General features: G+C 42.9%; 3 protein-coding genes, 1 long non-coding RNA gene and 1 pseudogene across 5 annotated transcripts; 3 read left to right on the plus strand and 2 right to left on the minus strand.

The window, feature by feature from the left end:
• The first annotated feature begins 19,215 nt into the window (after positions 1-19,215).
• On the plus strand, positions 19,216-19,800 carry LOC136483757 (uncharacterized). The gene has a single exon (XM_066480916.1). The coding sequence runs from the start codon at positions 19,216-19,218 to the stop codon at positions 19,798-19,800; it is 585 nt and encodes a 194-aa protein (XP_066337013.1).
• A 210-nt stretch (positions 19,801-20,010) lies between these two features.
• Positions 20,011-21,150, plus strand: LOC136480025 (uncharacterized; annotated as a pseudogene).
• Positions 21,151-27,013: 5,863 nt separating this feature from the next.
• LOC136483754 (DNA replication licensing factor MCM2-like) lies at positions 27,014-33,398 on the minus strand. Of its 2 annotated transcripts, none has more exons than XM_066480915.1 (18): positions 33,305-33,398; positions 32,972-33,204; positions 31,886-32,073; positions 31,063-31,259; positions 30,729-30,918; positions 30,403-30,622; positions 30,114-30,321; positions 29,840-29,974; positions 29,556-29,747; positions 29,300-29,472; positions 29,046-29,234; positions 28,843-28,959; positions 28,675-28,759; positions 28,439-28,591; positions 28,235-28,360; positions 27,942-28,124; positions 27,497-27,658; positions 27,014-27,409 (listed from the first exon to the last, which is right to left on the minus strand). In XM_066480915.1, exons 1-18 carry the CDS (start codon positions 33,305-33,307, stop codon positions 27,293-27,295), a joined length of 2,871 nt encoding a protein of 956 aa, XP_066337012.1. In that variant the 5' UTR covers positions 33,308-33,398; the 3' UTR covers positions 27,014-27,292. The 2 variants fall into 2 exon arrangements, with proteins under 2 accessions (XP_066337012.1, XP_066337011.1); XM_066480914.1 differs by having other exon boundaries at positions 30,729-30,921.
• Positions 33,399-38,015: 4,617 nt separating this feature from the next.
• Positions 38,016-39,846, minus strand: LOC136483758 (uncharacterized). The gene is made up of 3 exons (XR_010765623.1): positions 39,507-39,846; positions 39,147-39,428; positions 38,016-38,334 (listed from the first exon to the last, which is right to left on the minus strand). It is a non-coding gene; the product is annotated as an uncharacterized lncRNA (long non-coding RNA).
• Positions 39,847-61,395: 21,549 nt separating this feature from the next.
• Positions 61,396-67,415, plus strand: LOC136482053 (probable bifunctional methylthioribulose-1-phosphate dehydratase/enolase-phosphatase E1). Its single transcript, XM_066479302.1, has 12 exons — positions 61,396-61,762; positions 62,581-62,717; positions 62,806-62,901; positions 63,657-63,776; positions 64,272-64,361; positions 65,038-65,199; positions 65,410-65,562; positions 65,663-65,812; positions 65,908-66,009; positions 66,405-66,514; positions 66,711-66,829; positions 67,150-67,415. The coding sequence occupies exons 1-12, from the start codon at positions 61,540-61,542 to the stop codon at positions 67,239-67,241; spliced, it is 1,554 nt and encodes a 517-aa protein (XP_066335399.1). The 5' UTR covers positions 61,396-61,539; the 3' UTR covers positions 67,242-67,415.
• Positions 67,416-72,089: the final 4,674 nt, after the last annotated feature.

The raw sequence follows: 72,089 nt of genomic DNA on the forward strand, positions 1-72,089 counted from the left end.
CTAACTTGTTAGACGAACCTTTGAAAGGCTTCATAGTGAACCCTGCCGACCTTCCTTGGTAGTGGGTCAAGAGGCTAATCACCTCGGGCGAAAGGGTAAATCACGACTCACAGTGAACGTGTACAACCTCTGCAGAGTGTAAAACTGTTATAACAGCCGTGCTCATGGACACGAGCGACCTTGGACCCTTATGGAATAGAGATGATCACTAATGGATAATGATGATGCTAATAATTGATTGTTTATGCTATACATTATTCATGTTTACTTGATCATGAGTTTATGGGCTTATGGATAAACTTGTTGCCAGCCAATTGCTAAAAAGATGATCTATTAAAGCTAATCGCAGTAAACCAGTGTCAGCCTTTTTGAGCCTCTTGAACCCCATGATATAATTGTTAAGTACGACATGTACTTACACTTGCTTTACTTTTCTATACTTGGATAAAAATCCCGGATGGGTACCAGATTGCTGGTTTGGAGGAGTTAGGCTTGTGGTCAACCAGTCAATCGTCCCTGTGGATTTCGGAGTCTTCGCCAGAAGATCGGAGTCAACTTTTCACTGTCTTATACTCTGAGGTTATTTTCCTTTTAATAATACATTATGTAATAAGTATTGTCTTTTGATATTACTCTGATTTGTGGCTATATGTGAGATTTGACTTCCTGGGCTCACATATAGTGTGTATCTGGTTTTGCCTTTAAAACCGGGTGCTACAAAGTGGTATCAGAGCAATGCTGACTGTAGGATGCAAGCCTAGTTAGAACTGGACGTATTAGCATGCCTTCACCTCTGCTTACTTCTTGCTTTCCCTCTAACCTTGTTATTTGCAAAAAGTTATGCTCACTTTCGTCTTTGTTCTATTATGAAAACCTTGTCTCTATCCTAAATCCTCTCTTTTCATCTAAATAGATGGGTCATAATAAAGAAACCACTAGCATCAGAAATTAGGAGGATCAAGCTACATTATCCGTGACTGCATTCGACAAGGAGAAGCCTGTAGCTATGCAACAACAAGTGCTAGAAGGAATAACTCAACATAGGAGTTTCAACAGTGCTTGTTACAAGGTCAAACCAACATACCAAAGGGACCAGTGAAGAGACAAGTGGTGGAAGCTTGGAAAAAGATGAAGTGTCCTGCATTCTAGTTTACGCAGTGGAAGCGTGGTGGTACTCAAGGATGTAAGAGAGAACTCAAAGTATTATATAATGAGGGTGTTCTTGGCAAGTCTCTTAGAGGTTAGGATCCAAGTCAGTGCTATAAACATTTTGGTTTTCCCTGTTTTTAGGACAAGTCTAATAAGAGGGAATTAAGGTGAACCCAAGTTGTGAAGCTAATATAGATAAGAAGAGAAAAGAGGTCTCGACAGAGCAAGTATTGAGAAGCAATCAACATTTGGATTCGTCACATCTAGCTCTAATCCCTAGTCAGATGAATCTAAACTGTAAAGAGTTAGAAGCTTCTCAAGCTAAAACTACTTCACATGAGGTATGCATAGATGGGTGGACTATCACCTATAAGGAGTTTCAACCTCGAAAGACCAAGCAAGTTAGAAAACAGATCAGTCAAACCAAGGTGAATCTTCAGAGTCAGAAAGCTGACAAAACACCAAATAACAATTCCATAGAGTATGACATCACAAAAGACCTAGCTAAGAGAAGGTGTCATCATTGCCAGCAGGAAGAACATTATGTTAAACCTTGCCCACAGAAGAATCAACAAGTACACCATGAAAGTAGCCAGAGTCAGATCACTACCGGACTACCACCAGAAAGTGTCAGTGATAACCAACCTGAAAGAAGCACTTGGTGAAATTGACGAACGAAGAAGTTATGCTAGACTACCCAAGATCCTTAGTTAAGAAATAGGAGTTTATGCCCCTTATGTAATAAAAACGATAGTATCGCAAGTTGAGTCAATGATTGAGTTGTGCATATTTAGGTGCTTTGTTGAATTGTCATTATGTTTATGCTTGTTTTGTATTTTTGTAATGATTGCAATGATCTTGTTGGGTGTTCCCACAATTTCATTTAGTTTATAGGCCTAAGGTATAAGGATTAATGAAATAAATAGTTGGGTTATCGTTTTCTTCTGTTTTACCTATCCTGTCTTTGGAGTAGCCTGTCTCTATCGGTTCATATCTCTGATTTTGGACAACAGTAGACTTCAATCACAAGACGATGCAAGCTATACTTTGGTGTCCCCTACTTTAACTCATCTTAAGGGGGGTAGCCAAGTTGAAGGGTTTGCAAGATGAAGTTTTCTTGCATTCTAATGTTCATGTGGAAGAATTGGATATCCTGATGGTTGGGGTTTTCTCTAGTCTTTCATACTATCAATCCTAACTTGTTATCTTTTGAAACTACAATAAGGAATGCTATGAATGACTAAATCCTAATGCACATATATTGGAAACAGATGGCCTCTACCAGGAGAAATGCTTCACAAGATGTTGGAAGGAATGTTCCCACTTCTAACCCATCGCCGTCAAGATCTCCAACTAAAGAGCAAGCTTTGATGACGCAGACTCAGCTGCTAGAAGAGAAAAAGAGAAAACGTGATCTTCAATGCTAGCTAAGGAACACTCATCCTCGGCTTGCTACGCAACCAGAATATCAGTCACTTCCTATGAATCTACTTGTGAGAACAGATCAGAATCAGTATCAGCAACCTGATGATAAAGTGCAACAGGTCAGCTCTCAAGAGCCAGAACAGAATGTCCATGGGAAGCAGGTGCATGGAAATAAGTTAAAACAGAATTACATCCTTGGAAGATTGAATAATGTGAATATGACTACCATTCATGGAGCTAAGGAGGTCGTTTATGGATGGATTGCAGTAGGTTCAGCCAATGCTATGGTGATGTTTGACCCTAGTGCATCACATTCGTTTATCTCCAGTGCATACGTAAAAGAACGTAAGATAACTATGCTACCAATGAGGAAACCAGTGATAGTTAAGTCCCCAGGAGGAGAAATGAAGGCAAACCGCATATGCCCAAGAGTTAGTCTTGACATAAAGGGGGTAAAATTTGAAGCAAACCTTATTGTGTTAGAGTTAGTGGACGTTGATGTTATTCTTGGAATGGGATGGATGTCTGCATGTAAAGGAGTCATCAAGTATGCCCAGCATTCGGTGCTTCTAACCACACCGTCAGGAGAAAGAATTGAGTATGAGGGTTTTCAACCTACACCTGAGGAATATGACAATGAAAATGATCTAATAGAAGGTGTGAATACTGAGGATAGTAAAGTTGACTGTGAGTTTCCAGATGATGGTGTAGAGGAACAAACACCCTTAGAGGAGCTCCATCCGACAGATGGTGATTATCCAGTTAGAATCTTAGAAAGAGCCCAGGGAACTCTTAAGGGAGAAGTGCTTAATGTGTGTAAAGTTCAATGGAATAACCAATCAGAGGAAGATGCAACCTGGGAAAATGAGAATCAATTGAAGATGGATTTTCCTCATCTCTTTGAGGTGTAACACAACTACGTTAGAAGTCAAGATGGGGGTGTCATATGAAGTTAGTTATGCCCTTGAGTTTAAGATTTCTGTATTCAAGACAGCTGTATCCCTTGACTTAAAGGGGTAGTCCGTGCAGCCAAATCTTTTTGTTCTTAAGCTTTGCAGATGAGACAGATGTAACTTGTTAAGCTGGTTTACAATGCAAGTTGAAATGTTGGAATGTTTCATTTGAGTTTTATTCCTAGTTCTGTCTCCCTTCCTTGTCCCTACTTTTCTCGAATCTCGGGACGAGATTCATCTTAAGGGGGGTAGAATTGTAACACCCTAAAAATTGCCTCTTTTGAAATAGAGCTAAAATGATTTACTTATGAATTTTTGTGCACATGAAATATAGGAAAATAAAAATTTTCATTAAATTAAAATACACTATAAGGTAGCAATATGTGTGAGCATACATGCTGTTGCATCTTATTTATTGTGTTGGATGGTGTGGATCTAAAACTCCAAAGTAATTTGGAATGCTTTTGAAAAGAGTTTGAAAATGGCTTTGAAATAAAAGAAAAGAAAGAAAATTAGAAAATAAAAGTATTTTTAAAAGTTGTAAAGTTTATCTTGGAAAACCTAATGGAATTGACCATTTTTATCAAATGGGAAAGTATTTTTGAAACCATACTTGAATTGGATTTGAATTTATCTTAGAATTGGAAGATTAGAAAAAGAAAAGGATTTGGAAAATGTGAGAACTTAAAAAGTTATTTTTGGAGAACTTACTCAAAAATTGGTTCATTTATGTTGGAATTAGAAATTATATTTTAAATCATATTTATGCTTGATTTGGTTCACATTTGAAATGGTTTTGAATGAAGAAAAGAAAAAGAATTCGGAAATAGAAAAGGATTTTGAAAAAAAAATGAAAACCTCCCCTCTCTCTTTGGCCCGAAGGCCCAGTTTCCTTGGCCCACTTGTTCTTTCTTCTCCCGGCGTCAGCCCAGCGCAGGAACCAGCCCAGCCGCTTTTCCCCCTCTCTTTCCCGCGCCCGGCCTGCTACCTCGCCTCCGCGGCCCACTGCTCCGCGCCCTCCCTTTTCGCTTCCTCCCACGCGCGCGACGCACACGACCGCAGCCCAGCAAGGCGGCCCGCTCAGCGTGCCTGCTGCTCCGCGCAGCCGCTCGGCCTGCTCCGCGCGCCTACGCCCGCGCCCGCACGCGCTGCTCTTCCCCTCTCTCTCACTGCTCCACTGGCCCCGCCAGTCAGTCGCTCGCACCCGCACTCGCGCGCGCAAGTCACCGGCCGCTCTGCTCGGCCTGCTCACTGCCCGCTGGCCCACTCGTCAGCCGGACCCCCTTCTTCCCCTTCCTTTCTTTCCCCCTGCTTCTTTCCTTTCTAGACGCCCGCCGATGGCGCTACAACGACGGCAAGCCACCGTGCCACATGGAAAGCAGCCGGATGGAAGGCCATCGCCGTGCCCCGCTCCCTTCCTTCCACGCCGCAGCACCCCCGGCCTATAAAGCCGAGCCGAACCCCCATTCCTTCTCCCCTTTTTCCTCTGCTCGCGTCCAGTAACTCCCCGCCGCCGACAATCTCCCTCACCCACGCCTCAATCCTCGACGCCGACACGCCCGTGAGATCCGCCACGACCCGACGCAGCCGTAGGTGCCTCCCCTTCTCGATTTCGGATTCATTTTGCTCGGATTTCCCCTCACCGCGCCCCCTCTTTCTCTCTCTAGCCGCCGACGACGACGAACCGTGCCTCGGAGACCTCCCCGGACGCTGCGACCACCACCGTCGACCCCGCGGTGAGCTTCTCCGCCTCCTGGTGCTCTCCGTTCCTCAAAAACCGCGCTAGAACGCTGTACCCGCAAGCGCAGCTCGCCGCCGGCAATGGCCGCCGCGCCGGAGATGCCCTGTAGCCACCGTGGGATTCCTCGATAACCAGCGCCGTCGGATCTGTCCTGGAGGGCTGAGATTGCGTACCCCTTCGGGGTTTATAAACGGTCTACCAGTTGGGTCATGGACCCGGTCCGCAGCGACGCGTCAGCGCGTCCACCGCATACGTGGTGCACCGCACCAGTCCCTGGCTGCCGCGTGGCGCACAGTCAGCAGTCCGGGTCAAACCCCCAGTCAAAGCCGCGCCTGTTTTACAAAATAGCCCCTCGGTTTTGAGTGAATCAACCCGCAGTCCTGATTAGTTCAAAATAATTATTTTTCGGTCCTGATTTTATTCGTTTAGGACCCTGCCATTTCCAGAATTAGTGTGCCCAGTCCAAAGTACATTTAAATTCAGATTTTAATTGTTTTAATTCAAATTTGAGTTCAAGTTAATTACAGAAATGCCACTAGATCTTATTTCATGCGTAACTTTTGCGTTTTAAGTCCGATTTGATCCGTTCAAATTGCGTTAGGATTGTATTTACGTTTTCTACATGTTTATACTACTGTTAGGCATGTTTTCAACACTTGAAATTTATGAGTAGATTTAATCTATTAATTAACCAAAGCAAAACTTGCTTAAATCATAACTTATTTATTTTAACTCCGAAATAGTCCATTCAAGTTGCGTTTGTTTCATAACGACGAGATCTACGCGTTAGTAATAGTGTTTACTATATTACTATTTCATAAAAATCATAGTTTAAATCATATCTTGATTAAAGACTATGCAACTGGGTTTTATACATAAAATATAAGTTGTATTACTTTTGTTTTATAATTTAAATCTAAAATTGACTTAAATCAATCTATATTATTTATAAATATCTTTTATAAATGAATTCATAAAGTTAACATAAATGAAGCCTATAGTTTAATTTTTCCACGTATTAGGCAAATCTCTCGGTAGTTGTAACTTTTCAACCGTAGCTTCGATTAGCATGCCTCTCACGATTATGTGTTCGTAGTGATGCGTAGAATCGTATATCAATCTCTTTTACTTATTTTTCTATGATTGGTGTACTGTTCTAATATAGATACAACTGTATGCTATGCATGTATGTATGGATGTTTGTGTGGTGTTCTACGATTGTCCAGTCGGTGAGATATACGTGGTGATCCAGAAGAAGAAGAAAGACATCAAAGATTAAAGCTTACCGAAGGATTGGTGTGTAAGGCAAGTATAGCATGGGACCATCCTTGTTACCTATTCATATTTAATCACTAAATTCATATTGCATGTGTCTCCCTTGTTACCATTAAGGATATCCTAGATATTTGATATCTTGCACCTTGATACCTTTGGGATATTGCATGGGATAGTTTTGCTAGTGCTTAATCAAAACCATGATCTTGTAACTTGACTAATGATATATGCAATAAACATTAAAACATAACTTTTTAGTAACATGGAAACAGGGGGCTGGAGTGTTTAGCTACTTTCTAAATGCTCTAGATTCCTCTCCCTAAGGACTCATCTGTAAGTGATCATCCGGGACTTACAGTACAGCTGTGAGGGCCATATGGCTCTGGCTTTAGCTCAGTATGAGGACCTTTTCTAGCTTGTTAGTGGTTACCTTTACGGCGCAAGAGGGGCTCCAACGGGTATGATCTCGGTCTGCTAAGTAGATGCACTTGCTAGTCACTACTTGGAGAGGGGTTCATGCTTATTGATGGGTAAACCTTAGCGGCCCTAACTTGTTAGACGAACCTTTGAAAGGCTTCATAGTGAACCCTGCCGACCTTCCTTGGTAGTGGGTCAAGAGGCTGATCACCTCGGGCAAAAGGGTAAATCACGACTCACAGTGAACGTGTACAACCTCTGCAGAGTGTAAAACTGTTATAACAGTCGTGCTCATGGACACGAGCGACCTTGGACCCTTATGGAATAGAGATGATCACTAATGGATAATGATGATGCTAATAATTGATTGTTTATGCTATACATTATTCATGTTTACTTGATCATGAGTTTATGGGCTTATGGATAAACTTGTTGCCAGCCAATTGCTAAAAAGATGATCTATTAAAGCTAATCGCAGTAAACCAGTGTCAGCCTTTTTGAGCCTCTTGAACCCCATGATATAATTGTTAAGTACGACATGTACTTACACTTGCTTTACTTTTCTATACTTGGATAAAAATCCCGGATGGGTACCAGATTGCTGGTTTAGAGGAGTTAGGCTTGTGGTCAACCAGTCAATCGTCCCTGTGGATTTCGGAGTCTTCGCCAGAAGATCGGAGTCAACTTTTCGCTGTCTTATACTCTGAGGTTATTTTCCTTTTAATAATACATTATGTAATAAGTATTGTCTTTTGATATTACTCTGATTTGTGGCTATATGTGAGATTTGACTTCCTGGGCTCACATATAGTGTGTATCTGGTTTTGCCTTTAAAACCGAGTGCTACAGCCAGCGTCCGGTCACACTTTAAACACTAGAGTTCGGGGAGAACTGACCGGTGCATCCGGTCAACATGACCGGAGTGTCTCACCAAGTCAGCACATTTTATACCCGTGAACACACGGTATATAGTAGGGAAATACGCTGAGATATATGTTTCCCAGATCGTGAGACTACATGGAGTACCCAGGACTATAATCTTAGATCGAGGACCACAGTTCATAGCTCATTTCTAGGAGCACTTACACCAGGCCTTGGGAACCAAGCTAATCAGAAGTTCTGCATATCATCCACAAACTTCAGGACAGACAGAGCGAGTAAACCAAATCCTAGAAGATTTGCTTAGAGCTTGTGTTATATCTTCAAAGGGTTCATGGGAGAAATGGTTACCTTTAGCTGAGTTCTCCTATAACAACAGTTATCAAGCGAGTATCAAGATGGCTCCATTTGAAGCCTTGTACGGTAGAAAATGTAGAACTCTATTAAATTGGATTGAGCCCGGTGAAAGGAGATACTTTGGTATTGACTTTGTCAATGAAGTTGAAGAGCAAGTACGTGTCATCCAATAGCATATGAAGGCAGCTCAATTGAGACAAAAGAGTTATGCTGATAGCAGGAGGAGACCACTGACTTTTGAAGTGGGTGACTATGTGTACTTGAAAGTATCACCCATGAAAGGGGTGAAGAGGTTTGGGATGAAAAAGAAGCTTTCACCTAGATATGTGGGGTCATACAAGATTCTGGAACGAAAGGGAAATGTTGCTTATAAGTTACAACTTCCACCAGAGATGAGTGCAATATTCGATGTTTTCCATGTTTCTCGGTTGAAGAAATGTCTTCGAGTACCTAAAGAAGCTATTGCACCCACCAACGTGCAGCTTCAATCGGATTTAACCTATGAGGAAAAACCAATTTGAGTATTAGAGGAGATGGAAAGAGTAACACGGAGTAAGATTATTAAGTTCTATAAGGTGGCGTGGAACAATCACAGTGAACAAGATGCTACGTGGGAAAGAGAAGATTATTTACGAGAAGTTTATCCCGCCTTTTTCCAAGAATGGTAGGCCTTGCAAATCTCGGGACAAGATTTTTATAAGAGGGAGGGGCTGTAACACCCTAGGTGTTAGCCTTGCATAACTTGACTTGCATAGCACGAGCATGATCATCAAGCATTCATAAACAAGCATTTACAATTGAAACATTGGATTGAAACATCTGCAACATTTGTTTGTTATTGCATGTTTCCTTGTACATATGCAAATGATCATGAGTGTACACATGTACTTGGTGGATGGGAGTCACAAAAACATGTAGCAACACATAGGTTAGCAAATAGGACATTGTTCATGAAGGTCACCTTTCATGACCAAACACTTAAGTAAGATTACAAGTGTTAACCTAAATAGCACTATGAGTGACTAATACATGAAATGATTATATGACCTTGCAATTAGCCTAAACATGTTTAGAGTATCATTATGAACAACTTTGATATTCATGGTTAGGGGTAAATAGGTCATTAAGCCATAGTTTGAAGTGTATCATCATTTAAATGTGACATGTTTGACCAAGTTTGAACTAGGTGTTAGAGACCTTGCATGGAGGTGGTCACTAAAGCAAAGTTGTAGTATTTGGCAAGGGGAACAACTTTTATTTTTGGGTCATTGACTGATTTAGCTCCTAACATGCTTGAATTTGGATCACAAGAATCAGCAAAACCAACATTTCAACACTTAGCAATTTTACTAAGTCCTTGTTAACTGAACAGCCTGACAGGCTGACCTTCAGGATGATCTAACTCGATTTTGGTTGCGAATTAGAACATGATTCCTTAACAAGAGTTGGAGCTGGTACTTCAGGCTACAAAAATCATGTAGATCATTTACGCTTTGGAGCCATGGATTAGCGGTTACATCGACTTGAAAACACGCTGTCAGGCCACCGTCGCGCGACTGAATGAGCTGCAATGCCATTTCAGTGGCCGACCGGCGTCAGTCTTTGTGCACCGCGTGGTGGCTGGCAACGGCCACGTGTCGCTGGCGCCTCGCCGTATGTGGCCAAGGCGGGCCAGAGAGCGCCTTAACATCGCCCACACCCGCCCGCACTCAGCCACACTCTCCAGTTGCCTCGCCTCGGTCTCCTTCTTCACCCGCCGTAGCAGCCGCAGCACCAAGAGCCTCCGCCATCGCCATCACCGGCGACAGCTCGCCCTCGCCGCTTCTCCATCGCCATAGCAGCTCCACCACCACCCCAGCAACCCACTGCATTTCTCCCGTGCCGCTAATAGCAACCGGTAAGCCCCAGCGTCGGGCACAGCTCGCAGGAGCTCCGCCGCCACCCTCCGTCACCGTGGTCCGACCTAACCCGACCACCGCAGGCCACAATAGAGCGCGCATTAGGTTCAACGTAGTTCATAGATGCTCGTTCGAGCTCTAGGTTGAGCCGCCGTGGCCTCCACCGGCGTAACGTCGTCGTTCCGCCTCGCCGTGCCGCCATGGCCGCCGCCGTCGTCACTAGCACCGACGATAGGGCCGGCCAAGTAGTGCAATCGATGCGCTAGGTCGAGTAGGTCATACCATGATGATGTCACCGCTGGCAACCTCGCCGTCGGCGAGCTCTGGCCGTGCAACCGTCGCGCTGCGCCGCTGCCCTGTCTCGGTGTCGCTGACGCGTGGGGTCCTCTGTCCGTGGGTCCCACCGGTCAGTGGCAGTTAGAGAGTAGGATAGTTCATTTGATTCAGGGTTTCATGATGTTTTGCAATATTTAGATCTCTAGTTTGGTAGCTTCAAAAATTGTGAAATAAACTTGGTAGTGTCCCTTAAGAAGTGTAGTATTTAAGAAAAATATATTCTTAACACTTACAGTAGAAATTTTGGAAGATTTAAATGGAAGTTTGAAATGTGTTTTTGAATGCATGCAAACTTGTTTATTTTATACCTAGAGTTCCTATGTCCAAAAATTATGAAATTTTTGTGGTAAGCTGTTCTTGACATGTATAATCTCTGATAAAAATTTGATGATCAGTGCATGTATAGATTTGTAGTTATAGATTTTTCTTTTATAATTAGGAGATCCTTGTATGAATTTTTATAAATTATTTATGAACCCAATATTCATGAAATTTTTTGGAGGATATCCTAGTACCATATGGATGCTAAGAAAAATAGGAAATCTGTTGCTTGACACTTTTCACTAGGGTTTTCTATTTTTGCTATTGTAAGCCTTTTTGTCTTGTCATTTTTGTATAGAATGTTTTACTATATAAAATGGCATGAAACTTTTACAGTAGTCCTTTGGTAGCATTAGTAAGGCACTGTAAATTTTTAAGAATTTATGATGCACATTTGGTATATGTTTATTATTTAACCTATGTATCTAAGTAAAATAATAAAGGCACTTAAATAAATAGTTTTGGCTTCATCATTAGGTTTTCTTGAGTGTATTTGGTATACTTAAACTGTTGGTAGACTTTGTGTTGTAAAAATTTGAATGATTACATGAAGTAGAAGTATTGTTACTTTGTAATGCGAATTGGAAGGATTCCGGACAGATTCTGGAGTTTGATAAGTTGCATGATAGAAATAATGTTTACTGTAAAAATGGTTAATAACAAAGTTGTAGATAACTTCATCATATGTCTTGTGTTAAAATTTCAGGACCATAGGTCAAACGGTTTAGGAGTTACAGCTGTTTAAAGTTAGCTTTTCCGAATTTCTTGCTCTCTGGAATTTTTGGACAGCACTGATATGATTGTCTGTTTTGGCTTAGATAAGTTGTGAATTAGCTTTCGTGAATTAAATAAGAGTTGTAGATAATTTTATAAGCTTTCCAAAAAGTCTAGGATCACTGCATTTGGATAATCAGAACTCCAGTTATGAGTAAAACAAGTAGCTGCTGTTTGTGAAATAGTAGATGCGTTGTTGAAATAATTAATTACATAATCAAGAAGAGATATGCACCTACTCAGTAGAACATGATGCACTTGTTAACATATATGCATTCGCAATATCTTATGCCATATTCATGCATCTAGGATCGGAGGAAGAAATAACTTTGCTGGAATTCGACGAGGTAGAGGAAGGGGACCAGCAGGAGAATCCTCAAGTCGCAGCTCCCGAAGGCGTGGAGCAGAATCCTGAAGAGCTTCCGGAGTGTCCTGACCACCGCCCCACTTCCTTTCTGCGAGGCAAGCCCTGAAGCATTTTAAGTCTCCTAGTATTTTACAAATGATTACTTAAAGTACTTATGATTGATGCATTAGGTTATAAGAGTTGTATGGAACCACTTGATGCATATAAATTCCTTGTCCAGATATTACACCTTTAACCGGTATAGGTCCAGGATCGAATATATGCTTAGCCATGCTTAGACCAGTAGAAGTCGGATGATTTCCTGTCACCTGCGAGATATAGGTGGATATCAGAGCACGGTTGGCTATATTTGCTATCGTGGAACAGAACCATGGGGTATAAGAAAATCGAGGCCGAGCGGAGTCTATGCGTAGGATGACTCCTGTGATTCCGTCTGTGCCGATTAAGGACCGTACCGTTGTTGGCGCTTCTGACAAGATTGAACGCATGCCTATCACTTAGCTGGCCGGATAACTCGTTCCGACCGCGAAGCCGAGTAGCTCAACTCAGGCCGGGACCCGTTCTGTTGTGCGCTCCTTGCGGGGGGCGATCAGACTGAGCCCAAGGGCAGGCTAGGCCTAAACGTCCTGGCATCTGGTGTCCCAGATTGTGCGGCGCAGTATGGACCCACAAAATGTGTACCGGAGTTGTACTAAAGGTGACCTAAGGCTGCCTTCGCGGGGTATGCCTGGGTTTGTGTTAGGAATAAATTCCCAGCTGGTTAAAATCGATTCGAATCGCCGTCTCTCCCGGATAGTGAGAAACTTGGCTAGTCCCAACATCGTAGTAGCTATGTTATGGAACATGATGGTTCGAATGAATATGGAATTACAATACCTGCTATGGTTACTATTGTATGCTCTTAAATTGATATACCACATGTTTGGCATAGGATAGTTGCTAATCTAGAGATGGATAGTTATAATTAATTTGATAAAGGAATCAGAATTGTACAACTAAGTCAATTGCTTTATGCAAATTGTTGTCAAGCTATCTCCACTTATACAGCCTTGCATAATCCTTGGAGTCATTTTATTTCTGGTTTATGACGGGTAAGTCTAGCTGAGTACCTTCCCGTACTTAGGGTTTTATTTCCCATTGTTGTAGATGGCACTGTGTATCATGGTTTTTGCAAGAGTTGCTTCTATCCCGCTGTGGATGAGGAGTAAGCCTTGGGCAGGCTTCTTTATTAATCCCTATCTTTGCTTTTGTGGACCGTGATCCTATTTGGCATTGTATCAAACTATGTTGGAAACTTTATTTTCGAACTTAATTGCTTCCGCTTTATCTATCAAACTCGGTTTGTTATAACTTTTATTCGTACTCTGATGATGAAAATGTATCTGTGAACTTTATGTAATATGTGGCATGTATGTTGAATCATGTACGATCTTGGTTGTTGTAAATCGTTTATTGAGACCCATCGTGGTACTCGACGGACTACCAGGTTTATATGGGTTCAAGTATGACAGTGCGACCGCTTGCGGGCTGCCATTGTACTTGTACCCTTATAAATTGGTCGGTTCTACGACACACATAACGGTTCATTTTTCAGCCGGTGTTATAAATACAACCTCCACTCGTGTATGGGGGTACTTTTGCTTATTCCAACAGCTGAGAAACACCTTAGAGAGTGCCAAGAAGAGCAAGGTCCTAGTGAGGTAATTGAGATTTGAGAATCCCAAAGAGAGCCCTCATTAGTGAGATCAAGAGTAGCAAAGTGTGCATCCACCCTTCTCATTAGGCTTGTCGTGGTCAAGTGAGAGTTTGTGCTTGTTACTCTTGGTGATTGCCATCACCTAGACGGCTTGGTGGTGATTGGGAGCTTGGTGATCATCCGGAGAGCTTGTGGATGACCCAACTCAAGTTGTGAGCGGTTGTGGGTGATTCACCACGACGGAGAGTCAAAGAATCAACCTGTAGAGAGCACTTGATCCTTGCGCGAATCAAGGGGGAGCTACACCCTTACGTGGGTGCTCCAACGAGGACTAGTGGGGAGTAATGACTCTCCGATACCTCGGCAAAACATCGCTGCGTTCCTCCTTCTCTCTTTACTTTGAGCATTTACTTTGAGCAATTCAATTCTTGTCATTTACATTCCTAGAATTGACATGCTAGAGTAGGATTGGAACTTAGGGTGCTAAACTTTTGTGCGTTAGTTCAATAGAAACACTTTCTAGGCACAAGGGGTTAATTGGGCTAACCGTAGAGTTTAATTATTGCAAAGAAATTTAGAATTAGCCCAATTCACCCCCCCCCCCCCTCTTGGGCATCTTGATCCTTTCAATATACTTGCCTTGACTCACAAATGTGCTATTCTTCATTTGCTTGATTTGATGACCAAGGAAGTAACTAAGCTCTCCAATCATGGACATTTCAAACTCACTTGCCATTATCTTGCCAAACTCTTCACAAAAATCTTGATTTGTTGATCCAAATATGATATCATCAACATAGATTTGCATTACAAACAAGTCATTTCTAAGCTTCTTGGTGAAGAGAGTGGTGTCAACCTTTCCCATCTTGAATCCCTTAGAGTAGGAAATCCCTCAATGTCTCAAACCATGCTCTAGGTGCTTGTTTCAATCCATACAAAGCCTTTCTCAACTTGTAAACATGGTTGGGTTTCTTTTCATCTTTAAAACTGGGAGGTTGCTCAACATACACAAGCTCATTGATGTACCCATTGAGAAATGCACTCTTCACATCCATTTGGTACAACTTGATGTTGTGGGCACAAGCATAGGCTAACAAGATCCTAATTGCTTCCAATCTTATAACCGGAGCATATGTTTCTCCAAAGTCAAGACCCTCAACTTGAGTGTAACCTTGAGCCACTAATCTTGCTTTGTTCCGTATTACTATCCTATCTTGATCTTACTTGTTCCGAAAGACCCACTTGGTTCCAATCACATTATGATCCTTAGGCCTCTCAACTAACTCCCATATTTGATTTCTTGTGAAGTTGTTTAGCTCTTCATGCATATCATTGACCCAATCAACATCCTTCAAAGCTTCATCTATCTTCTTAGGTTCAATGGATGACACAAATGAGAAATACTCACAAAATAAAGACAATCTTGATCTAGTATGCACACCTCTTGAGATATCACCAATTATAGTGTCCAATGGATGATCTCTTGCAACATTGGTTGGTTGACGCACTTGCACTTGATTGCTTGCATTTGATTGATCACTTGGTTGAGATGATGAACTAGCCACTTGTTGTTGATCTTGCACTTTGTCATCACTAGTACTTGCTTGAACTTGATCATGAGAACCACTAGCTTGCACATTTGAGTTAGAGAGCACTTGATTCTTGTCATCTTCAACATCAATCACCTCTCTAGGCCTTATATCACCAATGTCCATGTTCTTCATTGCATTGACCAATTGAGTGCCTCTTACATCATCTAGATTCTCATCTTCCTCTTGGGAGCCATTTGTTTCATCAAATTCCACATCATGAACCTCCTTAAGAGTACCACTAGCCAAATTCCAAACTCTATATACCTTGCTAGTGGTGGAGTAACCAAGCAAGAAATCTTCATCACATTTCTTTCCAAACTTGCTCAATCTAGTGCCTTTCTTCAATATGTAGCATTTACAAGTAAAAACCCAAAAGTATGATATGTTGGGCTTTCTTCCATTCAATAGCTCATAAGGTGTCTTCTCCATCATGGGGTGACAATAGAGTCGGTTGCTATAATAGCAAACCATGTTGATTGCTTTAGCCCAAAATGAATGACTCACATTGTACTCACTCAACATTGATCTTGCCATGTCAATCAAAGTTCTATTCTTCCTCTCTACAAGGCCATTTGATTGTGGAGTGTACTTGGCCAAGAATTGATGTCTAATTCCAAATTCATCACACAACTCATCAATTCTTGTGTTCTTGAACTCACTTCCATTGTCACTTCTCACTTTCTTGATGGTTGTTCCAAATTCGTTGTGAATGCCCTTGACAAATGATTTGAATATTGCAAACACATCACTCTTGTCAACAAGAAAGAACACCCATGTGTATCTAGTGAAATCATCCACAATCACAAATCCGTATTTGTTTCCACCAATGCTAGTGTATGTGGTTGGTCCAAATAAGTTCATGTGCATCAACTCAAATGCCTTAGATGTGCTCATCATGCTCTTCTTAGGATGTGTGTTACCAACTTGCTTTCTGGCTTGACATGCACTACATAGCTTATCCTTTTCAAATATGACATCTTTCAAGCCTCTAACTAAGTCATGCTTGATCAACTTGTTCAATTATTTCATTCCAACATTACCAAGCCTTATATGCCATAACTATAGCCTCCACCTTTCTTCTTTTAGAAGGTCATTCTCTTCTCCTTCTTCTCCTTCTTTTCTTTCTTGTCCTTCTTGTGCTTCTTCTTTTCATCCTCATCATTGTCACTATTGTAGGGACAATTCGCTACAACATGATCGGGGCTCTTGCAATTGTAGCATCTTCTCACATATTCTTTGCTTTTGGTGTGATCTCTTCTCTTTCTTGCACCATAGCCCTTCTTCATGAATTTTCCCATCTTGCATACAAAGAGGGCCATAGCTTCATCATCAATATTACTAAGATCATCATCACTTGATTCTTTCTTGGACTTTCCCTTGTTCTTGGATGATGATGAGCTAGCCTTGAATGCTATACTCTTCTTCTTCTTGTCTTCTTCTTCCTTCTTGTCATCCTTGTCATCCCCCTCCCTTTCCACACGTTATGTCTCTTGTGTTATGACATCACCTAGTACTTGGTTAGGGGTAATCTCCTTCAATCCTCCTCTTATGATAAGCAATCTCAACATCTCAAATCTTGGAGGTAGGCACATTAAGAACCGATGAGAGACATCATCATTCTTGATCTTCTCTCCCAAAGCCTTCAAGTCATTGACAATTACTTGCAACCGATGGAACATCTCCAGGATGCTCTCATCATCCTTCATCTTGAAGCTTGTCAACTTATCCTTGAGGATGTACAACTTGGCACTCTTCACCGTCGGTGTGCCCTCATATGTTTCCTCCAATCTCCTCCACACCTCATTAGCTCTTTCACAATCCTTGATTTGCTCAAACACCTTGGAATCAATGGCATTGTATATGGTGTTGAGAGCCATTGTATTGCATTGCTTGTTGGTCTTGTCTTGGTTGGTGGGATTGTTGGGATCAATGATAGCATAGTCATTCTCGGTCACCTCCCATACTTGATCATTGATTGAACCAAGATACATCCTCATCTTTCTCTTCCAATAATCATAGCATGTGCCATCAAAGAATGGTGGTTTGCCCTCCACATGGTTGAACACAACTTGAGCCATAATTTGACACCGAGGTTGTTAAGCCTTTAATCAAACGGTGACTACGGCTCTGATATCACTTAAAAGGTTCTAATATGGCTACAGGGCGGTGAATAGCATATTTAAAAATCTACAAATCAACTAGAACAATTTGATTAGTATAACAAATAGCGAAATACAAACTTGCTCTAGCTCTACAAGGGTTGCAATCCACCTATCCAACAATTCTAGTTGCTATGATCTCTAGACATACAATTTGCTATGTCACTACTCACTAAGCAAAGTTTTAAATCTCCGGCTATAGCTGCAGCTATAGCCGGAGATAGCTGCTGGGGATGGAAGCAGCTAAGCTATGTAGTTTTTTGTGCTAAGAAATGATAGCAGCTAATAGCTGGCTAAATCCAGAGATAGCCGCTAAATGGGCCACATCTTAGCGGCGGCTAAAATTTTGGCCGCCCATGAAACTGATGCAGCACAGCCCACCCCCATCCCATAACCCTAACACTCGGTCACTCACTCATTCCACTTCCACCCACGAGCATCGCCGCGTCGGTCTCTCTCGGTCTCGGAAAAGAAAGAGCACGTGGCGGCGGTAGCTTCTCTTCCAGAGGCGGAGATCCAGAGATGGCCGTGTGGCCTGGCCGCTCTCCCAAGTAGCGGCTTCTGCCTATGCTTCTCCTCCTTCATAAGACTGCGGTGGTAGCGTGGTCCCGGGACAAGCGGCGGCGGCATTGGCTCCAGCACGAGCAGCGGCCATGGTGTGCAGCATGAGCGTCGTCGCAGGCAGCACGAGCAGCACACTCCCATTCTTTGTCTTCTCCAACTTGGTTCTTCATCTTCCCCATCCCAGCATCGGCATCGAGCAGATCAATAGAGGTAGCTTAGCAGCGGCGTGAGTCTGACGAGGAGGTCCGTCAGCGCTGGGTGCTCCTCATATCCAAAGCACTGAAGTAGCAGTAGAGCACCAACGGCGATGGCATGGCACAACAATCTGGTCAGTGCTCATAACCTCCTCTCTTTTTTTGCTTGTATGTCACAGATCTCACTATATGTAAACAAGCTGTCAATATTTGTTACCTCTAATTTCAATATTTCATATACTTGCCTCCCGTGCTTGTTTGGCCTAGGTGGTAATTGATAATAACCGCTATATCAGTTTGCACTATTTTGATTGGGGCATATGCAGATAAATTCTTTGTTCATATTTTTGCTTATTGAAAGATCAGTGCTTGTTGAACCAGTTCTAAATAGTGGCTTACTTTGCCTTTGCAATAGGACCTTGTCTTATTTAGGTTTTAATGTGGCTTAGTTTGCTCTTTGTATAGGTAACCCGTATAGTGCTGCCTCTGTCTCAGTAGAAGCTGGACCAAAACAACCTGGTATCAACTCAGATGACCCTGCATGGGCTCACTGTTTCTACCCAGACATAACCAAGAAACATCACCTATGGTGCAAGTATTGTGACAAGCTCTACAGTGGTGGAATTACAAGAATTAAGTACCATCTTGCAGGAATTAAAGGTTTCAATACTACTAAGTGTGGAAAAGTTTCAGCTCCAGTGCAGCAAGAGATATTTGATTTGCTTACGAAGAAGACTAGTGAAAAAGAACAGAAAAACAAAGAAAAGGAAATGGACAGAGCTGAAGTTAACATAGAAAACTCAGATTGTGAAAGGGGCAGTGAAGGTTCAGATCATGGCAATAATGCTCTTGTGGTGAAGCCAAAGGCGACAAGAGGATCTAGTAGCTCTAGATCTGTAGCAGGTGGTCAAACTATTGACAAGTACTACAAGCATCCTTCTATAGAAGAATCTGCTAGTATGACATAAAGAGGAATTAATCTAAGCAAAAAGGTTCAAACATCATTGACAACTCAGAAAAGAGAAGAGAGGAGGGATAGAACTTGTGAGTACATATGTCAGTGGTTCTATGAAGCTAGCATTCCACACAACATAGTCACCCTTCCGAGTTTTGATCATATGTTAGAGGCCATTGGACAATTTGGTAGAAATCTGAAAGGACCTAGTCCCTATGAGATGAGTGGACCATTCTTGCAGAAAAGGAAGGAAAAGATAATGGATGGATTCAAGGAGCATAAGGAATCATGGGAGCTCACAAGTTGTTCTATCATGATAGATGCATGGACAGATAGGAAGGGTAGGGGAGTGATGAATTTAGTTGTGCATAGTGCTCATGGGGTACTCTTCTTAGATTCAGTGGATTGCTCGGGTGATAGGAAAGATGGAAAATATATCTTTGAACTTGTGGATAGGTACATAGAAGAGATAGGGGAAGAACATGTTGTCCAAACGGTGACTGATAATGCTAGCGTCAATACAAGTGCAGCAACTCTATTGATAGCAAAAAGACCTTCAATATTTTGGAATGGATGTGCTGCTCATTGCTTGGATCTCATGCTAGAGGATATTGGTAAGCTTGGACCAGTTGAGGAGACCATTTCTAATGCAAGGCAAGTGATTGTTTTCTTGTATGCTCATACTAGGGTGTTGGATTTGATGAGGAAGTTTCTTAAGAAAGACTTGGTTCGCTCTAGGGTTACATGATTTGCCACTGCTTACTTGAATCTAAAAAGCTTGCTGGATAACAAAAAAGAGTTGACAAGACTATTTAAATCAGATGAGATGGAGGAATTGGGTTACTTGAAGCAGGCCAAGGGGAAGAAAGCCAACAAAGTGATCAGATCCAAAACCTTCTGGAAAAATGTTGACATTACAGTTAATTACTTTGAGCCATTGGCTAATGTGTTGAGAAGAATGGACAGCGATGTACCATCAATGGGATTCTTCCATGGATTAATGTTGGAGGCGAAGAAAGAAATTTCTTAGAGGTTTGATAATGATGAGAGCCGCTTCAAAGAAGTCTAGGATATCATTGATACAAGATGGGACAACAAGCTCAAGACTCCACTACACCTGGCTGGGTACTATTTGAACCCCTACTACTATTACCCAAATAAGTCAGAGATTGTGAAAGATGGATCATTTGCAGCAGGTGTGATTTCCTGTATTACAAAGATGGTGGCTGGTGATGAAGAAACCCAAGACAAGATAATTGAAGAACTCAACATGTATCAAAATCAGCAAGGGAGTTTTGGAAGTGAAATTGCCACAAGGCAGCGAAAGAACAAGAATTTCAATCCAGGTGAACAACTGAATATGTGAACTTAATTTGATTGTTGAATATCATATTTTTATTCTAACTTGTTTAATGTTTATGCAGCAAAATGGTGGCTGCACCATGGCACAAGCACACCAAATCTTAGGAAATTGGCAGCAAGGATTCTGAGTCTGACCTATAGCTCCTCAGCTTGTGAGAGGAACTGGTCAGTATTTGAACAGGTAAAAAGAAAATTATGACATGCATCTTTGTGTGCATGCTATCTTTTTTGAATTTTAATGTTTGTTCATGGAATTTAAATCTGACCTGCAGCCTTGTCTTCACTACTGGACTCGTAGGTTCATATAAAGAAGCGTAATAGGCTACTTCATGAAAGGATGAGAGATCTTGTGTTTGTTAAATTTAATTCTAAGTTAAGGAATAAGAGAGAGAAGAAGGATAGAGATCCTTTGGAGAAAGAAGTAGATGATGTTGTGGCAGATGATGATAATGAATTCATTACTGGTACTACGTCTTTGCCAAGTGAAATGGAACAACAACAATGTGCACAAGAATCACAGAAGCACACACCACAACAAGCACAACCACAAGCTAAAAGGAAAAGGCCTGTGCACCCTAAGAAGAGGAAAGTCAGGAGCCTGCAGTCTTTGATGAGAAATGGCCTAGTGCAGCCTGAAGCTCCATCATCCGATTCAGAAGATTGTGCTGATGGTACTCTAATGCAGACTACTGACTCTGATAAGTCTATCTCTCCTTATGTCTCTGAGTCTGATTAGTGAGACTAGAAGAAATGAAGATTGCAATATTGCCTCGTATTAGTAATTTAGTATCCACTATCTGATTGCAACCTTGTCTGATTAGTGAGACTAGAACGCTTGATGACCTTTTGTGTTGTACTATTAGCTTTATTCAACTGGTTATGTAACTATCAACTATCAACTGGTTATTGCCTTGTCTGTTAGTTTTAAATGGCTTAGTGCAGCATGTTGTAATGTACTCCTATAACCTATAATGTATTCCTTTCAACTAGTTATGTATCAATCGGTAATGGTTATGAAGTTATGCCAAGGTCATGTTTTTTTTCATTTTTTTGGCAAAAATAGCTAAATGGCATAGCTGCAGCTATCTCCCGCTATAGCTATGCTTAGCTACTGAGAAGGTCAGCAGCTAAGAGGCTTAGCCAGCTATTTAAAACTTTGTCACTAAGAGCTCTCACACTTACTACACTAAAGAGCTCCACTAGATGAACTTAAAACAACAAAGCAAGCTCTCAATTCTAATTACACTAAAGAGCTTGTTATAACTAGTTTGTAAGAATATAAATAAGTGAGTAGGGTGATTATACCGCCGTGTAGAGGAGTGAACCAATCACAAGATGAATACTAAATCAATCACCGGGAGAATACCAAAGGGCAAGAGACAACTAATTTTTCTATCGAGGTTCACGTGCTTGCCGGCACGCTAGTCCCCGTTGTATCGACCAACACTTGGTGGTTCGGTGGCTAAGAGGTGTTGCACAAACCTCATCCACACAATTGGACACCGCAAGAACCTACCCACAAGTGAGGTAACTCAATGACACGAGCAATCCACTAGAGTTACCTTTCGGCGCTCCACCGAGGAAGGCACAAGACCCCTCACAATCACCATGATCGGAGCCGGAGACAATCACCGACCACCGCTCAACGATCCTCGCTGCTCCAAGCCATCTAGGTGGTGGCAACCACCAAGAGTAACAAGTGAATCCCACAGCGAAACACGAATACCAAGTGCCTCTAGATGCAATCACTCAAGCAATGCACTTGGATTCTCTCCCAATCTCACAAAGATGATGAATCAATGATGGAGATGAGTGGGAGGGCTTTGGCTAAGCTCACAAGGTTGCTATGTCAATGCAAATGGCCAAGAGAGTGAGCTTGAGCCGGCCATGGGGCTTAAATACAAGCCCCCATGAAATAGAGCCATTGACTCCTCAGTCCACTGAAAAACGGGATGACCGGACGCGCAGGTCAGATCGACCGGACGCTGGACCCCAGCGTCCAGTCACGCGATGTGTGCCACGTGTCCCCTGCTTCAAACGTAGATCGCCCAATCTCAACGGTCATCAGTACATTTAAGTTGTGACCGAACGCGCTGCTTCGAAGTGACCGAACGCTGGACCTCAGCGTCCGGTCATTTCTAGTAAGCATCCAGAAGTGAAAAATCACGACCGGACTCACCCAGCGTCCGGTCACTCAACGTCTCCTCTGTGCGCCGCATATGTCATCATACGTCATACTAACCGGACTCAGCCCCTGAGCGTCCGGTCATTTCTCCCGCCAGCGTCCGGTCGTGAGACCGAAACAGCGCGCTCACTGCTGCCACTGACCGGACGCGCCGGTCCTACCAAGACCAGTGTCCGGTCACTTACAGTGACCTCCGTTCACCTAGGTTTAGCTACCGGACATGTCCGTTATGCTCTGTGAAACCCTATCTTTCCTGTACAGTGCGCCGGTGGCACCGTCGGACTGTCCGCACTCTATGGGCGGACACTCCGCCAGTGAAGTTTCTAACCCTTGCTCAAATGTGCCAACCACCAAGTGTATCACCTTGTGCACATGTGTTAGCATATTTTCACAAACATTTTCAAGGGTGTTAGCACTCCACTAGATCCTAAATGCATATGCAATGAGTTAGAGCATCTAGTGGCACTTTGATAACCGCATTTCGATATGAGTTCTACCCCTCTTAATAGTACGGCTATCAATCCTAAATGTGATCACACTCACTAAGTGTCTCGATCACTAAAACAAAATGGCTCCTACAATTTATACCTTTGCCTTGAGCCTTTCGTTTTTCTCTTTCTTCTTTTCAAGTCCAAGCACTTGATCATCGCCATGGAATCACCATCATCATGTCATGATCTTTATTTGCTTCACCACTTAGAATGTGCTACCTATCTCATGATCACTTGATAAACTAGGTTAGCACTTAGGGTTTCATCAATTCACCAAAACCAAACTAAAGCTTTCAATCTCCCCCTTTTTGATAATTGATGACAACCCTTTCACAAAGATATGAATTGAAATTTAATTGAATCCATGTTGCTTGCCCAAGCATATTTACCATGTGTAAAAGGATATGGACAAGTTTCATGAACCCCAAATGGTAGCAATTGCTCCCCCTACATATGTGCTAAGAGTTTGGATGGTAGCTTGCACATGTTTTTTAAGTGTTTTCTGCCGTTTCAGTCATGTTGCAAGCCTATGTTTCAAGTGTTTGAGTTGTTTCAAATGTATGTTTCAGGTGTTTCATACGGATGTTGTAAAAGTACATCGGGACGCTACACATGTTGTAATGGCTATACATGTATGTTTCAAGTGTATGTTCCAAATGTTTCATCTATTCGATATGAATGTTACAAGTTTTTTATCTAGATGTTACAAAAGTAGATATGGATGTTGCAAGCATATGTTCCATGTGTTTTCTAGAGTTTCATATGTATGTTTACAAGTGTTTCATCTAGATATTGCATATGTTTGCAATGGTTTCAAATTTTCTTCAGGCGTTTTCGCAAGTGTTTCATACGCTTGTTTTAAATGTTTCATCTATCTTGTTTTGTATGTTGCAACTGTTGTATCTGTATGTTTCAAAAGTAGATCAAGGTGTTGCACATGGGATACGCGTGGGAAGCGGCCGGCGGTGCGGACGACATTTGGGGCAGCGCGGGCCCACTGCTGGTGTGCTCGCGAGCGAGCTCGGCGCGCTAGGCGCTCATCTCTCCCTGTGCGGGCAGCGTCTAGACGCTAGCTCTCGGATTAGACGTCCGGCGCTAGCAAGTCCCAATTAATCCTAGGAATTCTCAAATAATCAAAATAATCTAGACATCAATTCGATAGATTCTAATAACCATTGAATCTATCTATTTTTAAATAATTATCCACCTCTATCTATAACCGTGGAAAATAGCTTAAAGTAAACTATGAATTTGTATTTAAATTCCCTACATGTCATTATAAAACATAATCTGAAGTTACCTTAAATTTGCATATAATTTCCCACTTGCCATCCTAATAGATAATCTACTTAACCTCTTAAATAAGCATCTGAATTACCACGTCAACAATCATTGAAAAACCTGAAATATCCTCTCAAATCTCATATACCAACATTTTCTATTAAAAATTTTAAATAACCATATATTACAGGCGCATATGTTTGTACATTACACACTTCTATTAATATTGATATATTAAAAAACTAATGAAAATGAACAAGTAAACATACTTGTTATGCCGTATATGTATAATGTTTTAGCAATCATGAAAAATAATTAAAAATATTAATAACCTGATATCTAACTTATAAAAGTTTTTTTAGATAAATTTATACATTTGAACTAAAACATTTAACATATCTATATATCTCTATTTTCTATAAAGAAATGTTATTACACAAATAATCCTTGATAAGAAATTTGAAACGTCTTAATAAGCAGGGGAGTTCTGTACAAACCAAAGGTGGATATAAGGTCTTTGAGATTCCTTTTGAGTAAACACATACTGAGTTTTAAATATTAATATCCTCTTGATTGAGGCTAGCACCTCTACTCTATCTTAGATCTTACATCAAGTTCTACCACTAATCTTAAGCGACATGGTACAAGTTATATAAAGGTTATGCCATTACATTAATTAAAAATGCAGTCTATGACCTAAAATCCATATTTTTAATAAATTTAAAAGGAGACTTAATAAAAGATACAACAAGCACAAGAGTTTTAGCATCACCTGAGGATAAAAAATCTATAGCAATGAATCAGATTAGGAAAAAATCTACTTAACACTCCAACCTATTAGTAGTTGTCTACTTCAGTCACTCACCTATATAAAACAATATAGTCTACCCTTTAAACTATTGAAAAACGTTTAAATAACCGTCCAAGACGGTTTTGGAAGTTGTTTTGCTGATATGACATATTAAAAGTTTACATATAACTCCTTAATGTATCAAGGGTTGATTATATAACTCCCTCGATTATAAAACCTGACATTGTAATAATCCTTAAAGCATTTAATAATGTTCTAATCACACCCGGATGGTCTTGTAGGACCGTTTGGACACTGTATCCCGCCATAGTGGCCTAAGCACCCATGCTTGCACGCAAGCCCATCAACTTCCTCCCTCTCCCTACTACTCTTTCTAGGTTTGCACCACTGCCCAATGAGCACCATATTGTCTCCTGTTCCATCTCATGGCACTCCTCGAGGGCATTGAGCTCTTGCACTATCCAACACCCTTGTCATCCCGCCCCTCCCACATCCTTGCTCCCTCTTGTTTTCTCCTCCTACGGGCTATGGCTACATAAAAAATTAAAGGACAACCGGATGTGGAGGATGTGGGAGGGGGCGGATGGTGAGAGTGCAGGCATGGTGCTTGAGCTCAATGTCATTGACGAGTAGCGGGAGGTGGAGCAGGATACAAGATGTCGCAAGCTGCTCCTTGGACGGTAGATCAGCCTAGAAAGAGTACGGACGTGGAGGCAACAAATGGTCCTATGTGAAAGGTGTGTACTTAGGCTAGTATGGCATGATATGGTGTCTAAACGGCCCTACAAGATTATGAAGGGTCATTTGAATATTATTAGATATTTTAAGGGCTATGATATCATGTTTTATAGTTGAGGGGGTTATATAGTTAGACTTTTTAATATGTCACGTCAGCGAAACCACCTTTAAAACAATCTCAGGGGGTTATTTAAACGTTTTTCAACAGTTTAAAGGGTTAACTGGTTTTATAGATGAGGGGGTGAAGTAGACAACGACCAATAGTTGCGGGGGTTAAGTAGACTTTTTTCCTATAAGATTAAAATCTAATAATCAAAATTTTGAATATGTATTTAATTGAGACCTGTATCCGTTCCACGAACAAAAGTCCACAAATAACAATTGACGGGTTTGGAGGCCACAACGCCGGCGGCGCCGCTCCTCCCTTGCATCGTTTACATCGCCACCGCTAGAGTATGCCACACGGAGGCCCATGCGAGTGCAAGGAAGGTGGTGGTGGGGGCAGTCTTGACTAGATCTGGGTGGTCACATAAGGATACGGAGGGAGAACTTGCATATACACGTTATTAAGCGAAATAACTTAAAATAGATTGTATTTAAGTTATTATTCGTCCACAAAAAGTTCTAAATTTTTTTGAATAATATTTTTATTTATATGATTTTTTATGAAGAAATATATTCTTTTGAATTAGAATCTAGCCTATTAGCCAAACAGTTTCATAAAATTATTTTGATTCATCACCAGAAACGTTTCTGCAGAGAATTTGGATCCGAAACGTTTCTACAAAAATCTCGCACCCTAGATATCTTGCATAGGTTATAAAGCCTAGTAGGTTAGCTGGAACATCAGTTGGTTGCCTAGAGTTGGTATGCGCACTAAAGTTGGTATCTGCCAGAGTCAGGGTAAAGGAGACTATCTATTTTTTGGAAATAATAAAGATCTTGTTTAATTTCTAAAAGATCATACTTGACCCATTTTAAATCAAAATATATGAAACTGCCACCAGTCTAGAAATTAAATGTCTGTTGGTGTATATAGTTATTTGGCTGTAACATGTTTTTGTTTCTTTTCCTAGTTTTTTATTGCCTGCAGTCACACCCATCATTTATCTAACAAATGATTTGACTCACCGTACAGTTACGCCTAAATGGCAGCAAAGAGCATAGACGTTTAATAACACAATTACACAACAGATACTAAATCAATCCTGAAAAGGCGATTGTCCCAGTGTCATTTGTATGCTTAAAAGAAATGAGGTCAGATCTCATCATCGCTCTTTATCCAGGAGGCCACCTGTGGCTGTTCACTTCATACCAGGGCCGTAACGACAAAGGCCGGTTCTACCGTTCTAGACAGGAGGAAAGTCAGTTGTTATTCCGCCAGTGGATGCCTGATGATCCCACGCCCTTCATCCAGAACGAAGCTGTTGTCCCTGAAGTGGGCGCTGGAGAAGAACGGCTTCAGATCGTAGATCTCATACTCTTGGGCCTGGGTCAACAGGTGTAGCAAGTCAGAGACAGATGTTAAAGAGGTCACTCAGCTCGGTTTTGTGTGGAAGCACTCATGAAAGCTTACCTTGTTCCTCAGGTCCTCCACTTTGACCTCGACGTGAGTAAGGCGCGAGGTTGATCCTGCCATGATTTCTTCAAAGTGCAGGGCATCCTTGACCAGTGTCCGCAGAAGGAGCAGAAGCAGCTCATTGTAATCCTTCTTGAACGTCATGTATTTCCGGAAATTCTGTGGACAGCAGAAATTTAGTTGATGCTTGCAAGACATTCAGTAGTTCAAGGACTACCCAGACCCAGACTGATTAGTACAAAAGGGCAACAAGATTCAACTCATGCTATTAGCTTAATCTGCAACAAGACTTATAAATTTACTGACAAAACTGACCGTTTGGTAAATCATTTCTGTTAAATAGATGAGCACTTTAACATATAATTGATTATCAAATGCATGTACGTGTGTAGCATCGGATGATGTAATGGCCATATAACAGTTCAATACCAACAAAATTTACCTTATGAAGTGCTTTCTGCACACCGAATTTCTGAGTTGAAATAAAAGAGTCAAGCAAGACACGGATGGCCATGTCAACATCTTCCTGAGACACATAGCTCCTCAGATGCATCCTTGCATGTGCCTCCGACATTCGGATGATTGATTCTATATGCCTTACTGCAATAGGAACCCCTTGGCCATACTGCAAAGTTAGTTGGAAACTACTTAGTACTTCATTGTTTTCGAAGGTGCCACTTCAGAAATTTAGTTCACACAAACCCTAGACAAGGCTAAGAAGGAAGGATATCATACAGATGATTCACGACGGAGTTCAGCATAAACATGGCTAATCTTATCTAGATCGGCATCATGTATTTTGGGAAATACATTCAGCTTAGCATAAGTTATGTATTTCTTCAGCATGTCTTGGGAAAGGACCTGGCAATATAACATTCAGTTAGAACCACAAAACAGAGTCAGAGGTTCTTTCAGTTGAAATAGCTATAGGATACATACATCTGGGTCAGCTTGTCTTGCAGAGGCCAGTGGATCATCATCCACATCGGTTGAAACCCTGTCTTCAAGGTTAGCCCCCTTGGGTTGGGATCTGGCGTGACTGTCTACAACAAACCTTGCAAGCATTTCATCTGTAAATGGATCAACAATATCCTGCATTTTAAAAATTAAATATCAGTAGTGATTGACAACTGATCATGGAACAAATACATCAGACATGAATAACAGCTCCAAACCTTAACCACGCAGAGGATGTCAAAACGTGAAATAATGGGATCCGTCAATTCAACATTCTGAGTGAATGTCTTTGATGAATCATACCTGTGAAATAAACGATGATTGCATTCAGTATCTTTCTTAATACTATCACTAGTATTACATGGCATGCATGGAACTGAAGTTACCTTCCACCTATTGGGTTTGCTGCAGCAATAACACTGCATCTAGCTTGAAGAGATGTGACGATTCCTGCTTTTGATATACTGATACTTTGTTGCTCCATAGCTTCATGAATACTTACCCTGAAACAATCAGAAGAGAATTACATTTTTAGTAATACAGAAATTTAAATAGTACAGGGCACCCAAATGCAAATGTTATATCATACCTATCTTGATCATTCATCTTGTCAAACTCGTCAATGAGGCAAATGCCCCTATCAGCAAGAACTAGTGCACCTCCCTCAAGTGTCCATTCTCGTGTTACTGGATCCTTGTGAACCGCAGCAGTAAGACCAACAGCAGAGGCACCTTTTCCAGTTGTATATACTGCTCTGTGTCCTGTTTTCTCCACATACCTGCAAGATGGCAAGTTAAGGGCACATCCTCAAGGAACTGCTGAAAAATGATTGACTGTCCTTACTTGAGAAACTGTGATTTTGCAGTGCCTGGATCACCCAGGAGGAGGACATTGATATCACCTCTTAGGCGATGTTTTCCCTTCACATTCTTCTCTTGTCCACCAAACATTGCGAGTGCAATGGCAGTCTTGATATCTTCATGGCCGTAAATGGATGGTGCAATTGACTTGACAATCTGTTGAGTTAGGTGCATAAGTGAGCTAATGTATATTAACATAACACATTTTCATCAAGAGATTAAAGAGTTGAGCAACAAACCCTTTCTGCAATCCTTGGATCCTTTGACAGCTTCTCAATCTCTGCCTTATCCTCGTCAGTTAATTTGTATGCAGAAAACAGATCCTGCTTTTTTGCCACATAGTTTGCCTCAACCACTGTGGCGAAAACAGGGAAACCATTCTTTGTATTCAAAGACAGGTCAAAATTATTTGTGTATATCCCAGTGACCTCCTGGAGAAAGCAAGCACGGAATGTCAGTCTGATTTCAAAAGTAATATGAATGGATATGAATTGAAAAACAAATGGTAGGTGAGAAAAATTACAATCTCCTCTCCTGGACGAGCACAGTCAATCAGATCATTCAGAAGTATTACTTCCTTGTATCTGGGAAGCCGCCCAGCAGGAACAATTCCTGGGCTTTCCTGAAGAGTGAGTTTCTGGTAGTTCCTATATATAGTCTGCATGGAGAATAAGCAAGTATTAAGACTGAAAAAAAATAGTTTTACTAGGATTAACAGTATAGTCCACATAGAAAAACTATATCAATATCACATAGCAATAAGACAGAACTGTGAAAACATGTTTAAGGTAACATGCCTGCTCAACATTGACTGTGAATGGCCCTTTGGATTGGCATTCAGGGCATGATCCGACTTTCACCTCAGTGTAGGAGTTCTGGAAGAAAGGGCCCAGGATAGTTCCACATTTGCTACAGTCATACTTCACCTGCTGCAACTGAGGGAATACACCAGATCGTCGGGTAACAACACCACCAATTCGAATCATTGTGTTCAGATGGACTTGCCTGAACAAAGGCATGTAGGACATTAGACCAAATCAAATTGATCATGAAGCTAAAAGATACAAAGGAAACTGTGTTATTTACCTGATATTGCGTATTTGATCATAGACAGGAAGGTTCGTTATTCGGACATAGATCTTTTGGTGGATGTTCCTATAATTCTTGTGGAGATCAAAAACAACATTTTTGGCAACTTCCTCCATAACTTCAAGCACTGATTGAGGTGCATCGGCCAACCAGATGGCAATGTTTGGATGTATATAAATAAACTGTTTGTAGTCTATTTCCAAGCTACACTTGTTAGCTGCAGAAGAAATAGATAAGGGTCAGAGAAGCAAGGACTTTGTAGTAGCAGCTAAAACTTGTTGCATTTTTTTCATGTCAACCAGAGAATGTGAAGCAGATGATACCTAAAACCATCTCGTTAATAAGCCGAACATACTCAATCTCTCCTTGATCGTTCTTTGGGTTAACATATGTAAGAAGGAACTCTTTGAATTTCTTTGCAATAAAGCGACGGACTTCATCTCTTGTGACCCACTCTCTCAATGTACCTTGGACACGGTACATGTTCATCTCATCTTCTTCATCAAATTCATCCTGCTGAAAATAATATTGTCAATTCAAGGATAGACAGTCATTTAGAGCTGCAGAAAATGAGGCTTACTATATAATTGGTAGTTACAGAACCAAATCAAGTTCTGAAATAAAAGCATAACCTAGTTTAAATCGTTATGACAATACCTCATATGGGTCATCATCAGTCTGATCAGTCATAGGCACATCACCACCGGAGTACATTCCACGCTGAGATCTTCCAGGTGAACTAGGAGTGGCACCATCACCATCATCATCACTTCTTGGTGTTCTTGGTCCACTTGGTGGTCTAAAACTAGCCCTGTGCCTTTTAGGACGCCTGAAATTCATATCCTCATCTGTATCTGCACCATGGAAGAAAAGAGCTTTGAATTCACAGTCACTAACACCTAAATATTGGACTTCTAATATATGTTACAAAAGTTTACACCTAAGGCAATCATGTTACCCTTTTTTACAAGAATCTATAACTGTCAGTTCTCAAAAAAAAAAAATCCAGGCATAATCAGTACTGCTGCTTGTATGCTTACTATATGGATATGAACTCAAACAAACACTAATAACTTCCTAAGCAACAAATTCATTTGCAGTTCAGATATAAATGACACAGCTCTCCTTCCTACGTGTGGAAGAAAAATTAAAATACATTTTCTGTTACGACAGTTGATAAATGGAGAAATGGAGATAGTCCAACTCAATATTCAGTATAATATGCAAATCTTCCAAAATGAGTTTTTTTTTTACAGAAAGCATTAACCACACTGAAATCACCAAATGAGGATGTGGCCAGTCAAACTTCAAACCAATCACAAAAGAAGCAGATGCAAATGAACGAGAGCCCAAAGATGCAACATAAGTTCATATACCAAGTACTCATTTGGTGATTTAATCAAGAGCATATATTTAAAATATAAATACCATATTTGCTCTAATATCCTACAGAAACCAAAATTCGTCTTGAAGCCATTACCCTGATCGTGGAGCATCCGTGGCAACTTCCTGTCAGCTGCTGCACCAGTCCTCACATCCCTTGCATCAAGCTCCGCTTCCGCGGCCCTTCGATCAGCCATGATTTCATCAAGATTCCTCTCATCCTCGAGTGAATCATCTAAACCAACTGACTCATACTGATCATGCTCATCCATCCTTCGGTAATCACTGCAATCAGGTAAAAGGAAAAAGACTGACTATGGAAACAAAAAAATTCAAAACTGACAGTCAGCAGATATATAGAATGGTTTGTGTTGGCTAGAGAGATTGGATTATTCATTGCAATCATGTAAAAAAATGCATGCCTTCGTTACAAGCCATTTAAAAAAACAAAAGTGACCCTCGCAGCAAACTGTGCAAGTCCAAATTCCAAACTTAGGAAACATACAGTAACTTTAGTTTGATAACAATGTGTAACTTAACACAAATTCGCATCAAGGCAGCAGAGCCACTTAACAAATCTCTCATCAAAGCTGGTGAGCCTGGGTATCTGCCCCTATGGGCACAGAGAGTCACGCAATGCACTTCAATTTAGCAAATTTCGAGATGGATTAAGTGTATTTCCGTCAGACCAATAAAATTAGCGAACTTAGATGCATGGTCAAGAACTAAAGTTGGTTGTTTTCAATAAAATTTAGAAGATTTAAGTTCATTTCCATCAATCCGACAAATATTAGTTAAGCCTATCAGTTAGTTACTCTAGTACTACAATTACCTACTCTAACTACAATTTTTTCCCCAATTTATGTACTCCCTCCTTTAAACACATATGACGTCTAGGACAATCTAATTAGTTAACTTTTCAACACAATTTAGAAAATTTTGTCAATAAATTGACCATTTCTTCTTCTCTAAATGCCACAATTTGCCTACATTATGAGGTAAATAACGACAACAAATACTAGAACCGCAGATATCTGACCAAACCACAGGCCAAAAAACCATCGCATCTGCCAATCAAACCACGGCATCTACCAGATCCCCTGGTCCCAATTACCCAGCCGCCCGAAAACCCACAGCAGATCCCGGAAATCTCCAGCCCTGGGTCAGATTCGAGTTGGCTTACTCGAGGTAGTTGTCGTTGAAGAGGTCCTCCCCCTCCTCGTCCTCGTCGGGGGCCACTGCGGCGGCGGGGTCGTCGTCATCGGGGAGTACGTGAGGGTCGACCTCCGCCTCACCATCGTCGTCGGAGTAGGAGGACGGGTCGGTGGCGCCGCGGCTGGTGGTGTTGGGCGGCAACCGATCGGTGCTGAAACCGGGGGACCCCGGCGTTGAGGGCGCGTTGTTCTCCGAGTCATCCTGCACGACGAGAGCGCCACGCGACCGCAGCAAGAAGAGATCAGATCTTGCGGCGCCGCGAGCGCGGGAGGAGGACGAGGCGGAGGGGTCGTGCGCTTACCATTCCGCCGGCGAACAAGAAGGCACTGGGCAGTGGAGGCTGAGGCGAGCGGCGGCAATGGCCGCGGTTAGGGTTTAGGGAGCGGCGGGAAGGAGAGGGGAATGGACTACGGAGTGGCGTGGTGGTATTATGAGAGGGAGGCGGCGGCGCGGGCAGGCGGGAGTGGCGGGAAACTTTGGCGCCAACAGGTAACGGCTTCCCGCGCAGGAGGCAAGTGTGGTACCATGGGCGAAATTGGGCTGAGATGGTATTCGGGATTCGTGGTTTGGGCTTAGCTTAAGGACGGCCCACATTCAATAGGGCATTTGCATCTGCACAAAAAAAAAAGGAAAAGGAAAAAGGGGAGAAAAAGAATCGTAAAAGACTTTTTTTTTACCAACTCTCAACTTGGTAGACACCGTGAAAGTGGTTATAAGAACATCAGCAGCACGTAAGGTCCTGGATCCGACCCTCCGTTGGAAAGAATATTCCAAGATTTTACGTCGTTGTGCTTTTAAGTGGTAGGCGACATTCCCGTCGACACCGAGACGCTTGTGGTGACTTCGTCAATCACGAGGATTTGCGAGTATTTAAGGTTTTAACGTTGTTGTGCTTTCAGCGGTGGACGATGTTCCTGTCGACAGTGGTGACTTCGTCAATATCGAGTATTTACCAGCCCAGTCTTCAAAGATGCTCATAGGAGGATTTGCGTGCGTACTTTCATAACGGTTAGGCGTATATAGTGACTTCGTCAATATCGATGATTTGTCGGTCCAGTCTTCGAAAATGCTCATAGGTGTATTTGCGTAAGAGTTAGTGTGCATGCATGCGTGGGTGTCTGTGTTATACTATCTAATAAAAAAAAGTTTAGCAGACGCCTGATTTTTAAAATGAGAACCTCGATTCACCTTTTTTTTAGCAACAGATCCTCGATTCACCTGTACCTTCGTCATCTACAGCTGGACCTAATACTCATCAGGCCCATTTGCTAGTGACAAATACACCGTACAGTCCATTGCAGAGGAACTAACTCTCTAATTTTTTCCCCTTAATCTATAAAATTAGTTTTTAGTCCCGTGCAAGTATTATAAGGTAATGTAAGTAGGTTACAAAAGGCTGCCACATTAGATTTATATATGGTGAGTCAGAGAAGAGAGAAGAAAAATAGATGCAAACTTACGGTCAGCTAAAGCAGCCGTTTCAAAAACTTTATGAGATAATATTCTGCGCCAGGTATTAATGATGTTGTAGCTAACTATATATATAATAATAATATATAAGAGCGTAATTTAGGGAAAAACTAAAACTGGTTTCATATTTTTCCCGAGCTAAAACTATTTTTATGAGTTTTGTATATTAAACCAGATTTTATGACTTTTTTTATTTGTCTAATTTTCCAAAGACATACTTGGATAACTTTCTCAAAAAAATATTTGTAGTCTAAATTATGCCTAAAATATCACCTCATAGGTAACATGACGCCACGTAGAACAATAGATGTGGCGAGTGGCGCTACATAAGACCAAAACCATTATCTAAAATGTCCACAGTGCAAAAACAAATAGATTTAAAAGTTGAAGGGACCAAAATATGTTTTTGTGCATGGTCCCAGTTTGCCCTCATAAAGTTCCTCCGGACTTCAGTCCTATTCAGTAGCTCAATAAGCCAACATTTGCAAAATAAGTCAAGCGTTTGCAAATGATTTCTATGTGTTCATGATCGAAAATTAGACTTTTTTGTATTTTGCACATGAGTAGACCATTGAAAAAATCGCCTTTTTTATTATGTGAATTTTCAAAAATTTGGAAATTGTTACATACCTTCACTTAGACATCCAAATACTAACCAAAAAAAATTCTAATAAGTTTGTATTCTAGAGTATATGCTCTTTTTCATGAGCTTCATAAAATTTACTACAATGTAATGAGAAACAAAATGTGTCGTTTTTTGTTCTCATCGTATAAACACATTAGTTATTACGAGATGTAAATGATCATAGATCAGTTGGTTGGGTTTCCTTGTGGTGGAAACTTGTCACCTGGGTTCAAATCCTCGACTTGGCACTGTGCTCGTATTTTCTGGATTTATTCTATGATTTAACAACGCTATGCTTTTCTGTGGTAGACGACGACAGCGAGACGCCTGTGGTGACTTCGTAAATTTCAAGATTTGTCGGCTCATCCTTTGAATGTGCTCAATAGGGTAGAGTTTACATACGTGTGTTAATAGGGGTGAGTACGTGTGCTGTGGATGTCTACGTTGAATTTATTACGATTGAATACGAAAGGCAGTAGAATCCTCAAAAATCATTAAATCTCTCATATTTCCTTATTATTGAATGAAATGCAGTAGAATCCTCCAATCATTAAATCTCTTATATTTCCTTTTTTTCGGCTGCTTGAACGGTGCTTTGCTAGGTCGAGTGCAAAGGAGTATTTTGTGGTCTTTGCAAATGTTGAATAAGCAATAGGCAACCTTTTTCTATGAAATACGCCTTGTATTACGATAATTGTCACCCGTTCGTTGGAACACAGGGGGGCGGCTCTGCATTGCACTCGTTCCCAGATCTCCTTGAGGAACACGAGGCAGGGGTGACGACGGAAACTGGGAACATATATGCACAGAGATTCTTTTCGTTTACAGTACATGATCGGAGTCGGCCGGAGGTTCCGAACACGTATACACGATCGAGTCGGAGGGGGTTGCAACCCAATCCTGTATGCACCGGATAGATTCTTTGGTTTACCGTAAGCAGTAGCAGTTGCAGATTCCGATCCGATCGATGCACTATCCGCGTCCGTCCGTGCCATATATAATCCCAGCGGCCCTAACAGCCTTCCCTCTTCGCCACAACCAGCAGCGACGCGCCTTCACCAACTAGGGCCTTCCGAGCCGCGTCACGATCCATGGCTGCCGCCTCGGATCTCGTCAACGGCGGCGCAGCGGCGCTGCAGATTGAGGAGGAGCTAGAGGAGCCGCCGGAGCAGAAGAACAATGCGGCGGCGGTGTTGGCGTTAGGCCCTGTCGTCCCCTGACTGGCTGCCGTGGCGGAGCGGTACAAGGCGCCGCGAGAAGCCGGGCGAAGGCATGTTCGGCGACGTGTACAAGGCCTGGGACCGCGTGCTCGAGCGCTTGTCGCCGTGAAGCGGCTCTCGGGGAGGACCGACGACCGCTTCGTGAAGACCTCGCTCCGCTACTTTCGCGCGGGAGGTCATGTCCCTCGCGGCGTGCCGCGGCCACCCTTCCGTCGTCCAGCTCCTGGCCACGTACGCCGACTGCGGCCGCGCCGACGGCGACTGCTTCGTCGTCACGGAGTACGCTGGGCCCATGAATTTGCGCCAGTACATGGACGTCCGGCGCCCTAATGGCGAGCCGTTCGACGAGAGGACGAGGTGCGCGACGTCATGGAGCAGCTTCTCGCCGGCGCGAGGCACGCGCACATGGCGGGCGTACTGCACAGGGACATCGTCCCCGAGAATGTGATCGTCGACATGTACGTCGGCGGCGCGAGCGGCAGGATAGTGTACAAGATATGCGGCTTCGGTGTGTCGGAGCCGGCGCCGCAGGCAGAGAAGGACGACTCCGGGCTGCTGGCGTCCTCCGGCCCGTACCGTGCGCCAGAGCTCTTCCTGGGGTCCAAGGACTACGACAACCGGGTCGACACGTGGTCGCTCGGCTGCATCATGGCCCAGCTCGTCGCCGGCAAAGGCGTGCCTTTCTTCAGCGCGCTGGACGGCGAGGTCTTCAAAAAGAATGCTGCAAGTGGTCGGCGCCAAGGGCAATCGTCGAGTGGCAGGGGTTCGAGCGCGTGGCGCCGTGCCAAAAGGTGGCCTGCCTTCGAAAGACGGGTCGTCAGGAGAGAGGCAGCCTCAAACGATGTTCAAGCCGAAGGTGCTGTCTGCGGCTGGCTTCAAGGTTTTGAAAGGGCTGCTGGACAGCAACCCGGACCGTAGGCTTTCAGCAGCGGCCGCACTTAGCAAGCCATGCTGGTTCAGGCGCCGTAGTTCTTCGGTGCCTGCTGCTTCATGCCTCAAGGTGGACCTTAGCCGACGTCCTGCGTAGCAATATTTAGTGCTAGTGATAACTAGAGTCAACATCCGTTTGTTCTTATTATAGTTCTTCGTTCTGCTAGTTCTTTCTTTTTCAGTCGTTGCAACGCAAATATATCCTTAATCTGTAGTTTTAGATTATAGTGTGTGTGTTTTTAGTATATTGATGTTCAATTCTGAATCGTTGTACTGATGGAATACCCTCAATAGATTTATTTTCATTTTTGGTTACAAAATCTTAGGATGTGGAGTTCAAAGATCCTGCCTGTTTTGCAAAACTGCCACTAGTTTTCCGTCAAACCTCGGCCGTGTATCATCAGAATTCCCCCACCATGGCACTACGTGCAGTCTGTTTGCAGCCGCTCACATCAAATTTTAGGGCTTTTTGGTTGGAGGCTCGGAACCTTTGGTGCTAGAGAATAGAGAACAATATACCAAGCCTAAACCTCCAAAATCTGACGTATAGGTAGATTTTCACAGCTTCAACAAAATAGCCTCTTCTTGCAGCCTACTAGAACATCAGGCGCATAATGATTTGAAAATAAAAGCTTTTGTCCTCGCTAGATAGACATGGTTTTATAACTTCAAATAGTAACACTAAGATCTAACCACAAACATTGGGTTTTTATAGTCATTGTCATCATAACCATGTTGAGCACCTAAAATTAGGCATATCACACTAACAAATACGTAGCAGAAATTACGAAACCAATCACTTCTCCCATTTCACTGCACTCTGCAGCTAGCCCTTTTAGTTCTAATTGAGCCACACGTTAGATAGTCATTCATTATAATATGGCTACAGAACATCTTAGTGAAAATAGTTAGAATGCTAGTCCAGATGTGCACAAGGTCATTAGAATAGGATAGAAAACGTCGGAGACAATAGAATGATAAGCTACACATCTGCAATCTAGAGCCATGACGTTTCGGAAAAACACAGAGCTGGTCATTAAAATGACAACGTCCCATGATGCTGAATTTTTTAGCAGTCGAACTACCCTGTAAATAGAAAAAGGTCATCAGAGACAAAGCATTTGTTGAACATGACAGAGAGCAAAGTACACAATCAGAGATACATTTACTTAAACCAGTTTGTGTAAGCCTTCAGGTATGATGTTTATAGATTGTAACATGGAGTGCACAGAATCAAAGAAAAGAGTAATCAAGACATATAAGGATAGACTGCAATTAATTTATTTTGAACTAATTAGGTATGACATTCCTCAAGAATACATTAGAACATGCGAAAACAACATTAATGGGGTAAGCATTAACTCTGAAAAAACTAACTTGCATGACTATAGAAACTCTTCTAATCATGTTACTATGGTGAAACTCGAGTACAAATGTACTAAATGTTTTTCTCTACCATCCTGAAAATTAAAAACAGGAAGAGGCAGCAATTGATTCATCAAATAATAAGTAGAGCACAAATGTAATTTCCAAAATATGCCAGTTGTGTAATGTATCGGAAGAAATTCCGAAATAAAAGGCAATGTTTTTTGCAATATTTATAGCTTATCAATATTTTCATGGTTAATTGCACAACCAATCCTATTGCTGCACAATGCTGGTTTCGGTTCTAATATCCATGGCTGGAACCAATTTCAGCTCTGGAACATTATGGATTACAACAATACATAAAGGAACACGTGTTAGCACTTAGCAGCCTGCACGTTTTGAACGCAAAAAAAACACTTGAATATAGGATTGTATCTTTTGTTTGTCAAACATTGTAATTTTCAGTGAAGTCATATCATATCATAGAAAAAAAAATCAACATGTATAAGGAATATGAAAGAGGAACATACTGCGTTTATCAGCCGCTGGGCAAAGCATCTGAGGCACATGCAATTCCTAAACGCTGAAGAAGCGTGGTTGCCATGGTAGTCTAAATAATCTGGTTGCAGCCATGAACAGAAAGCTCTTTGAACAAGAAAGAACCGTGTAATCAGGAGACCCGACCAGATACCAAATGCTCAAAGAAACTGGCCTTCCTGGCTGCCGCTGCTCGCCACCGCCGAGGCCCCGTGAGGCCATCAGAAGCCTCATCCGAGCGCAAGCCCGTGCCTTTGAGTAGCTCATGGTCAGATCTGAGAGAGAGAGAAAGAGAAAGCTCAACTTCGGTGAACAGATCTCGGAGAGGATGTGGAGATGTTGCTGAGCCGTACCCTCGTGCTTGCATCGCCGCCTTCTCTGAGCATGCGAGAAGCCGAGAACCACGGCGCCCCGCCCCATCCTGCCTCCGGGCTCTGAGCATGCGAGCACTGCCACTCCACCACGGTCGCGACCCGCCGCGATGTCGCCATGGCCGAAGCCACCTCCCCATAGATCTGGGTGCGCTCCTCCGACACGGTAAGGCGGAGAGGAGAGGAGTGAAGCGATGCCGGCGGCGAGACGGAGAGGGGAGATGGCGGTGGCTAGGGTTTTCGGTGCCACCCAAATCGCCCGTGCGCGTGCAGGAGCGAGGCTGTTGGGTCGACTTTGGACTGTGGGTTAGTTCCTAGAAAGTTTGAGGGCCTTTTTCGCAAAATGTACAGAAAACAGGTGTCAACATAAGTATGAGCCACCAAGGCTCCGAATGCGATGCTGTGGATGAAGCGGAGTCGAGTGGGTTTTAGGGGGTGTTTGGCATGGCTCTGGAGCTGAACTCCAGCAACTCCAGCTAATTTTTCAGTCAAACACTCCAACTCCAAAACTCTATGGAGCTGCCAACTCCATGGAGCTGTAGTGCAAATGGAGGTGGAGTTTTGGAGCACCTCTTTTGCAGCTCCGACTCCACCTAGAGCTGGCTCCACCTAGAGCTCCGACTCCAACTAGAACTGGCTCCACCTGGAGTTCTGGAGTGGAGCAGCTCCACCCAGAGTTGAAGCCATGCCAAACAGGGCCTTAGAGGGTGCTTGGCACTGCCTCAGCTCCCGTTTTTTCAGTTTGCTCCACGGATTTCATCATGGAGCACCTCTACCGTGGATTTGTGGAGCAGGTACTGTTTGGCACACAGCTCTGCTCCAACTCCAGGAATATGTTGTTTCTATGTTAATAGTCCATTATGCCCCTGATTCAAATTGCACTTGATATTTTCCGACAAGAATAGAAAACAAATGATAGAACATTAACAGAGAAAAATAAAATGATCTAGCAACAAAGATGAACAACATGAGTACTAATCAAAACAACAATGATCACTTGATCAAGCTGCAATTGTCGGCCTGCTGTTGCTTGTCGTTGAGGAAAAACTACAGTTGTATTCTCCAAAAAAAACAACTGGAACCAAAACAAGCGAACAGAGTAGCAGCACAACTCCTCACGGAAGGCAGAGAAAATAAAATGGTCTAGTGGATGGGTTGATTAATGGGGCAATTGGGGTAATTATCCCATAATTCCATGTAGGAGAACAAAACTTCAAAAACTGGATTACCTCTTGAGGTGCTCCATGAAAAACGTGGAGTTGGCCTCCAACTCCACATTTTTTGTGGAGCGAAGTTTTTGGAGCTAAAAAGTGTTTGACAACACAGGGCTCAAGTGGAGCTACAAAAAACAGGAGCGGACCATCAACCCCGATACCGTTGCTCGCAGTCGCAGCGCCTCTACACGCTGTTTAATAAGAATGGTCATTTGAAGGCCGGAAGCCAATGATTAATGCGTGCAAGATTATCCAACGTGGTGGTACCACGTCACGCACATGAGAAATATTGTTGCTTTGAACTTTGTAGCCAAGACATGGGCGATTTGGCTACCCAAAATGGAAATCAATCCCCACAGAATTGGCCACCCTCTTTTTGCTATTTTAGAGAGGATGAAAAACATTGTATCCGTACCATATAATCTCGTGCGAGCTAGTGTGACTCAACCACCTCACCTCCGGTGGCGGAACCATCAAATTGATAAAGGGGGGCCGGCCGGTCAGACATATACGGATCACATGGCCATAGTTGAATGTATATATACAAATATACGTACATATAATCTAAATATTGATATATAATTTTTTGATGTGACAACACACAAAAGTGACTCTTTTACAAAATCCAAGCCTTTAGGATAAAACTTTGAACCTAAAGAAAACACATCATCAATCTTGAATGAACTAAATGAATCTTTAGGATCCAATCTTTTAGTAATCTTATCAATGAAACACAAGTATTTAATTTGGGAATACACACAAATAAAAAGTTGCACCTGCAGACTTGCGCTTGCTCCTGAATACTGAATCCTGATCCTCGGCTGCTCGAGTTGGCCCAGTTCGACAGTTTCGCACCGGCGAGGGCGCAAGCCGGTGACGCCGACGTGTGCCTTGGCCGCGAACAGAGAGGCCGTGACGGCTGACGGGATGGCGTTTGGCCTTTGGCCGTTCGGCGGCCCGACGACTCGATAACTCTGCTCTCCGCCGCAGTCTGCAAACCGCGCGGAGAACTGGAAGTCTGGAAGCGATGCAATCACGCTAGTCACGAAGGCGGCGGCGGTGAGTCTACGATGATTTCTGCGACGTTTCTGCTCCCTGCTGGGCTAGACGGTTGAGGGGGTTCCAAACAAATTTGGGCCGCTTTGGTGGGGGGCTCACCTCCCATGATAACAACATTGGAGCAATATGAGACCATTCGGCAGAGCTTTTCAGAGTGGATTCTTGGTAAGAATCACTCCTCCTCAGCCAAATAGCAAAAGAACAACGCACAGATTTTAGTGCAAAGCAGATAGAAAATCACTTCTCTATCTATACTGGGAGCTAAAAAACCTACTCCTCACAGCTCCCTATTTAATCTCCTAATAAGAAGGCTGCACTTCGATGGGGTAATATCTGTGCACGAGGAGAATGTGTTTTGCTGGTGGCCACGGGTGAGGAAGAGGATCCCAAAAGTTGCGAGGGCAGGTTTTGATTCCCTGATTTTCCTTGTTGGCTGGAGATATGGAAGGAGTGAAACACACCTTCGGAGGGCTAATATCTACGCCCTCGGCCCTTCTGCGCCAAATTGTGGACGAGGCGAGCGAGTGGCCTTTGGCAGGGTACATGCACATACGGTCATTACTTTGTGCTCCTATGGTTAACTCCTTTAGCTTGTGCCGTGTCACGCTTTCTTCCTATGTAATATCTCTTATGTGATGTCTAGTGTACACTCCCGGTTCGGTAATTACGCGATTACCATTGTGGGGAGTGTTGTAATGTTTGGCTTGTCTACTCCTACTTAATGAAAACGTGCTATAGCATGGTCCCGAAAAAATCACTCCATAATCAATTCTCACTTGCTCCCCCGCTAGAATCAACTAGAATCACTTCATCAAAGAATCAAGAAGTTAGAGCTAAGAATCAGGGAGTGGAGCTCTCTACCAAACGTGCCTTAATTTGGGCAATGAAAATAGAGGTTGGATTTGAGATGACAGAGCTAAGGTAAGCACAAGGACCCAATAATGTTTCCCCAATCTTCTCCCAAGGTTTGGAATCAGGGCCGATGAGATGAACTAGGATTTAGATGGAGTAAGCATGAGATAAACTCAGTTTTTCATTTGGCTCCTTTTATTTTTGAAACTTTAGGCTAGTGATGAACTATATTTAGGGATACTGTTGTAACACCCTAGGTGTTAGGTTTGCATAATTGCACTTGCATTTGCATGAGCATAAGCATCATGCATTCATATATGAGTATTTACATGTGAAACATACAATTGAAACATGTGAAACATGCCTTGTTATTCTATGTTTTCCTTATGGGTATGCTTTATAATCATGTGTGGCTAATGCAAGTGGTTGATGTTGGTCACTAAAACACCTTAGCTACACTTATGATGCTTAATGGAACAATGTTCATGTAGATCACTTTACCTAATTAAGCTCCAAAGTGATGACATGCTTAGTTTGACCCAGGGTTTACATGTGACCAATGTATGAAATGCTTGTGGGACCTTAGGGGTACCCTAAACATATTTAGAATGTCATATGGGACAACTTTGATATTCATGACTAAGGCTAGTTTAGTCTCTAAGTCATAGTTATAGTGTAAATTACCATTTTCATGATGTATGTTTGACCAAGTTGAACTATAGCATAGAGTATTTGCATGGTAGTGCACCCTTAACAAAGTTGTAGTACTTAAGTAGTGTAACAACTTTTATTTTTGGGTCATAGGCTAATTCAGCTCCTAACATGCTTGAAATGGGCTCACAAAAGTCAATGTAGTGCTGTTTGAAAACTTGGAAATTATTCTAAGTCTTGCATTGAGTTTCAGTTTTCGTGTAGGATACTTTGGTGCTTTATAGTTTGAAAACCATGGAGATCTAGACTAAGTCGGTATTGACAATGTTGGAGTACTCACTTAGCTCTATCAAGTAATGCAATTGGTTGATCACTAAGCGTCGCGGTTTAGGAGATTGGAGGGAGAGAAAACACACTGTCAGGCGACTGCTGACGAGCCTGATGGCCATCTCGGCCTGGCCATCGTGCCCGACCGGGCGCTGGCTGCTCGCGCTATGATGTGACCACGCCAACGTCGGGGACCTCGGCGGTCACTCCGACCACCTCGGCGATTTCTCCGACCACCTCGGCGAGCTCACCGACCACTTCGGCGACCTCTCCGACCACCTCGACGACCTCTCCGACCACTTCACTGACCTCTCCGACCACCTCGGCGACCTCTCCGACCACTTCACCGACCTTGGTGACCTCTCCGACCACCTCACCGGCTGATACACCACTCCAAGTCCCTACTGGACCAATCACTCGTAGCCGCACCAAAAAGATACAACAAGAGGTGCACGCGCTACTTTGTGAATTTCAATTAAACATTGATGGTAATTTCGAACTACCTAAGTCGTGCATGTTGTTATTACTCAGGTTCTCCGAGAAGGAAGACAAGGATACATCAAGGATGGATAAGAGAGAAGAGCTATGTTCGAGTCAATCCAGCGTGGCGTCTGACCAGTTTTAGTGTAGACTGCTTCGAAGCTCAACAATCTGCATGAAGCTAAAGATCCTGTGCAAAACTGAAGGAGTTATGACCAAAATAATGAAGACTGCACAAAAGCCCAGAAGACGCGCAGAAACTGAAGGCCACTTCATAAAAGCTCTAAACCAGTTGACCTTCCACTTCCCCAACGTGGTTGCTTCAGTTCACATCTTTCTTAAGAGACTTCTCGTAGTATAAATACCACCTCGAGGCTACTAGAAAAGGACCTTTTGGATGATTTGATAATCCCAGTGATATTGCAGCCGAGCTGTCGAGTGTTTACTCAAACCCTTGTTTTTCCTTGTTCTTCCTGGACTTGTGAAGAGATTCCTCTGGAATCCACTAGTTCGTGCTCTGCAGGTACCAGTACGGCTGCCTCGCCTTGTGTGGATTAGCTCCGGTTGTGGTTCTGTGGTCGTTCAGAGATCGAGTCGAAGTCTTCGTGGTTTCGGTGTCTCTCTCCCCGTCGCTTGGTCGCATCCAACCTTGGTCAGGTATAAAGCTAGTTACTCCGCTGTTCTTCAGCAAGTTATCCTTTTATCCCCGCTGCCTTATTGTAAGCTATCTTGATCGTGACCTACTGTCGTGAAGATCGGGCCAACTCCCATACTGAAATAGTTCAGTACCTATCATCTGGTATCAGAGCTTCGGATTGACATGGTAGGTCTTGCCGTCATCCACATCGTTATCTTTGTTTAATCTACTTCATATATTTGTGTTTGTTCATATCCTATAGTCCAAAGCCACACAAAAATACCTATAACCTTTTCGCGGTACTGGTACGTTGTGTTTTGTGTTCATCAAGTTGCTAGTCACCACCGTTTATAAAAAAAATTGAGTTGTGTCGTTCGTTACCGCTGTCGGTGTTATATAAAAAAATAGATAAAAAAAGAGAGAAGTGAAAAGAATTTGAAGGATCTGTGTTGCGGTGTATTGCTGAAAATTTTAGTTTACATATTTGAGTTGGTGGTGATCTTGTTAGCAGCAACGTCGTATCTTTGAGCACATCAAACCACTTGGTTGGTAGTACTGTAGCCCTCCTTGTTAGCCACCTATAGCTCCACCAAAAACTTAAATCGGGACGTTCGATTCGTAATCCTTACGACCTCTCTACCACCTCCGTTGAAGCTGCCACACCAGCACTGTCACGGTCCTTGAGATCAGGAAATAACTTGGGTACGTAAAAGGTGAGATCGAGTGTTTTCACAAATTTACCTATTCCACTTTTTCTTGCAACTAGTCTAACATGGCAGGATCCAATTCGAGTATTCATGGTGGAAACCATGGAGATGGGGAGCCCCCTGTCACACGAGCTGAGGTGCGCCACATGGCAAACTCGCTGGTGGAGGCGATGGAGAGGATGCTTGACGCTCGTCTTCCCATGGAGGGAGGCCGAGGACCACATCGTTGTCATGAAGAAAACCACTGAGAGGAGTCTAGTGATGAGAATTCTGGTTTTGGCCATGGATTTGATCGCTTCGGCGATGGCCATGGAGGACATGGTGGTGGTCGCCGTGCTGGTTTTGATAATCAGCGTGGAGGCTGTCGTGCACATGGGCGTCGTGTACGATTTGAAGATGAAGATGAGGTTCATGATGAGTATGAGGCGGGATTTGATGATAATGAAAATCCTTTTGGTCACCGTGGGCATTTTGGATAGCCACATTGTATGTGATTATGTCAAGATTGATCCTATCAATGCATCTAGAATTACTGTAAAAACTATAAAATATATAGACGGCCAATGAGGTAATGAACAATACATGATGACCCACTTCAGTCTCAAATGTTCAAACTTATGTGCCTTTAGGTTCAATTCATCGTTGCTGCGACATGCACTCCAAAACTACACAATCGGTGGCAACTACCTATAACAAACACCAACACTTATAGCTAGATGGCCAAGAGCTACATGGTGCTACTTTGTTAAAAAACAAGTGATCACCCGCGTCCATCACTGTTGGAGCACTTAGCACTACTACACAAAGGATTTTGCAAGACGGTAGGATTTTATTAACGGATGAGGACATGCTGGGGGGTTGTTGCCGTTAATCGATCGGTGGTTGGGCCACCAGCCAAACGACCACCTCGGTTAACCCACAATTAACCGAGAGGGTTGCCTAACGACAAACACCTCTGTAGGACTCCATTAACGGAGTCCTTTGATTGGAGACTAAAAGTGCAATCAAGCCTTAATTGTGGGTTTTGGTGATAATGATCTCGCAATTAGAGAACTAATGAGATTTATCGAGATGACAAGTAGGGAATTTATATTTGAGGATGCTACATGAAATGGAGGAGCCCCCAACTACAAATATAGATGGCTTCAAACTCAAAGGAGGTTTAAACTCTTTTATATATTGAATTTGAGTATAGGAAAAGTCGTACTATAAAGGGGGCACAATGCTTAAGCTAATCTATGCTACTAAGTGCTCAAACAACCATATGCATCCTCATATTCATAGCCAAGACAGTCTACACTTCACTTTTATCCTTACTATCTTGCGGGGTGTGAGCTCTGGTTCGCTCGACCCCTTGGGTGCGGGCTCCGGTTCGCCCGACCCCTTGGTCGCAGGCTTCGTCTCGCCCGACCCTTTGGTCGTAGGCTTCATCTCACCCGACCCCAAGGTCGTGGGCTCTGGCTCACCTGACCCTAAGGTCACGGGCTCTAGCTCACCCAACCCTTTAGTCATGGGCTCTGTCTCGCCTGACCCTTTGGTCATGGGCTCTGGCTCGCCCGACCCTTTGGTGGCGGCCTCGTCTCGCCCGACCTCAAGGCTGCGGACCTCGTCTCGGCCGACCTCTTGGGGTGCAATGTCTGTTGGTGGCTAGGGGTATATATACCTTTTCTTTTTCTCCCCAACGTCTATCATCGATTTAAGTGACTGTTGTGGCCTAGGGGTATATATATACCTTTCCCTTTCTTTCCCAAGCGAAATGAACCAACCTGCTCCCTTCTTCCTCACTTTAGCACACTCAAAATAGAGTAGGAGCTCTCTCTCTCTCACTCCATTGTTGACCTCTAGCCCCCAAGCAAATCCATTGATTTCCCCATCAATCCTTGAGGGATAAAGGTCCAAAACTCGATAAGAGAGCATCTCCATTGATTCCAAACTCTAAAGAGCACGTGGTTCACGTTTTGGCCGGCGGTTGTGTTTGTTACTCTTGGAGTTTGACGCCTAGCCAGCTAGAGCATTGCCCGATGAGCTTGCCAACTTATGTGGTAGCCCTAGGAGGTTTGTAACCACCTCTTACAGCAAGTAAAATCACCTCTCATCTCAAGAGTTTACTCTCTTAACTTAAGAACGAGGTAGGGTTGCAAATCCCTAAGCCTTAGTGGTATACCTCAACAACGTGGACTTAAGCAAGCCTTGGTGGCGACCTGAACCATAGGATAAATCCTTGTGTCATCCTGTGCTTGTGTTGCTACACTTGTGTTCTTGTTGTTGTTGAGGTGATTTCTAGGATTGAGGCCGATCTACTTGTGTGTGGTGTTCCCACCACTTTCAGCTGTCGATCTGTAATCTACCACCTTGCAGGAAGCTAAGAAATTTATCTAAATTTTGTTGGGTAGATTTTGAACTGTGAACCTAATCTCTCCTATAGGTACGGCAGTGCCGCTTGTGAATTTGACTTCGATTTGAGTTGAATTGTTACAGGTCTATTCACCCCCCTTTAGGCGTACCAGAGATCCTACAAGTGGTATCGGAGCAAGGTTGCCTCGTGTGCGCTTCACCGCATGAGGTATGGAGCCCAGGGAGGATCCGGTGTTGTGAAGCCCATCAACGTCGATCTAGAGGACATTGGGCTACATGACACCGACAGCAGTGAGCTTAGCGCCTCTACAGTGAGCAACTCCATGCTTCCGCAGTTAGAGGCAACCGATGCCGAAAAAGCTCAAAATAAAGAAGAAAGAAGAAGAAGAAGAAGGGCAACTAGAAAAGAGAAAAGAGAAGCAACAAAGAAGAAGAAGAAGGAGCAGCAACGGTTAGAAGAGAAGAAAGCAAGAAAAGAAGAAAGAAGACTCAAGAGAGAAGCTAGAAGAAAAAGAAGAGAAGCAAGAAAGAAGAAGGAACAAGAAGCAAAAGCCTTCAATGCATCTTCAAGTGAGCTATATAGCAGCTCCGAAGATGGTGATGATGATGAGTCCTACCAAGTACATAGCAAGAAGGATAAGAAAGGAAAGGGCAAGAAGAATGACAACAATAAATATGCCGCCGTATCCTTTAACTATTCTTCTATGTCTATAACTAACCATGATCGCAAGTCTTTCATCAATGTGCTCACGGGCAAGTTACCTCATTTCGATGGGACTAACTTTGCCAGGTGGAAGCACTTGATGAGAGCCTATCTTATAGGTCTTCATCCTAGAATTTGGGAGGTTATTTGCAATGGATTTGAGCCACCTGTTGATCCCAAGAATCCAACCATGGAATAAATGAGAATCATCCACCTCAACGATCAAGCTACTAGTGTGCAACTTAGTGCCTTGGATGGTGATGAGTACAATAGAGTGATTGGTGTGGATGTTGCCAAGCAAATTTGGGATACTTTGTATCTTGCATATGAAGGAGTTGACAAAGTGAGAAAGACAAAATTTGATTTGTTGATGTCCAAGCTCAACCGATTTGTTATCTTGGATGGAGAAGGGCCATAAGAGATGTTTAATAGGTTGATAACAATGGTGGGCAAGATTAGAGGCTATGGTTGTGATGAGCTAGATGATCATAAAGTTGTCAAGATTATGGTTGTGATCATAAAGTTGTCACTTTAATTAGAGACAAGAAGAAGTTTGAGTACTTCACACCAAATGATGTACTTGGGAGGATCTTGACCTTTGATATGCAAAGAGAAGAAGCAAATGAGAGGAAGAAGCTTGGAGAATTGCAAGCAAAGCTAGAAGGCATCAAGATCAACAAGGATGTAGCTCTCAAGTCCAACAAATCAAGCAAGCAAGGCTCTAATAGCAAGTCCAAGACCAACAAGCAAGCTTCAACTAGCAAACCCAAAGTAGGCAAGCAAGTTCAAGAAAGAGTAGAGACCACCTCATCCTCTAGTGAGAGTGAACATGATGATGACCAATACAAGAAAGTGGATGATGTTGCTCTCTTTATGAGGAGGTATCACAAGGGGCTAAAGAAGTAAGGCTACAAGGTAGTGAAGAGAAGCTTTCCAAACAAGAAAAAGAGAACATGCTACAATTGTAGAAGCACCGATCACTTCATTGCCAAATGTCTATATGAGATCAAGGACAACAAATACAAGAAGGACTAGAAAGAAGAGAAGGCCAACCGTAGAAAGAGCAAGCAGTACATGGGAGAGGCTCACATTGGGCATGAATGGGACTCAACTAAAGAAAGCTCAAGTGAAGAAGATGAGAAAGTTGCAACCATTGCTATCCATGAGCCATCTTCTTCACCAATGCTCTTCACCAACATGTTCGATGATGACTACTACTCTCCTCACATTTGTCTTATGGTAAAGGGTGAGAAGGTAAAATCTAAATCCAAGGCCAAAACTCCTCCACCTCCACCTCCTAGTGATATCTCTAGTAGTAATATTAGTGATAGCTATAGTGATGATGAATCTAATGATGAAGAAATAAACATGATAACTAAAAATTCGGATGGAAAGACCAAATTATTCATCACTAAGCTAATGGAGGATTTAGAGAGTGTCCAAGCCGAGCTAGAATCTAGAGAAGAGACTCTTATCCAACAAGAGGATCTCTACATTGCTAGCAAAGAAGCTCTTGCATTAGATAGAAGTGAGATGGAATCCTTGTGCAAGGCCTTAGCCAAAGAACAAGGGGACCATGCTATCACAAAGAAAGAAAATATTGCTCTCAAGAAGAGGTATTGTGACTTAGATGAAAAGCACAAAAAATTTGAGCTGCAATATAACATTCTTTGGGACAACAACTCACATCCCTTTAAGGCAAATGATGCCTCTACTACCTCCACTAGTCAAGATTATGGAAAATGTTACAATATTGATTTGAATGCTTATTCCACTAACCTTGCAAACATAGAGGCAATGAGAAAAGAAATTACTAAACTCAATGAGATCATTGGCAAGGGCTGCTTGAGTGGTAAGGCTCAAGTAAGTGACAAGAAGGCAAATAATCCAAAAGTGCCTCAATTCAAGCAAGGGAGACACCCCTCAATCAAGCATGGGCTTAGGCACACTACAGAAGCCAAGACAAATAGAAGAAAGATCATAAATAGCTATGAGTGTCAAGTTTGAGAGGAAGGAAATAGTTAGTATAGATTAGCCTACACAGACGGCGGTAGTGCCGTAGTCCAGAGCAGCAATGCCGCAGTGAAGGCGAGTTGTGCCGCTCCCTGCAAAAATGGGAAGGCTACCATTTCTGCCCCTGATCAAACTAAGCCCAAGAAGAAGGTGTTCTAGCAGAAACAGGGTCAGCAAAAGCCAAAGGAATCAGTGTGGGGCACTATGAACAAGTATGCCTATCAACCAAAGTTTCAACCACCTCGACAAAGCTTGACTTCGTGTTTTATTTTAAGGAACAACAGTAGTGGAAAAGTGGTTGCCAAATATGTTGGAAAGGAAGCCAACACGTATAGGAATACTTCTATTTGGGTTCCTAAATTTCTTGTGACTAACATGCAAGGCCCCAAGTCAAATTGGGGACCTAAATCAAGCAACTAAATCTATTTTGCAGGCATACTCCTTCGGTGGGTCAAGTTGGGTGCTTGATAGTGGATGTACAAATCACATGACTGGAGAAAGGAGTATGTTCTCATCATATACCATGAAGATGGACTCAAATGAAAATATTCTCTTTGGAGACAACTCTAAAGGGGATGTGATTGGTCTCGATAAAGTTGCTATAACCCTTAAGCATTCAATTACAAATGTTTTACATGTTGATTCGTTAGGTTACAATTTGTTGTTCGTTTCTTAATTGTGTGAGATGGGCTTCAATTGTCTCTTTACGAATAAGGGTGTGAAAGTCCTTAGAAGGGAGGATTCCTCTATTGTCTTTACGGGTCATTTAAAGAACAAGCTTTACCTAGTTGATTTCAATAAAAGTAAAGCTAATCTTGAGACTTGTTTAGTGGCAAAATCTAGCATGTGGTGGCTTTGGCATCGCCGACTAGCCCATGTTGGGATGAGGAACTTAGCCAAACTTCAAAAGGACAAACACATCTTTGGGCTAACAAATATTCACTTTGAGAAAGAAAGGATATGTAGCATTTGTCAAGCCAGAAAGCAAGTTGGAGTACCTCACCCACCAAAGAGCATCATGACCATGACACAATCATTGGAGCTCATACATATGGATCTCTTTGGACCGGTCGCCTACCTAAGTATCGGGGGTAATAAATATGATCTTGTTATTGTTGATGATTATTCTCATTTCACTTGAATATTTTTCTTGTTTGATAAGTATCAAGTTAGAGACAAAGTGAAGACTTTTGTTAGAAGAGCTCAAAAGGAGTTCGGTCTCCCCATCAAGAAAATGAGAAGCGACAATGGGACCGAATTTAAGAACACCCAAGTTGAGGAGTTTCTTGATAAAGAGGGCATAAAGCATGAGTTTTCAACTCCATACACCCCTCAACAAAATGGTGTGGTAGAGAGAAAGAATCGTATACTAATTGACATGGCAATGACAATGCTAGATGAGTACAAGATGCTAGACCTCTTTTGGGGCGAAGCCATCAACACCGCTTGCCATGCCATCAACCGCCTCTACCTACACAAGAAGTCGAAGAAAACTTTATATGAGCTTAACAAACCAAAGGTGTCATACTTTAGAGTGTTTGGGTGCATGTGTTTCATACTTAATAAGGAACCCAAAACCTCTAAGTTTGCACCTAAAGTTGATGAAGGTTTTCTTCTTGGTTATGGATCAAATGAGCATGCCTATCGTGTTTTCAACAAAACCTTTGGGAGAGTTGAAGTAGCAGTAGATGTGACATTTGATGAATCTAATGGCTCTCAAGTGGAGCAAGTTGATTCAAGTGTTGTAGGAAAGGAGGATCCACTATGTGAAGCAATTAAGCAATTGGCTATTGGTGATATAAGACCATAAGAAGACGAAGTCACTGAAGTGGAGGTTCCTCAAGCTGCTAATGAACAAAGTTCCACTGATGTACCTAATGCTAAGGGGGAGCCAACCCCTGCTGCAAATTAGCAGAGCGGCAGTGCCACACTCCCTCTGATAGCAGCAGCAAGTCCAACTCTGATTCAAGGATAGAACCTACAACCTATATTCAAGCAAGAAGATAATGAAAATCTAGAAGATGGACAAGCGGCCATTGATTATCTAAGGCTAAGGTAAATAATACAACAAGATCTCCTGTTGACAACATCCTTGGGAGTCTTCAAAAGGGGGTACCAACTCGTTCACATTTAGCAAACTTTTACCAATATTACTCATTTGTTTCCTCTTTGGAACCTCTTGAAAGGATCAAGATGCCCAAGAGGGGGGAGGTGAATTGGGCTAATTCTAAATTTCTTTGCAATAATTAAATCCTACGGTTAGCCCAATTAACCCCTTGTGCCTAGAAAGTGTTTCTATTGATCTAACGCACAAAAGTTTAGCAACCTAAGTTCCAATCCTACTCTAGCATGGCAACTCTATGAATGTAAATGACAAGAATTGAATTGCTCAAAGTAAAGAGAGAAGGAGGAACATGGTGATATTTTGCCGAGGTATCAGAGAGTCACCACTCCCCACTAGTCCTCGTTGGAGCACCCACGCAAGGGTGTAGCTCCCCCTTGATCTGTGCAAGGATCAAGTGCTCTCTATGGGTTGATTCTTCGACACTCTATCATGGTGAATCACCCACAGCCGCTCACAACTTGAGTTGGGTCATCCACAAGCTCCGTCGGATGATCACCAAGCTCCCAATCACCACCAAGCCATCTAGGTGATGGCGATCACCAAGAGTAACAAGCACGAACTCTCACTTGACCACGACAAGCCTAATGAGAAGGGTGGATGCACACTTTGCTACTCTTGATCTCACTAATGAGGGCTCTCTTTGGGATTCTCAAATCTCAATCACCTTACTAGGACCTTGCTCTTCTTGCACTCTTAAAGGTGTTTCTCAACTGTTGGAATGAGCAAAAGTACCCCCTCACACGAATAGAGGAAGTATTTATAACATGGGTTGAAAAATAAACCATTATGTGCCTCTGCGGGGTGACCGGATGCTCCGGTTATGTTGACCGGATGCTCCGGTCAGTTCACCCCGACCTCCAATGTTCAAGTGGTGACCGGACGCTGGACAGCATTCGATCGCAATTTTCTCTCTCTGGAACCTTACTGGAGTCGATCGGACGCTGGCTCTCAGCGTCCGGTCACTTCATCTCTCAGCGTTCGGTCATACCAGATGATTTCACCTTGATCAAATGAACTGACCGAACTCTACGCCAGCGTCCGATCACACCGAAACCAGCATCCGATCAGCATTTGACCCTCCGTTCACTTCCAACTCTCGATCATACGTGAATGGAGTTTGCTCCAATGGATCTAAGGGCTTTATAGGAGCTACCTAGCGCTAGTTTTAGCAAGTGTGCACCACACCTAACCCACTAGACTCACCTAGGTCAAGCTACCCGTCCATACCCCCCTTAATATTACGACCAAAGGAAAAACAAAGTCCTAAACTATTCTAAGTGTCTCTTCAACACCAAACAACACTTATAACTAGTCCATCCTTAACCTTATCGTCCATCCTTTGAAAACCAAAATGATTTCTATCATAGGGGCATGACCACCATGATAGCCCAATCGATCTCCATTACCGTGACTTAACTTAATTGCCTCTGCAAAAACATGTTAGTCACAGTAATCATGTATTGTCATTAATCACCAAAACCCAACTGGGGGCCTAGATGCTTTCAATCTCTTCTTTTTTGGTGATTGCTGACAATACCGCTTCTAGTATGTGAAAGAGATGATGTTTTTAACATGCTTGGTTCATATAAGCTTTTAGCAATAAGAACAAAAGAGTTAGTCAAGCTTATATGACCCAAGCCAACATAATATACTCCAAAGATATGAAATAAGCATGAGTACAAGAAATAAAGCTCATTTTGCATTGGAGTAAAACGCGGAAGCAAAGCAAATGAGCATAACACAAGTGATATGACCTATAAATAATTCAAAGTAGAGAGCACACATGTCACATATCATGATCACATAGATATCACTATCACATAAAAATAGTTCGATGCATGAAAGTAAACACACGACGAATGCATAATAGTGTATCACACATAAAAACTCCAAATGTAATAGATAAGCTCCCCGTGAATATGTCGCTCCCCCTAAGACTAACATACTCGATCCCTCTCCCCCTTTGGCGTCAAACACCAAAACCTAAGGGTCGATCGGCGGGGCTACAACCAAGCTATGCCCTGTTGGCTGCAGGACACAACCTCTTACACCCACTAATACCTAAACCATATCACTACCCGGTATCCATTTTTCTTTTCCACCATTTTATCATGAGTGATCTTAATAATCACCTATTGTGAGTAACGGCAGGTTACTCACGCTACCAAAATCCTGAGCATAGCACCTACTCGACCTATACTAGTAGGACTCATAGGTAGGTATATCTATGCATGTTGTTTCCATAAAATACCTGTAACGTAAATGCACATCACATATATATTCAGTGATCATTTAAAATAAGGGTTATGCACCGGGGCTTGCTTTGAGCAGGCGGGGTGTCAACAAAGTCAGCAACTGAAGGCTCCGAGGCTCCCTCATGTACGAGAATCTCCTCCTCATACTCCTCAATGATCTCCTCATACTCTTGATCATCCATAGGCATGAACTCTACCAACTCGTTACCTATATGCATGAAATGATGATGCAACACTTAATAATATGGCAACAACAACTCTTAAAATAAAATACATCTATCAAGCTACTAAGCTAGCTCTACCAACTAAGATGCTAAGTTACCTATCATTTCCATTAACAGATATGAAATATTTTATGTATTACTTAGCAACTAAAGGCATTCTTACTCTTAATATCGGTTTACCATATATACGACAAAACAAGGAGTATTAGCTACCCTATTTATCAACCTACTCTAAGGTTACAAAAATTATAGTGAGCACATAATAATACAATGAACCTACTAGAAAAATTTCATGGCCAAAGCTATCACCAATTTACCACAAAAATTCCTACAAATATTAAGCTAAATAATACTAAGCTTTCCTAAATGAATTAATGAATCTATCATTATCACAGATAACTATAAACTAACTACACCAACAGATAGATAGTATTTTTGTAAACCTAACAAATTTTGTTTCACTATTTTTAGACACATACAGAATTTACTACAATTTTACAAAGATCAGCTCAAAACTAAATTGAATAAACATTTACTAATTCCCTAGAAATGAAAAACCATATCCACACGTGCGGCCCACTCCCACGCAGCGCGCATGCACGCGACCCGCTAGCGTGGCCCACGTAGGGCACGGCCCAACTGCGCAGCGATGGCCCGCAACGGGGAGGCCCGTGCGCGCCGATCATTTTGCAAAAACGCCCTCAGGCTACCCGGTAATAGCGCTAGCACTAAGCGCACTATTCCTTCAGTCTGCAACTATGCAAAATGACCCTTCAACAATCTGTCTTCACATCGGGGAGTCACTGACTAGGCCGTGCACGCCAGCACGGCGGTCGATGGCACCGACGACCCTCGTCGGGCAACCGGGACCCACCCAGCCCTATCTAGGGAGCCGGTACTTTGCCTAGGCGCGAACACGAAACGCTGGGCGAAGAAAACGCGAGCTGGGACGTCGTAGTAAAGCCGGACCACAGCGGCGAAGCTCCTGCAACAAAGCGGTGACATTTTGGTGAGCTACAACAACGCCGAAGCAGTTGGGGTAGCGAGTGAGCTCAAGGAACTCACCACGGACCCAGCCGAGGTGGTAGTTCGGCCGGAGGCAGCCTGAGCCAAGCTGGCCGCGTGTGCACGGATGGTGCGGTGGTGCACTGTGGTGGCAAGACCACATTAGGGGCATCTAGGAGGTGGTATCAACTCGACAAAGGTGTGCCGGGTGATGGGTAGGTGGAGGCAAAGCTGGCGGTGCAATAGATCAAACACAAGCAGCTCTGGAGTGGGGGCCTTGCCGCCGACGCATGCCGATATGGTCTTATCGACCCAGTAGGAAGAAAGCTCCAAATTGGAGCATGGCACGGCAAGGATCAATGCAAGATGGGGTCAGGTGGCTGGCTAACTACACAACGAAGCCATGGGCAAGGTTAATTAGACCGAGGTGACTCCACTATGCTGAATTGAACTTGCAGGCCCGATGACCATGGCGGCAGAGGAAACAGGGGAAAAGGCAGACATGGCTTGGCTCGTCATTGCTGTGGCAGGACGTGGCTATCAACTCATAGTTTAAGCGCGCACGTGCTATAGGCTGTTGGGGAATCAGTGAAACGCGCTCAGGAACGGTTGGCCGCATTGCCATAAATATAAGCCGACGGTGGCTCGGCCATGTGCGCCAAATCAAGACGGCAGCGACGCAGAGTGTAGGCGGATGCGACGATGATAGCGTGGCATAGCAGTGATGGGACGGTGGTGGCTCAGCGGCATAGGCGGACGCGACAAAATGCTATGGCATGGTGATGACCCGGCGAGGCAGGTGGCCAAGCGACAGCGGACCAGCCAGACATCGGGCCCACCGAGCACGACGGTGCACGGCGCGGGCGTGCACGGCGCGGGCGTGCTTGTGCTCTGCTCGTGCAACATGGCCTGGCGTAGAAGTGGCGATGCGAAGCCTACGCGACGGTGCCCGGTAGAGTAGGGCCGGCACGGAGGGACACGGGTAGCCACAAGAGCGCCAGTAGCGACGTCAGCGGCAGTGCACGATGCAACAGCGAGGGAGGAGTAGCTGCGCTCCCGGGCAGCCGGCCACCAGGACCAGCCGGGTGCAGCCAGACACGCGTGCATGGCCGGCGCGCCACCGATGGCACAAGAACATGGTGACCGCGTCAACGCGAGGAACTCGACCCAAAACGTGTCATGCACACTTTTTAAAGCGTCCCAAAAATCCCCATTCAATGATTCAAATGCCAAACCAACTTTTCTACACTCAAGAGGGCATGTTGAGCTACTAAAACCAGCCCTAAAGCCACCCCACTACTTAACCCAATTCTCCTACAAAAATTATCAAACTTGGCCTTGTCAAACCATTTTCCGACTTAAGAGATTTGGTTAAGTCTTGACCGGTTTTGCGTCAACTTCGATTTCCAAGCTATCCGGTATGCTAGCTAGTGAATTCCTTTCTCGACCACATGTATTTCATCACCATCTATAAAGTTTGTACTACAAACTCTATTAAAGTTCCATATATGCGTTATATAACATGTTCGCTTAATAAAAATTGATTTAAAACCCTAAGTGAAAGGTATTGATGTAGACTAGGCCCGATCTTCCGAAAGGTATGATAGCGTCGATTGGTGGAGACTCGATGTTCACGATCTAGACTTCGAACCAAGACTGATTCGGACCCCAGCAACCATTACACCACTGCTCCATTGGTTATCAACCACGCGAACGCGATTGACCTCGCCGACTAGGCTTTTCTGCAAGTGAATCGAGAATACAAGCAAGAACGGGATGAACGCAATCTGAAATTGCAAATAAATATGAGGCTTATGAAAATAAGAAGGAGTTCAAGTCTTTATTCGAAAGGACTAATCGCCACAGGCGAACAAGATCAAGAACTGGGGCCCTGGTTCACAGCAAGCAGCCTTGGCGGCACAGTTGCAGCAAAACGATGTCTGTTTCACAAGGAAATCAAAAACTAAACAAAACCCAAACCCTAAGGAGAGCGACGACTGCTATTTATAGAGTCTTGGGCGTTACCCCCCTGGACGCGCCCCTTAATGGGCCCAAACACGATACACGGTCCAACGGACCAAAAGATGGTGTCGTAGCACCCTGGCAGATTCTGGACGCTGACTTGTTTCGATGATTCCTATTGATTTCGAAGGTCTTTTGACATGAAACCACTTGGATTGGCTTCCTTATCAAATTAGCTTTCCAACCATATGTGGATCGTCGAAAATGGAGTCCGGATACGTCCTGGGTGACCAGTTTAAGGCAGACTGGTCCTAGAGCCCGAGCCGAACTCGAACTTGAGTTGGACTGGGCTTCCACCATGAAAAAGATGAATTGGACGCCTATGCTGGACCTCCTCCTCTCCTTGGCTTGTATACGATGAAGTAGTGATGTCCTCATCAGGTATAATCTATAGTGCATTTTATTTCACTGGTCATAGGTGTGTAGAGAAGTTTATGATCGGGTTTAGGATAGATAGCCATACTATCAAGAAGGGCAAACTTGTTTGCATATCGATCATCTAGTACCACTCAAATGATCTAACTTTGCATCGTTGCTAGGATTGAGTGGCGTGGTGATTTGAGTGACTAATTCTTTGAAAAATGATTGTAAAAATGCTAACACACTTGCACGTGATGTTGTACACTTGGTGGTGTTGGTACATTTGCAAAGGAGAAGTTGTTGGAGTTGATTTGGATCAACTTGGTGAAGTTGGAGAAAAAAAGGAGAAGAAAAGAGCAAGTTTGGGTTATTCGAGGGTCGAAAAACGCAACCAAACTTGTGGTCAACGTGCAGCCCAACTGGGGGGTGACACCGCCCTTTCCGGTGTGCATCGAACACCCTAGGGCGGGGCACCGCCACCCCTTGCACGGTGCATCACCACTCCCTGCAACGTGCCCATTTCAGCAGCACCATCCTTTCATATTTTGGGCATAACTCTTAGCTTCGAACTCCGATTTCGATGATCTAGGACTTTTCAGAAAGCTAGTGAAATGCTCTATAAGCTTGGGGTGGTGGAAATCAAGTTTTAGCTGAAGGTGGCATCGCCATGGTCACCGGACTATCCGGTGCCTGACACCACCATAATTTCCTAGAGAGCACCGGGTTTGGGTTTTAGCCGGCAGATGGCACCGCCACCCATAGGGCGGTGCACCACCCCCCTATGTCCGCTGCCAACTTGTCCAATGGCTAGTTTGAAATAGCTGTTGCAATTCGACTGTTGGGGCACCGCTACCCCTTGTCCGGTGCTCGCACGTTGCTGTCCGGTGACCGCGCAGAAAGCTATTCCAAGGCTTCAACGACTCTATTTGGCTTGTGAGCTATAAATAGAGGTGGAACTCAGGCTTGGCTGAGGTTGAGCACCGTGGGGATGTGTTGCCCTTGTGTGTGCTTGGTTTGAGAAGCCTCTAACTCAATTGCGCTTGCAAGAAGTGCGAATCCATTGCGAGTGAGTGATTCTAGTGCGTTGCATTGTGAGATTGCATCGAGTGGCACTAGGTCATTGAGTTGCAAGCCGGTGGTGCTTGTTACTCTTGGAGGTTGCCACCTCCTAGACGACTTGGTGGCGAGCTCGTATGCGGTGTCTGTGTCCGCGCCTAGCCCACTTCCTGCAGCTCCTGTTGGGACGAGCTCCTGTTGCCCGTACTGCCTAGGGCCGGGGCCAGGGATCTTGCTAGCCATAGAGGAGCTCGCGCGCCACCTGCGAGCAGATAGCCAAGCTTCACGAGGCCATGGTCCATCCTGCTGCCTCTAGTCGTGCATGCGCATGGTAGAACTCTAGTTAACGACGGTGACAGAGGCGGATCTGCACCTCGGGTTAGGGAGGCTGCAGCCCGTGGTGTGGCTCTAAATAGTTAAGAACGCCTCTTCAGGCCTTGTTCGGCTGGTCTATAAGCCACGCGTGCTGATTTGTATGGCTGATTTGTTGGGAGAGAAAAATACTGTACCATAACTAATAAGTCGACTTATATGAGCAGCCGAACAAAACCTCAATATTCAGCCAAAGATAGTCTAGAGTCTAAGCGTTCAGCCCTACCCAAATTATCATAGGATTTCTAGCCTTCTGCTATTTAGCCCTGCTCTTGCATCGTTTCTAGATCTGCCACTGGGCGGTGATGCCATGTTCGGCGACGAGAGGATGGATCATGAGTGTGTGGACGGGAGCCTCGACGTGGCTGTTCGGGAGAGAAAAAAAGGAAATGATTGTCCCTATGCGGGAGGAGATAAAAAGGAAACGAGTGGACGAGAGCATCTCGCAGGCCACCGGCAGTTTCCTTTTTTGAAGTCGAGTTTTGTTTCTTTGGTTTTCGTTACATACTAATCCACATGTCTCGCGTTTGGCTTATAAGTCGTATTTTTTTTTCAGACAACAAATAATATTTTTCTCTCACAATAAATCAGCCAACAATATTTCCAGCCATGGCTTATCAGCCAAACGAACAGGGCAACTGACTACTCTACTGTGCTATGCCACTTGTGCTGCACATGGAACCTTGCCATTCGATCATTTGTATAAACGTGTGATTATTTCAGTATAGAGTGAGTATTTTTTTTAGAGCAGAACAGTGTCAAACATGCCGTCTGCGGTGAGATGCCATCAGGCCAGTCTCAATGGAGAGTTTCACCTCCCAGTTTCCAACACGTGAAACTTTGATATGAAACGGGTCTCTCCCACAGTGCAAAGTTTCATGGCACGGTTTCATCCCTTATTTTACTATTCACGGGTCCTACCTATCCCTATCATCCCTCTCTTCCCCGCGTGGTCCCGGAGAAGAAAAGTCGCGATGAAACGAAGGAAGGGCCTCAGTGCAGGTTTCACGGCGTTTCCAAAGTTTTGGAAACAGTGCGGATAAGTTTCATGGCCATGAAACGAATCTCTTCTCTCTCCTCCCAGTTTCATGCAAAAACTGACGTGGCACCTTATTAATTGTGCATGAAACCCCCCATGAAACTCCATTGAGACTGGCCTTACGAACTATGCTGGCATATTTCACCGGGCCCCACCTGTCCCGCAGCCTATTTCACGCATCCTCCCCGTGACAATGACCTTGGTCGTGCCACTTACAGATACCCAAAACCGTCTAGTCGCCCCTACTGTTTTCACTGACAATACGGTCCCACGCCCCCTCCTTCGCTTCTCCACATGCCGCAGAGCGGGTAGCCCGTAATGTCGAGTAACAAAAGTAAAGCCGCCTCCCGGTGCCGATTATTCCCGTCCCGTTAACCCCCAGCCCCGCGCCCGAGATTCCCCGCGGATGACTCACTGACGTGTGGGTCCGCTCTTCGAAACCTGGCAAGCACTAATCGAGCCGCCTCGGCTGCACTGCACTCGGCGAGAATAAAGACAGCCCCACACGCAGCTCGAATCCCGGCACGTGAGCGGCGGAGGCGGCGGAAGGGGGACGGCCATGGCATGCGGCGGGTGCAGCTGCGAGGCGGCGGTGGGGGCGACGGCGTCGGAGGCGTACCTGGAGGGGGAGCCGGTGCGGGAGGCGCGGGAGCTAGTGGCGGAGCTCTGTCGGCACTTCTACGCGCAGGGATGGGTCACGGGCACCGGCGGCAGCATCACCGTCAAGGTCAACGACCCCGCCGTGCCGCTCGCCGACCGCCTCATCGTCATGTCACCCTCCGGTAACCAGCGATTCACCTGTTCGCCTTTTTGTGGCCTTGGGGGGCGCGTGTCACCTGTTCGACGAATTGCCGCGTAGCGAATTAGACGCTGCCGCCGATCGCCCCCTGGAAAAGAAACGATCGCTTCTGTTACCCAAGTTATTTGGCTTATGCCATATGTCTCCACGCTTCACGTGCAAAGCCTCTGATCAGACTCCTTTTGTTGATCCAAATTATTCATGGCCTGGCAGTGAAATGTTAGGAGGCATTATCATATAAGGTTAACGTTTAAGGCCAAGTGGTTGTCAATTGAAATTTGAAAGGGACTTTTTAACTAAATTCAAGTTAAAATTTCGAAACAACTGGAAGAGGTTGTTTCGCTGGAAAAAGGCCTAGAATGATGATGGTCTGCCATGGCACCAACTTAAAAATTCTGTTACCAAGTTATGGCACAGAGAAGTTTGAGCTTTTGAAGTGTGCATCGTTTAGCTTATATCTCAGTGCAGTTCTGCATTGGGAGCTTGAGCTCATTGTATACTGTGAGTTCTGCATTGGGCTGTACTTGTATCACTGACACAATATCTCTTTAGATGTCCAGTGTTGAGCTAACTTAAGCAGTTCAGGCTCTAAGGCATATACACAAGAATATCAATCGGCATCCTTATTTGTATGGTATTGCTGTCTAGTACCTTTACTGCTAGTTAGTGGGTCTATATGCAGTGTGTGAAAGAAAACACGATTTTATACCTAATATTCTGCCAGCACCGAGCTTCAAATTTGAGGATAAGTAGCTATTGTAGTTCATTCCATTGACAATAAATGTTGTTGACCTCTTTCAGGTGTGCAGAAGGAGAGGATGGTAGCAGAGGACATGTATGTGATGGCTGCAGATGGAAAAGTGCTTTCTGTGCCAGTAGCAAAGCCATGGCCAAACAAGCCTCCAAAGTGTACGGACTGTGCTCCTCTGTTCATGAAGGTTTGTGAATGCTCTCTTCGTTTTAACTTTTGCTGTTGCTTCTGCTTGTTTTGATCTGAAAACTCTAGTTTGCTTTGGTGTTTTGAAGGCGTATCTGATGAGAGGAGCTGGGGCTGTCATTCACAGCCATGGAATAGAGACTTGCATTGCAACAATGCTCAACCCTGGTGCAAAGGAGTTCAGGGTAATTCCTATTGTCCAAGTGTCCTCAATCTGATTAAATGTGTGAAACTGAACATTTTGTGATATCTTCATTTCCAAGGAAAAGCCTACTACGGTTATTAACATTTATCTGCTGATGTTTTAGATGGCATTAAACAGTCCAATGATTTTTAAATTATATCCACAACACGCTTCTGTTTCATGCAAGTTATTTCAACAAGAAAGCATGAAGCTGCAACATAAAAACAAACAATGCTACTCCCTCCATTCAAATTGTAAGTCGTTCTGGCTTTTCTAGATACATAACTTTTATTATGTATCTAGACATAATGTATATCTAGATGTGTAGCAAAAGCTACGTATCTATAAAAGCCAGAACGACTTAAAATTTGGAATGGAGGGAGTACCTTTTTTGTGTGCACAGACTAAGTTCAACAGTGATTGCATGCATACATGCATGAGCTAGTTGGATTGGACCAGTGATCTGGACAGTGGCTTCATACAAATTCCCTTAATTCTCCATACAGCGTACTGTAATGTTAATAAATGTATGGGAAAGAACTAAAGTGGCATGGATGTTCCGAGAATCCACTAACATGTAAAGTGATAATTTAATTTGTCGGTAATATCACACCCTAGCTGGAAATTTGATTATATACTATGGCCGGGATTTAGAAACTAAAATTCACAGTAACTTCTATTGTATGTTAAAATAGCTGTGGTAAGAAAATCCTTATTTGACTAGATACTGACGGTCTGACGCTGATCTTACTGCAGGTGACCCACATGGAAATGATCAAAGGAATCAAAGGTCATGGCTACCGTGATGAATTGGTCATTCCTATTATTGAGAATACTCCTTATGAGTATGAGCTCACTGACTCCCTAAGTGAGGCGGTATGCTATCAAACTCCTATCTTTCAATCATCTCAATCCTAGAGACCAAATATATAGGTGCAGATACAATCTTATGCTGTTTTGGAGTTTTTAGTTCTTATTGGTGCAGATAAGATATCATTCCAGCAATGCGCTTGAGGTTAAGGATTTGAATCCAAATTCCCTGCTTAACAGGCTTCTAGGGATAACCTTATAAGTTATAACTTATAACAAGTCAATTCAAGGCTTATTAAGTCTCTAGCACATTGTTTTAAGTTTATTTGATGATAAATGGGGAAAATTACCGGTTTTATTTGATGTTCATAGCCTCTGATTATAGTTACTGTAAAAGTTTAGCCATTATCATAAATTATCAGTCCAATTTGGTTGTTTTTTACAATACTGTTTGATTTATCTAGAGTTTGAGCCAAGACCACATATTCTTGAATCTTGATAACAAAGTTGTGATGAGTATTTTAGATGTATGTAGGCCATTGATACAAAATTATTTAACAGATTGCAGCATACCCAAAGGCAACTGCTGTGCTTGTAAGGAACCACGGAATATATGTATGGGGTGACTCTTGGATCAATGCCAAGACACAGGTGTGCTTTCTATCTGTGAATTTCTGCAGTTGTTTTAAAATGCTCTGGACTCTGACTGTTGCCTACCATTCTTTTGATGACCTCTCACTGTTATTGTTATCTGTGTTTCTGCAGTTTAGGCTTCTGGTTCCTTCATTTCGAAACCTCTTATATTGATATTCTTTGATGGTTAATTTTAGCATATAGTTATTCTTATTAGGTAAAAATAAAATGTAACAGTTTGTTACACCTAGGTTACTCTTTGATACTCCTTTTCCCCTGGAAGTTAACTTGCCTTATAAAATTTTTACATGAATATAAGCTAATATGGTGAATCTTGTTATGCAACTTTTGACTTGGATACAAATTTGGATTCAGTTACCCTTAACTTGATTTGATGATTTCATTAATCCCTCGTTGCTGCATGATACCCAGGCCTGCTTTGGCTTCTGGGATTACCAAATTAAGGACTTCATTTGGATGACACTCTAAATTTCCTGAACTAGATCTTCTCTTTAAGGAAAAAAGCAATGTATTTGTACCATTATATTCATGTGAAGTCTTCTAATTCATAAGAGCTGTGATAATAATCTTGTTTAAATGTTGCCGTTATGTCTGCTATGTTTAGAGATAATTATGTGATTCCTATTTATTCGAGTGGAGATGTGAACTTCATTTTTGTGGCCTTGCATTTCAGGCTGAATGCTATCATTATCTTTTAGATGCTTGCATCAAGCTCTATCAGCTAGGTATTGATTGGACAACTCCTGAGCATGGTCCAATAAACAATGCAAAGAGACAGCGCAGCATTTTAAGCTCTGAAATTCCTAATGGATGTCATGCTGCTGATTCATCAAAGGTTATTTCATTGTTCCTATTATTTTGGGAATACCATTCGTGATACCTGTAGGATTTTTACTTTGCAACTGTCCATAGCATTTTGTCAAAAAAACTGTCTGTAGTATTTCTGTAGTTTTTTTTTTTGAAGTTTTGTTGTTTTCCTTAACGCTTTTGTGATTACAATGTCTTTTCTGTTAAACTCAGCTTGATCTTTTTTCTACTGTCGCAGTGTGTTGTACTAGACATTGAGGGGACAACCACTCCAATATCATTCGTGACTGATGTTATGTTCCCTTATGCCCGTGATAATGTACGAAAACATCTGACTTCTACGTTTGATTCTGAAGAAACTAAAGACGACATCAAACTATTGCGCATCCAAGTAAGTAATGAAGCAATGACAAGTTTTTAAGTGATACTAATAGTTTGCACTGGTTGTTTTGTTTATTCATGTTCTAACAAGCATGTGGTCAACTATTCAGATTGAAGATGATTTACGAAATGGAATTTTTGGGGCTGTTCCAGTTCCACCCGATGAGGCTGGCAAAGAAGAGGTTATCAATTCATTGGTTGCCAATGTTGAATCGATGATTAAAGCAGATCGGAAGATCACACCATTGAAACAACTTCAGGTAGCTTAGTTTACAATTCACATTCTTGGTCACTTTTGCAAGCATATTAATTTTCTGTTTGGTATAGTTCAGCTGTTCTAATTGGCCAAATTCAGGGTCATATTTGGAGGACTGGATTTGAAAAGAAAGAGCTACAGGGAGTTGTCTTTGAGGATGTTCCTGTGGCGCTAAAGAACTGGCATGCTAGTGGCATAAAGGTATCTCTTTGCTCTAATTCATGTGAATTGTGAAATACTGATTGTCCAGGCTGTAGAAAAATACAACATAGATTTTAATTATAGAAAATCAGTGCTAAAAATGCTCAGTGCTTCAAGATTTAGTGTAAAATGGAACTTATTTTTTGTGTTAGTAGGTTGTCACAAGACTCACAACTCACAAGGCCGATAAAATTTAGTGCAACATGAAAGGGAACACTGGGAAAGTGTTGTTCTTTTCTTTTTTCAAAAGAGTTTGTTAAGCTACTGCATTCATCTCAGTTTTGTAAATTATAGCTTTCTAGTTAAGTTAGCACAACAATATGCATTCCTTAGTTTGTAAAGAGCGTGCAATCGTATTTTCTCATGATGCAAAATTATGAATACTTTGTCATTAGGTCTACATATACTCAAGTGGAAGTAGAGAAGCACAAAGGCTTCTATTTGGCAATACAACATATGGTGACCTGCGAAAGTTCCTGTGTGGGTATTTTGATACCACCACTGGGTAAGCTCTGGATTTCTTGTTGCAGTAGCCTATAATTTTATAAAAGATTTCAACACAAGAAAAAGGGATTTTGTTCTCAAATACACAAAAACTGAACATTAATTATGATTTGTTTGGTGATAGATTTCTTGTTCCATTCATCTGCGAATCTATTAAAAAGTTGACATAAGTCATGATTGTCATCTTTTATATACAGAAACAAAAGAGAAACAAGGAGTTATTTTGAGATCTCTCAATCACTTGGGGTGGACAGTCCATCTCAAATCTTATTTATCACCGATGTCTTCCAAGAAGCTGTTGCAGCAAAAAACGCTGGTAATGACTAGTTCCATTTAATAGCCTTTGTTCCTCTGTAGACAAATCCTGACTTCCTTCTAATTTGTCACATCCAGATTTCTTTTTACTTGCATAATGTGTTAAGTCGAAAGTTTTACAGTTGATGTTATTATAATCATGTGTCCGTGTTATTGTATCATTGTTGTTTTAGGGCCTTACGACCTTGTGAGATAATCATAAAGCTGTGGCGATGCTTGTTTATTTGCTCATAGCATTGGTTGTGTTTGTTTTGTTGTTCCCATATTTTTTCTAGCTAGAAATTTTGGAATGATCATTGTCTACTTAACCATATCTTTCAGGTTTTGAGGTGATAATCTCCATTCGCCCAGGAAATGCTCCACTTCCTGACAATCATGGTTTCCGCACTATCAAATCATTCAGCGAGATCTGAGGAATATGGTGATCTGGACATGTCTGGATATATGTAATAAGCGAGTGCCTGGGCTATAATATTAGCTCGCGGACCAGTTCATGCAGTAGTAGCAGTATAACACCGCAGCATGCCAAAACGATGTGACATACTAAGTTGGAACGGCGAAATAAAAACTTTGGTCCGTTGTGTATTTGTAGCTAAGCTGCAACCGGAGAGTTTGCATTTCCTTGCTCAGCGTCTGTAGGTTGTGGCTGTGATCATTTTTATTAGTTATTATTATACGTTTCTGCCCCTATGCTTCTCTAATTACATTTACCAATCGATCTACTTATCTTCTGCAAAATGTACTGCCTTCTCCATACTGCTCACCTTTTATCTTGTCTTCCAAATATATAATTGTAGATTTGGTAGTTACCTTCAAGGCTGCATTTTCATTCTGTTTTAGGGAAGGCCACTGACAGCTGGCATTTTCGTTTTGTTTAGGGAAGGCCCAACATACAGACCTATCGCAGATTTTCTTTTTCTACTAGATACTACGTTTTTTTTTTGATTGAACCTCAGTAATCGGACCCGGACACGTGGGCACGTGGATCTGGTCTTCGAATCAAAACCGGATAGGTTGCGGAGGCACGAGCTGAATCAAAACCGGATAGGTTGCGGAGGCACGAGCTTGGAGTGGAGGATGATGACTGTTAGTCTTTTTAGGTACAGAGATAGAGAAGATATTTTCTAGATTTATTTTTTATAAAAATAAATATATAATTCATGAAATACTTGTAAATATATACTCTTACTGCTGACTGAGTCGTTTATATTTAAATTCACGGTGATTAGATTGTCGTTTATATTTAAACACTTTTCCTACTGTGTAGTCGCTTGAAATCTGAGTTTGTTTCAGGCGACGCTCTGTCCGTGGGATGTTCTCGAAGATCCGCCAGGTTTGTTTCATACTGGGTCCGATGTTTCTTATTGGGTCCAGGCACTGGAAACCGCACCCGCTAACACCGCACCCTAGCCTGGCCACCGCATTACCCGGATTTTTTTTTGTCTTTTAGCCCTTTTTTTTTTGAAACTTTTCATAAATATGCCCCTGTGGTATGCTTTCAAAATCTAGACCCTTAGCTCAGTGCCATCGTTGGTGACGCCGAGCTTACCCATCTCGGCGCCATAGATTTTGGCGCCTAGGTCTTGGGCTCTGAAAGCATCTAGGCCCCTAGTTGGGTTTCGGTGATTAATGACAACACGCGATTACTATGACTAACGTGTGTTTTGCAGAGGCAATTTGAGTTAGGTCATGGTAATGGAAATTGATTGGACAATCATGATTGTCATGCCCTGTTGATGGAAATCGTTTCGGTTTTCAAAGGATGGACGACAAGATAAATGTCGGACTAGTTCTAAGTGTCGTTTGGTGTTGGAGAGACACTTAGAGTAGTTTATGACTTTGTTTTTCCTTTGGCCGTACTATTAAGGGAGAAATGAACTAGTAGCTTGACCTAGGTGAGTCTAGTGGGCTAGGTGTGGTGCACACTTGCCAAACCTAGCACTAGGTAGCTTAGGAGTAGCCCTAAAATCAATTGGAGTCAACTTCATTCACATAGGATTTCGAGTTGGAAGTGAATGGAGGGTCAAATGACTGATCATACGCTAGTCTGGTTGTGACCGGACGCTGGAGGGTGAATCCGGTCAGTTCATTCAGTCAATTGCAGTAGTTTGGTACTAACCAGACGCTGAGTGAAGGAGCACCAGACGCTTGGGTGCCTACGTCCGGTCCACTCTAGAAAGGTTCTAGAGGGCCTTTTTCTTAACTGGACGCGCCCGGTGTGTGCTGACCAGACGCTGGTCAGAGTCCGGTCAATCAACTGCAGTCGTCTGGTACTGACCGGACGCTGAGTGGAGGAGCACCGGACGCTGGGGCGCCTGCGTCCGGTCCACTCCAGAGAGGTTCAAGAGAGACTTTTTCTTGACTGAACGCGTCCGGTAGGTGCTGACCGGACGCTAGTCAGAGTTCGGTCAGAGCTTAATGGCTCTCTCTGACATAGTGGTGGGTATAACTGACCGGAGCGTCCGGTCAGCCCACAGAGTGATGACTCAGCCTCCAAACGTTATGTTTTGAATGAGAGAGTATAAATACTTACTTCACTCATCCATGGGAGATCTCTTGCCCATTTGTTCAGCTGAGAAACACCTTTGGAGTGCAATGGAGAGCAAGAGCCTAGTGGGGTGATTAAGATTTGATAATCCAAAATTAAGGACCTCATTAGTGCATAGGGAGTAGCAAGTGTGCATCCATCTTTCTCATTATTCTTGTCTTGGTCAAGTGATAGTTTATGCTTATTACTCTTGGTGATCGCCATCACCTAGATGGCTCGATGGTGATTGGGAGCTTGGTGATCATCCTACAGAGCTTGTGGATGACCCAAATCAAGTTGTGAGCGAATGTGGGCGATTCACCATGATGGAGTGTTAAAGAATCAGCCCGTAGAGAGCACTTGATCCTTGCGCGGATCAAGGGGGAGCTACACCCTTGTGCGGGTGCTCCAACGAGGACTAGTGGGTAGTGGCGACTCTCCGATACCTCGGAAAAATATCGCCGTGTTCCTTTTCCTCTCTTTACTTTGAGCATTTACATTTGAGCAATTCATTTCATATCTTTACATTCCTTGAATTGCCATGCTAGAGTAGGATTGGAACCTAGTGTGCAAAACTTTTGTACGGGAAAGCAATAGAAACACATTTTAGGCACAAGGGGTGAAATGGGCTAAGTGTAGGACTTAAGTATTGTAATAATTTAGAATTAGCCCAATTCACCCCCTCTTGGGCATCTTGATCCTTTCAATTGGTATCGGAGCCTCGTGCTCCCTAAATTAGGCTTAACCGCCTAGAGCAAGATGTCCTATAGGGATGGACCCTCTCCTATCTTTGAGGGAGATGATTTTTCCTTATTAGAAAATTCGCATGGAGGCATACTTAGAGGCTTTAGACGTTGGGGTTCTTAGAGCCGCCTCATAAGGTTTCCCAAAACCTAAGGATCCCGCCAATCTTCAAGGCGATGAAGTTAACTATGAGAAGTGGAATGCAAAGGCTACAAACACCCTCTTTAGAGGCCTTTGTAAGGATGTTTTTAATCGTGTGCGGAACCATAAAGACGCCCATGCACTATGGTCAGACATTTGTGCGCTCCATGAGGGAACCAAGAGTGAGCGTGAGGAACGCTACCACCTTGTGATGAAAAAGCTTAATTCATTTGATATGCTTCCTAGAGAAAGTGCCAATGACATGTATTCATGCTTGAATGTTCTTATAGAGAAAGTGCCAATGAGATGTATTCACGCTTGAATATTCTTATAGAGGAAGTCAATGGGCTTGGACTCACACAAAAGCAACCCTCTGATGTTGTGAGAAAGATTTTGAGTGTCCTCCCCATTGATAAATATGGGCATATTGTGACGGTGTTTCATCAAGGTGATCTTTCCATCGCTACACCAACTCAAATATTGGGGAAGATCAATGCACATGAGATGTACATGCACATTACTCTACAAGATGGCTCTTCTTCCACCAAGAAGAAAGATTTGACATTCAAGGCTAGCCAAGAGAAGAGGGGCAAAGAAAGAGTAGATCATGATAGCTCAAGTGATGATGAGATTGATGACACAAGTCTTGCTCTCATGGTGAGAAGAACTACCAAGATGCTCAAGAAGCTAAACAAGAATGGTGTCAAGTTTGATAGCAAGAAGAAGAAATTCTTCACTAGAAATAGAAGGAAGCCCATCTCTGAAATGGATTGCTATAACTATGGAGAACTTGGTCATCTAGCTCATCAATGCCCTAAACCTAAGAAAGACAAGTATAAGAAGAAGTACAAGGGCAAGAAAGATGACTCAAGTGATGAAAATAATGATGAGAAGAAGAAGAACAAGCCATACAATAAGAAGGATGGCAAGAAGAAGGAATTTCACAAGAAGAAGAAGAATGGCAAGGCATACATTGTTGGTGATTATCTCATGGATATTGAATCATCAAGTGGCTCATCCTATGATGAAAGTGAGAATGAGAACGAGAAGGTGGCCACTCTTGTGATTGATTCTTCACTGTCTTCACCGACACCGCCGCTGTCATCCTCTACACACCTATGCTTTATGGCCAAGGGTGAACAAAAGGTACAAAATGATGATGATAGTAGTGGTGATGATAATGCTAGCAATGATGAAAGTGGTAGTGATAGTGATGAAGAATTTGAATCATCTTCTTATGATGATCTTGTCAAGTTGCTAAACCAATACACTAAAATCATTAGAAAGACAAGAGCTAAAAATGAAAAGCTAGAACATGAGAAGGACTCACTCTTAGCAAAGTATGACAGCCAAAAAAGCTAGTGTTGAGCTTAGAGAAGAAAATAAAATTGTGTCATCCAAACTCAAGGATCTCAAATCCTCTAAAAAGGATCTTAGAGAAAAACATGATAAACTTGAGGGGATACATAATGAGCTCACCACTAGTTACAATTTGCTAAAAGAAGAGTACACCAATCTCAAGATTAATCATGACAATCTTATTCTTTCTCATGAGTTATTATTCAATGAGCCACATGATGCTATTAGTAATGTTATTAAGATTGATATAGTTACATCATGTGATGACTTGATTATTAAGAGCATTGAGCAAGGTTCTAGTAGCAAAGGCAAGAAAGGGGTTGAGTCCGACAACTATGATGAGTATACCAAGCTCAAGAATGAGAATGAAAAGCTCAAGAAAGATCTTGAAAAGCTATCAACCACCAACACAATTGTGATAGAGAATCTTGACAGTGATTATGATATAGCTCTTGAGAATAAGATGCTTAAAGAAGAGAACAAGAGACTT

This window comes from Miscanthus floridulus, chromosome 9 (genome assembly GCF_019320115.1).
Source record: "Miscanthus floridulus cultivar M001 chromosome 9, ASM1932011v1, whole genome shotgun sequence".
NCBI classification, from domain to species: Eukaryota; Viridiplantae; Streptophyta; class Magnoliopsida; order Poales; family Poaceae; genus Miscanthus; species Miscanthus floridulus.

Coding starts and splice junctions, on each gene's coding strand:
- LOC136482053 (XM_066479302.1), top strand. CDS start 61,540: ATGGCATGCGGCGGGTGCAGCTGCGAGGCGGCGGTGGGGGCGACGGCG. Junction 65,813..65,907: donor CACCATTGAAACAACTTCAG/GTAGCTTAGTTT, acceptor GGCCAAATTCAG/GGTCATATTTGGAGGACTGG. Junction 66,515..66,710: donor TATTTTGATACCACCACTGG/GTAAGCTCTGGA, acceptor TTTTATATACAG/AAACAAAAGAGAAACAAGGA.
- LOC136483757 (XM_066480916.1), top strand. CDS start 19,216: ATGTTAGAGGCCATTGGACAATTTGGTAGAAATCTGAAAGGACCTAGT.
- LOC136483754 (XM_066480914.1), bottom strand. Junction 29,975..30,113: donor TCACAGTCAATGTTGAGCAG/GCATGTTACCTT, acceptor TTCTCCATGCAG/ACTATATATAGGAACTACCA. Junction 28,760..28,842: donor GCAAACCCAATAGGTGGAAG/GTAACTTCAGTT, acceptor TTTATTTCACAG/GTATGATTCATCAAAGACAT.